Source organism: Triturus cristatus, chromosome 1_2, assembly GCF_964204655.1.
Source record: "Triturus cristatus chromosome 1_2, aTriCri1.1, whole genome shotgun sequence".
NCBI classification, from domain to species: domain Eukaryota; kingdom Metazoa; phylum Chordata; class Amphibia; order Caudata; family Salamandridae; genus Triturus; species Triturus cristatus.
The window spans coordinates 200,032,288-200,104,376 of NC_140580.1; positions in this window are offsets into that span (position 1 = coordinate 200,032,288).

The window sequence follows — 72,089 nt, forward strand, 5'->3', positions numbered from 1 at the left end:
TAACTTTATTGCTGGACTTTTGGCAAAATACAACCGTCTCACAAACTTTCTCATTTCAGTATGATGAACAGCCAGCATCCTAAAATGATGGAAAACACTATTGCACACTTTTCTAGATAGACAAGCCAGAGAATGACCCTGCAAACCAGTATTCTCTCTCAATCTGCATGGATCCAGACTTTGAAGCACCTTAATCTTCTGTTTTACACTTTTTTTACTATATTCTCTAAGAAACTCTCGAAATTTGTCAATAGAATCCTGACGCACAGTGCAAATACTACTACAATTCCAAGTGTACACTGGGGCTTTAGGACGTCTCCCCATTGCCTCATCTGCCATCACTTGTACCTCATCTCTTGGAACCATTATCTCCTTCTCCATTATGCAACCATTTTTCACTTCGTAAGCAGGACCTCTGGTGTCAACTGCATGCAGCAAACTATTACTTTGAAAATAGCTCTCTTCATTAAAAAAAGGTTCACTACTTGAACTATGCATCCACTTTCCTAAAAACACTTTACAAAAGTTTGTTCTGTTCACTACTCTTTTGCTTTTGCTTTGTGATTTCAGTACATTAACCATTTTATCTAATGTACGCATCCTATTCAAAATTAATATGAATAGTTTCCTTTTTAATTCTAATGCCTTTGCTGCAATGGCTTCAATTTCTTTTTTTCTCTTGTAATATTTTGCCTTTTGCTTATATTTCTTCACATCCTTTATCAAATTGGACATAACTCTTCTCTGAAACATTTTTCTACGTATCTCTTTAAACGCTGTTTTTCTGTTTATGTAAATCTTTTCAGTTGCAGAAGGTATATTTGCATTAACTAAATTCTCAATTTTTTCCTGTTCTTTTCCTTTTGTAACATTCTTTCCAGTACAGACATTTTGTACATTGTTCTTTGTTTTGAATATATTTTTAAGAAATTGTTTTTTCTGCTTACCAGAAGATTTTTTCTTTTTCCCAACATGAGCATCTTCTACTAACTTTGGTCCTCCAGTTGTCTTCAAATATAGTTTTTTTTTTAGCGTTTTTTGAACTCTGGATTTTTTAGGCATCTTAAATTTTGTTCACTGCTCTTCAGCAATACCTGAAAAAAACTAAAAAAAAAATCCTTTATTGTATTTAAATATATTACTACATTTCTTTTCACAATAGTCACAAAACGAAATTTCTTTGCCAATTTGAATGCACACAAACTGCTCTTTTTTTTGGGCAAGTGAAAATCACTTTTACAAACTGTCACATTATGAAACCACTTTTCAGATTTTTTAAAAAGCCCATGTCCAGAGTGCTACACTCCAGCAAGGGCAACCAGCCTTAGTGATGCTGAATGTATTTGCATTACAGACTGAAACCTGAAAACCCCACTCGCTTGTAAATACTGTGCATGACTATACATGGCAAGCACATGGGTGTGTGCTAAGACTCTGCTTCTTCCCCCAAAAATTCGCTCCCCCTTTCCATCTAATGCAACTGTGAAATCACCAGAGCAAGACGCAATAAATCTCTGCCTATAATTCCTCTCTGCACACAGAGTCATGTTTTCACATTAGTCCCAAAACGAAATTTCTTTGCCAATTTGAAAGCACACTTACTGCTCTTTTTTTTTTCGGGGCAAGTGAAAATCACTTTTTACAAGTGAAAATCACTTTTACAGACTGACACATTATGAAACCACTTTTTTTGATTTATTTAAATGCACATGTCCAAACTGTTTTTTCAGACCACCACCATGTGTATTCTCGGTGACTGCCTACACTCCAGCAAGGGCAACCAGCCTTAGTGATGCTGAATGTATTTGCATTACAGACTGAAACCTGAAAACCCCACTCGCTTGTAAATACTGTGCATGACTATACATGGCAAGCACATGGGTGTGTGCTAAGACTCTGCTTCTTCCCCCAAAAATTCGCTCCCCCTTTCCATCTAATGCAACTGTGAAATCACCAGAGCAAGACGCAATAAATCTCTGCCTATAATTCCTCTCTGCACACAGAGTCATGTTTTCACATTAGTCCCAAAACGAAATTTCTTTGCCAATTTGAAAGCACACTTACTGCTCTTTTTTTTTTCGGGGCAAGTGAAAATCACTTTTTACAAGTGAAAATCACTTTTACAGACTGACACATTATGAAACCACTTTTTTTGATTTATTTAAATGCACATGTCCAAACTGTTTTTTCAGACCACCACCATGTGTATTCTCGGTGACTGCCTACACTCCAGCAAGGGCAACCAGCCTTAGTGATGCTGAATGTATTTGCATTACAGACTGAAACCTGAAAACCCCACTCGCTTGTAAATACTGTGCATGACTATACATGGCAAGCACATGGGTGTGTGCTAAGACTCTGCTTCTTCCCCCAAAAATTCGCTCCCCCTTTCCATCTAATGTAACTGTGAAATCACCAGAGCAATACGCAATAAATCTCTGCCTATAATTCCTCTCTGCACACAGAGTCATGTTTTCACATTAGTCCCAAAACGAAATTTCTTTGCCAATTTGAAAGTACACTTACTGCTCTTTTTTTTTTCGGGGCAAGTGAAAATCACTTTTTACAAGTGAAAATCACTTTTACAGACTGACACATTATGAAACCACTTTTTTTGATTTATTTAAATGCACATGTCCAAACTGTTTTTTCAGACCACCACCATGTGTATTCTCGGTGACTGCCTACACTCCAGCAAGGGCAACCAGCCTTAGTGATGCTGAATGTATTTGCATTACAGACTGAAACCTGAAAACCCCACTCGCTTGTAAATACTGTGCATGACTATACATGGCAAGCACATGGGTGTGTGCTAAGACTCTGCTTCTTCCCCCAAAAATTCGCTCCCCCTTTCCATCTAATGCAACTGTGAAATCACCAGAGCAAGACGCAATAAATCTCTGCCTATAATTCCTCTCTGCACACAGAGTCATGTTTTCACATTAGTCCCAAAACGAAATTTCTTTGCCAATTTGAAAGCACACTTACTGCTCTTTTTTTTTTCGGCGCAAGTGAAAATCACTTTTACAGACTGACACATTATGAAACCACTTTTTTTGATTTATTTAAATGCACATGTCCAAACTGTTTTTTCAGACCACCACCATGTGTATTCTCGGTGACTGCCTACACTCCAGCAAGGGCAACCAGCCTTAGTGATGCTGAATGTATTTGCATTACAGACTGAAACCTGAAAACCCCACTCGCTTGTAAATACTGTGCATGACTATACATGGCAAGCACATGGGTGTGTGCTAAGACTCTGCTTCTTCCCCCAAAAATTCGCTCCCCCTTTCCATCTAATGCAACTGTGAAATCACCAGAGCAAGACGCAATAAATCTCTGCCTATAATTCCTCTCTGCACACAGAGTCATGTTTTCACATTAGTCCCAAAACGAAATTTCTTTGCCAATTTGAAAGCACACTTACTGCTCTTTTTTTTTTCGGCGCAAGTGAAAATCACTTTTACAGACTGACACATTATGAAACCACTTTTTTTGATTTATTTAAATGCACATGTCCAAACTGTTTTTTCAGACCACCACCATGTGTATTCTCGGTGACTGCCTACACTCCAGCAAGGGCAACCAGCCTTAGTGATGCTGAATGTATTTGCATTACAGACTGAAACCTGAAAACCCCACTCGCTTGTAAATACTGTGCATGACTATACATGGCAAGCACATGGGTGTGTGCTAAGACTCTACTTCTTCCCCCAAAAATTCGCTCCCCCTTTCCATCTAATGCAACTGTGAAATCACCAGAGCAATACGCAATAAATCTCTGCCTATAATTCCTCTCTGCACACAGAGTCATGTTTTCACATTAGTCCCAAAACTAAATTTCTTTGCCAATTTGAAAGCACACTTACTGCTCTTTTTTTTTTCGGGGCAAGTGAAAATCACTTTTTACAAGTGAAAATCACTTTTACAGACTGACACATTATGAAACCACTTTTTTTGATTTATTTAAATGCACATGTCCAAACTGTTTTTTCAGACCACCACCATGTCGATTTTCGGTGACTGCCTACACTCCAGCAAGGGCAACCAGCCTTAGTGATGCTGAATGTATTTGCATTACAGACTGAAACCTGAAAACCCCACTCGCTTGTAAATACTGTGCATGACTATACATGGCAAGCACATGGGTGTGTGCTAAGACTCTGCTTCTTCCCCCCAAAATTCGCTCCCCCTTTCCATCTAATGCAACTGTGAAATCACCAGAGCAAGACGCAATAAATCTCTGCCTATAATTCCTCTCTGCACACAGAGTCATGTTTTCACATTAGTCCCAAAACGAAATTTCTTTGCCAATTTGAAAGCACACTTACTGCTCTTTTTTTTTTCGGGGCAAGTGAAAATCACTTTTTACAAGTGAAAATCACTTTTACAGACTGACACATTATGAAACCACTTTTTTTGATTTATTTAAATGCACATGTCCAAACTGTTTTTTCAGACCACCACCATGTGTATTCTCGGTGACTGCCTACACTCCAGCAAGGGCAACCAGCCTTAGTGATGCTGAATGTATTTGCATTACAGACTGAAACCTGAAAACCCCACTCGCTTGTAAATACTGTGCATGACTATACATGGCAAGCACATGGGTGTGTGCTAAGACTCTGCTTCTTCCCCCAAAAATTCGCTCCCCCTTTCCATCTAATGTAACTGTGAAATCACCAGAGCAATACGCAATAAATCTCTGCCTATAATTCCTCTCTGCACACAGAGTCATGTTTTCACATTAGTCCCAAAACGAAATTTCTTTGCCAATTTGAAAGCACACTTACTGCTCTTTTTTTTTTCGGGGCAAGTGAAAATCACTTTTACAGACTGACACATTATGAAACCACCATGTGTAACTACAACAAAAACAATTTCCATTTCTATTATTCATTTCTTAAGTTACCACATACATCCCCTCTCAAACTGTAAACTCACCTTTAAAATTAGTTAGTTGTGAAAGAAATGTGACACTCAAACAGCAGATTATCAGAGCCAGGATCTCTGTTGTGTTCACCTCTCTCCTCTCAGCAGAACCAGATAATGGCAAACTTTCCCTCTATTTTTCCACACATATACTTGTAAGTTTCAAATCTCAGTGCTTCCCCCTTTTTTTCAAAAGTAATCACACATTTCTATTGGTTGAAAACCAACCCTTTTCCAAAAGTACCCTTCCCCCAACTTGACTTCTGCCTAGTACCCTTCCCCCAACTTGACTTCTGCCTGCTACCATAGCAACAGCTCATGGAACACTGCTGTGTTGAGTTAGGTCAGAAGTTCGCCAAACAATGTTTCAATTCCACAGAGCAAGAGTGCTTGACTTTTCAAACCTAACAGCAAATCCATAGTACTGTTCTTTGGTTACACATTTTTTTTTACCAATACAAAACATGCTTCTATTAATTTACACATACAGCCTAGTTTTTATTCTAGAATGGTATGAAACAGCCAATCAGTTCTTTTTGTTTTGAAAAAAATATGTATGCCTCCATTTCCAAACTGTCTTTCTTTTCATATTGCCATTCTACTGAAAGACACCTCCTGAGTGCATCCAGTTCTCCTTTGAAGATGTTCACAGTGTGGATTGTAGGGCACAGCTATGTCTTCTGGAGTGAAAAGTTTGCAGAGAAAACAGGTATGGTGAGAGACCTTGCTTTGCCAAATGTAGACATTAAATGGATTGGTCAGAGAGGGTTAAAGTGGCACCAATTGATGCCATTGGTGAAATCCTTCATTCAAATCCAACACCCTGACCTCATAATAGTGCACTGTGGTGGCAATGACCTAGGCACTTTGACTGGGGTAGGTCTGGAAATGCTTATGAAGGACACCTTTGCACAACTGTTTACACTTTTCCCTAAAACTGCCTTTGTGTTTTCCAACATATGCCAAAGGCAAAAATGGAACTGGTCCAATCATTTCTGTCCACAGATTGACAAAGCAAGAAAGCACGTCAACAAATCTGTTTCTGCTTTCCTCCGTGACTATGGTATGGGTGCCATTTACCACAACAACTTGCGTTATGACATGCAAGACATTTATAGAGGAGATGGTGTGCACTTCAATGATGAAGGGAACAGAGTCTTCCTCTTGAACCTTAGACTCTGCATCGGTACTTACTTGTAGGTACCACTAAAAAAATGACTTCATAAACACAACAGCTCTTTTTAGAGCTCCCTAATTTCTAAACTCTTAAATCTGCTTTTCATTTGTTTATTTTTATTTTTTTTACCGTACGCTTACCGTAAGCTTACCGTACGCGTACCCCGTGATTTTTTTTAAAATCAATAAATGTTTTTTTTGTACTTTTCTGTCCTTCTTTGACCCCCTTACAAATGTTAGGGGGTCTGTAACTCTCCTCATTGCCCCCTTTCCTTGTTTTCACTCTTTTTTTTCAGAGTTAAATACACAAAATGGCGGCCGCCGCTTCCTGGTTTCGGCCGATTCGAATGTTTACTAAGATCTAAGAGCCAATCAGAATCGCGCTCGCGCACGCCACCGTACGCTTACCGTAAGCGTACGGTAAGCGTACCGTAAGCGGGCTCAGATATATATATTGATTTAAAGGCTATTTTCTCAGAATCTACTGAACAGATTTACACCAAACCTACAAAAGGCACTTCCTTGACCTAGGGACTACCTCTCTGCCAAATTTTGAGTAATTCTGTTCAGCCGTTCGGGCTGTAGCTCGTTCTAAAGGTCCTATGGAAAAATGCATGGGAAAAACGCGTTTTGGGACCCCCCTTTTATCTCAGCCCCCGCTTGACGGATCCCCCCGAGACTTTCAGGGTAGGAGCGGAGCGTAGCGCCCCACCTATTTTGAGAAATTCGCGAGGATTCGTCGACCGGCGCCAAAGTTATTCAAAATAGAATGTTGAGGTTTTCCTATGGAAACGTGGTCCTAACTATAACTACCTACTGGCGACCGCCAGTAGGTAATATATATATATATATATATATATATATATATATATATATATATATATATATATATATATATATATATATATATATATATATTTATATATATATATATATATATATATATATATATATATATATATATATATTATCTACTGGTGGTCGCCAGTAGATAGTTATAGTTACATCCTAGTTTCCATAGGAAATCTCAAAATTCTATTTTGAATAACTTTGGCGCCGGTTGACGAATCCTGGCAAAATTTTCAAAACTAATGGGGCGCTCCATTCAGCTCCTACCCTGAAAGTCTCGGGGTGATTCGTTAAGCGGGCGCCGAGAAAAAGGGGGGGTCCCAAAACGCATTTTCCCCATGCATTTTTCCATAGGACCTTTAGTCGCAGCTATAGCCCGAACGGCTGAACAGAATTACGTGGAATTTGGCAGAGAGGTAGCCATAAGGTCAAGGAAGTGCCTTTTGCAGGTCTGGTGTAAATCTGTTCAGTATTTCCTGAGAAAATAGCATTTAAAAGCATATCAATATCTATACGCGCACACCGTGCGCGCACTGTGCGCGCACCCTGCCGTGCGCAAGCGCAATTCTGATTGGTTGTTAGATGTAGGTAAACATTCGGATCGGTCGAAACCAGGAAGTGTCGGCCGCCATTTTGTCTCTCGCAGTCTGAGGGGATGAAAAACAAAGGTGGAGAACGTGAAAAGGGGGCAGAGTGGACAGTTCCTGACCCCCCTAGCCTTGGTCAGGGGGTCACAGAAGGACCCCCAAGGGAGAAAAAAACAATTTTTTATTTTTTTTTAAATCGCGAGGTGCGCGCACCCTGCGCGCACTGCGAACCGTGGGCGCACGGTGCGAGCACGGTGTAAAACCTGAAATTTTTTTTTTTATAAAAACATAACTTAGCATTTAAAAAACCTTACAAATTCACTGAAAACACCATAGGTTTCACACACGTTATAGTTACGAATTAGCATTTAAAGAACCTTGCAAATTCACTTAAAAAACCATAGGTTTCACACATGTTATAGTTAGCTGGACATTTCACTCGTAAAAAACCAATGAAATTCCCCCGTTATAGTTACTGCAGGCAACTATAACTCACGCGACCGCAATCCTCTGCTGATGACGTCAGATATTACATCACTGATGACATATGTGTCTGTCTGAAAAATAAATATTTGTAATATATGTATAGCTAAAGATTAATGGAAGAAGACATGGGTAAATAAGTGTCTAAATACAGTGATGTAATATCTGACGTCATCAGCAGAGGATTGCGGTCGCGTGAGTTATAGTTGCCTGCAGTAACTATAACGGGGGAATTTCATTGGTTTTTTACGAATGGAATGTCCAGCTAACAATAACATGTGTGAAACCTATGGTTTTTTAAGTGAATTTGCAAGGTTTTTTAAATGCTAATTCGTAACTATAATGTGTGTGAAACCTATGGTTCTTTCAGTGAATATATATATATATATATATATATATATATATATATATATATATATATATATATATATATATATATATATATATATATATATCACTAAAGTCTAACCACTAAATCTATCCTACTGGTGGTCACCTGTAGGTATTTATAGTTAGGATGGAGTTTCCATAGGAAGAGCATTTTGTCTTTTGCCAATAGCTTTAGCATTCTTTGATAAATATATATATATATATATATATATATATATATATATATACATTTTCCTGCAATGTGGTTTAGTGCCGGATCGCACAGCAGCGGGTGCAGACGTTGGGCCAAACCAAGGCCAAGTTCAATTTTGCAACAAAGGACGCCACACTCTGGAACTAGTGATGTTCAAAGTTTTATTTAAACAGAGCCCAATCTGTCATACCGACGCGTTTCGGCCACAACGGCCTTTCTCACGGTAGGTGGCACTACTTTTTGCTACTGTTATATGTCATTTCCTGTCAATTAACTGCTCCCATAGACTTCTGGGAGTTGTAGTTTCAATTATTTACAAATCACCTTATGACAGATACGATGTTTTTTACATATTGTTGATACAGTTTTCACAATTACCAATGCGCTCGTGATTGTAAGGTATCTAAAAAACCAAACAGATTCATGCTATGAATTCAGTAGTCATAGGAGATCAATTCATGATTATTCGTATTCACAAGTCATGACCGTTTTATCTCGTATTCATCAAGTCATTGTATAGTGCACAGGATAACTTGAAAGTACATTCTAATTTAAATATATTTGGGTTTATGGGATACTAATATAGTTGCTCAGTAACTTGGCCTCGGTTTGGCCCAACGTCGGCACTCGCTGCTGTGCGATCCAGCACTAAACCACATTGCAGGAAATTGAATCTAAGCCGGAAGCGCCCGACTGAGACCCACGCCGAGATACGCCGAGACAAGCTAGAGCGAGAGCACTGGAAACCGCGCTGGGTTGCGTGCTGGAGGACGGGGCAGAGAGCGCCGCCCATACAGGAGTCTCCCCACGGGGTAAGTGTTCAAACAACACGTTCGCTTGAAACTATTTGGCACTACAACCTCAGTCGAAGCGACTTGACAGGGGTAATATACACAGAAAACGGATAATATCACAACACTGCGCTTTGTGATATATACCGGAACTGTACCTCTAAGTAGGAACTTGTTTTCTCAAATCCGTTCTATGATTAGCCCGCACAAATTACACGGAACACAAAAAAGTATCATATTGTTTCACTCACACCAATGTAAGTGATTTCTAAGCATAATGGAAGCACGTAAAGTTAAACGCGCATTGAAAGCAGCAACCATGTTTCTACCGGGTGGAAACGCACAACTGCCAGCAAACACAGAAACAACCAAACCCGCTGAATCAGATCCGACATTAAAACAACTATTCATTCAAGTTGAAAAGCAGTACAAACGTGAGATCAGTAAGAGCTGGGAAGCACTGGCTTTACAGAAGTACCTCGAAGTTGAGAGAGTACCTCGTGGCTTAAGAATTTTTACGATGCCAACTCACCCTGATACAAGGACAGACATGTTAGAGGAATGGGGAGCCAACAACATGGCTTGCAGCCAGAATATGATGCGTATTTTAATCAAATATGCCGAAAAAGATCTAGAGGAAATACACATTCTAATTACAAACCTAGAAACCAAAATCTTATTGAAAGACAAGGAAGAAACTGACAAATTACGCAAAGAAATGGAGGACCGTCTTGAAAAATATGAGGACGAAATCCAACAAAGAAAACACACAAAATTTATGAGAGGTGAGGCAGACTACAAAATGGGGCAAATACTAACATTCGCAAAAAGATTCGATGTACTAAAAAAGAACTATGCCAAGAAACCTCAAGAAACAATGGATGATCCAAGCAGCGAATCTGATATTACTGGCAGTGATAACGAGGCAATGGCTAGCACTAATACCACTGGCACAATTACTTTTTTAGAGGAAATGCGCCTAGTCAACCTAGATCAAAACTTGTCCAGGAATCGGGGACAGGGCAGAGGGAGAAGCAGAGGCAGAGGCAGAGGGTCTGGAAGAGGAGATACAAAGTCTTCAGAAGCCATAGAAAAACGAGAAGATCCCGGTCTAAAAAGACAACACTGGCTGAGAAACAGAACAAAAAAGAATTTTACCATGAAAATTTGGTGATCAACTTATCGGACTACACCCCCACCACAATAGAATACCGGATACTAAACAAAGGCCTCACCTTTTGTCCCCAAAAACACTTCAACTATACCAATACAAAAATTGATCTATACAAGTATGTACGAAAATTAAAACTTGTAAAAACACACACAAATGACCCCGTTTTGGACACAGGCCCGAAAAACACCTTGGACGACTTAAGTGCACATGATGATCATTATTCTGCTCTAACCATAGAAGAAATACCTGACCTCAAAACCTTATTCGATCTAACAAATAACCGTGAAAGCAATGAAACCACTGAATTGGAAATGCTGTATCAGCTTGACATCAATACCAAACAACATGAAAAAAGTGGCCTAAAAAATAAATCTAAATACTGCCCCCAATTATATCCTGGCAACAAAATTGATTCCTTCTCAGAAGCAGTCATGCATGAACTAGATAAAATGGAAAAACTGAGGAATACCAAATCCAGGGAGAACACATCACAAAAAGAAAATTTAGCAATTCAATCACTAGCTAATAATACCAATATCATCATGAAGCCTGCGGACAAGGGCGGAAATATAGTGATCCAGAACATAGGTGACTATAAAAAAGAAGCCTACAGACAATTAAACGACCTGGAGAAGTATACTAAACTCAAAACAAATCCGATCCATAAAAAGATTGAGGAAGTTCAAAACAATCTGGACGCATGGCACGAACAAGGATTAATCAACACAGAAGAGCGCAAATTTCTCTTTGTCGAAAATCCAACGATTCCCACGATTTATTTCTTGCCAAAGATCCACAAAACTTTAAGAAATTCCCCGGGAAGACCCATCGTATCGTCGTGTAACTCCTTGTACGAAAATATTTCTTCATATGTTGACCACTATTTGGCCCCAATGGTTAGAGATTTAAACTCGTACATTCAAGATACAGGAGACTTTCTTCGGATTCTTTCCAGCACTACATGGGACCCGGCCTATCTAATGGTCACAATTGACGTGGTTTCTTTGTACACATCCATCCAGCACTCTGTGGGATTAAATGCATGTGCATACTTTTTGAAGCAAAGAAACATAGGTGAATTAGAACATTCTGCAATGTTACTAATGATGATACAGATTTGCCTCAATAATAACATTTTTCTGTTTAATCATGAAATTTATCACCAATTATGTGGCTGTGCCATGGGCGATTCCTTCTCCCCCAACTATGCCAATTTGACTATGGGATGGTGGGAAATAGCCTGGGGTCCCAACAACAAAAAGGCTCTGGAGAAGATTATCCTTTGGTCAAGATATATTGACGACCTATTCCTAATCTGGAATGGAAGCAAGGATGAATTTATGGAGTATTTTGAAATCTTGAACAAAAATGATATTGGGCTATCCTTCACATGCAACACCAACCGCCACAAAATAAATTTTCTGGATATTTCAGTCTATCAAGATGAAGGTCAACTCCACACAACTTAAATAGGAAGAAAACTGCTACCAACAGCATTCTCCATGCTGAAAGCTTCCACCCAAAAGCACTCATAAGAAGCATCCCTTTCGGTGAATTCGTGAGGATGAAAAGAAACTGTTCAAAAAATGAGGATGCACAAAATGAAATTGATAAAAGTGCATGGAGACTCAGCAATAGAGGATACAAAGAACGAGACCTCAACATCAGCAAAAGAAAGATCACTGAGTTAACACGTACTGAAATCTTGGTTAACAAACCAAAAGATAACCTCAAGGATAAACAAACGAATCCCAGACTGATTCTAACGTATAGCAAAGAAGCACATAAAATCAGACAAAGTGTCCAAAAATATTGGCCATTACTCCAACAGGATCGAGATCTGGCTAAACTCATTGGAATGAGACCCCAAATCACCTTTAGAAAGGCCCCCCCATCAAGGATGCAACAGTCCAAAGCCATTTTCAATCAAAAAATAAAACTAGAAATTGGCGTGAACAACAACAAATGGGCTTCAACAAATGCAACAATTGCAAAGCTTGCAAAATAGGACTAAACAAGAAAAACATAAGAGATCCGGAGGGGAGAAAGATTGAAATCACTCAGAGGATAACATGCACTACCAAGTTCGTAGTATACTGCATTCAATGTAACTGTTGGATGAGATACATTGGCAGCACCATTTGCATGCTCAAAAAGAGGATTCTCGAGCACATCAGAGCAGTAAAAAATCAAGATCTAACATATGCAACTGCTAAACATCTTCTCACATGCCAACATGGGGACTGGCGTAACATGAGCTTCTTTGCCATTGACTCAGTAGAAGAAAGTGAACGAATGGGAGACCGCAAGAAAAAACTCCGACAATTGGAGTCGAAATACATCATCCGATTACGCACAAAAAATCTGAAGGGGATGAACGTTGATGAAGAATTTTACGTTCATCTCTAAATACAGATGGAGACTTGAATTTTTTGCCTGCTACATGTGTGATGAACTTTACATCTCCACATAAACAACAGATGCCAATGAACAATTGTACAAAATGGGCACTGGGCCCTCTACTGAGCAACTATATTAGTATCCCATAAACCCAAATATATTTAAATTAGAATGTACTTTCAAGTTATCCTGCGCACTATACAATGACTTGATGAATACGAGATAAAACGGTCATGACTTGTGAATACGAATAATCATGATTTGATCTCCTATGACTACTGAATTCATAGCATGAATCTGTTTGGGTCTTTAGATACCTTACAATCACGAGCGCATTGGTAATTGTGAAAAATGTATCAACAATATGTAAAAAACATCGTATCTGTCATAAGGTGATTTGTAAATAATTGAAACTACAACTCCCAGAAGTCTATGAGAGCAGTTAATTGACAGGAAATGACATATAACAGTAGCAAAAAGTATTACCACCTACCGTGAGAAAGGCCGTTGTGGCCGAAACGCGTCGGTATGACAGACTGGGCTCTGTTTAAATAAAACTTTGAACATCACTAGTTCCAGAGTGCGGCGTCCTTTGTTGTAAAAAAAAATATATATATATACTCAACCCGAAACGCGTCATGCCTCCTATGCTGCAATAAAGGTTTTCCTCTTGGCTCCCCGTCTGTGTCCCTCCGGTTCTTTCCCTGGTGAAGTGAATCTTTTTTGGATATATATATACATATAAACATATATTTTACAAAGTTTTTTTCCACTGCATGAAGACGCACTCCACAACAAGGTCATACCACTGAATTATTGAGGCAAACCGGCACTGGCATCCAGATGGTGATTTGCCTAACGCGTTTTGGAGCTGCCTCGCTGGATGATCAATCTATAATCAGAAAGAAACACTCGGGCCCAAACCAACTAAGTCAATGAAATATTCAAGTGGCATTTTCAAACATCCAGAAAACATTTATTGAATGAGTATAAATATACAAAAATATTTTTTACAATGCATACCAAATTAATGAGTAAAATGGTTTTAATAATGCATTAATACTAAAACATTGTATAACTCAGAGGTAAAATGTCTAACAGAGCCACATACACATGGAAAATAAATTATTACTGATCCACATTGAATACACATACAGCACAAGTGGGGTATCATTTTTATTGGGAGACCAAGGGAACACAGGGTGGTGGGAAGTTTGTGCTGGTGTGGTAATCCAGCCTACACACAAATACAAAACCACGTTGTTTTGTGCTAGGAAATCTTGATGTCTCCACAATAGGTTTTGGGCCCGTCTCTGTCACAGGCACTTGGTCCGCCCACACAAGTAAGGTACTATTTTTATTGGGAGACCTGAGGGATCGCTGGGTGGTAGGAAATTTGGTCAGCCCAATGATCCCACAACTTTCCCACACAGAAATGTGAGCGAAAATGAGATTCTTTTAGCTAAATCTGAGGTTTGCAGGAGATTTTGGGTAAGAAATCGTTTGGAGATCCATGCAGCACACCTCCCTGGACTCTCCCAGGTATCTGATTTTGAGAAATATCTGGGTTTGGTAGGTTTCCATAGATGACTGCAAGCCCAGGACCAAAAATACAGGTGACTCCCTTGCTAAACTAGGTATATTTTTATTTTTCCACAATACGTTTTGGGCCCTTCCCTGTTACGTGCACTTGTCCCACCTACACAAGTGGGTACAAATATTATCAGGGGACCTTGGGGAATGCTGGGTGGTAGGAAATTCTTGTCAGTCCATGATCTAACAACTTTCCCACACAGAAATGTGAGGAAAATGTGATTTCTTTAGCTAATTTGTAGGTTTGGAGAGGATTCTGGGTAAGAAAACTTTGGGGGATCCATGCAAGCCACACATCTATAGACTCACCTGGGTGTCTACTTTTCAGAAATGAGTGGATGTGGTAGGTTTACCTAGATGGCCGCCTAGCCGGGGACCAAAAACGCAGGTTACTCCCTTGCAAAACCTGGTCATTTCGTGAAAGATAATTTTGATGTCTTCAGAGTATGTTTTGGGCCGTCACAATCACTAGTCCTACAAACACAAGCGAAGTACCATTTTTATCAGGCGGTGAGGGGAAATGCTTGGTGGGGTGAGGTTTGTGGCTCCTTGCAGATTCCAGAACTTTCCATCACAGAAATGTGACTACTTTTTGTTTTTACAAAGTTTGAGGTTTGCAAAGGGTAACAGAACCTGGTGAGAGCCACAAAAGATACCCCATGCTGGATTTCCCTGAGTTTCTAGTTTTCAGAAATGTACAGTGTTGCTAGGTTTCTCTAGATACCGGCTAAGCTAGGGCCCAAATCCACAGCTAGGCACATTGCAAAAAAGAATCAGTTTTCAATGGAATTTTTTTGGGTCCACGTTGAGTTTTGGGCTGGTTCCTGTCACAGGACCTAGGCCTACGTACACAAGTGAGGTACTATTTTTATTGGGAGACTTTGGGAAATGCTGGGTGTAAGGACGTTTGTGGCTCCCTTCAGATTCCAGATCTTTCCATCAAAGAAATGTGAGAAACATTTATTTTTTAGACACATTTTGAGGTTTACAAGGGATTGTGGGTAACAAAACCTGGTGAGAGCCACACAAGTCACCCCATCCTGGATTTCTCTGCATGTCTAGTTTTAAAACATTTACAGGTTTGCTAGGTTTTCCTAGTTGACGGCTTGAAAAATGTGATGCGTCCACTTTGCATTTTGGGCTGTTTCCTACTACGGGCACTAGATCTATCCACACAAGTGAGGTACCATTTTAATCGGGAGATTTAGGGGAACACAGAATAGTAGAACAAGTGTGTTATTAATTGCCCTTCTCTGAATTTCCACCTCCAAATAGAAGACGGCGTGTAAAAAATAAGACTTTTTGAAAAATGCCCCCTAATTGATATGCTAGTATGGGTACCCACACATTCAGTGATGTGCAAATAACTACTGCTTCTAAACTCCATATTTTGTTCCCATTTTGGAAATATGTAGGTTTTCTTGATATCTTTTTCTCACTCTTTATATTTTACCAAATGAATTTCTGTATTCTCGTTACACAATGAAAAACCATTGAAGGTGCAGCTCAATTATTGGCTCTGGGTACCTCAGGTTCTAGGTGGACCTACAATCCCCACATATCCTCACAACGAGAAGCGCCCACCAGATGTCATGGTATATTGTTTTTAAAAATCATTCATAGTTAGAAGAATTTACAGGTGAAAAAGTAGGCATAAATGGCTGCTTTTTCAACTCAATTTCAATGTTTTTTTTGTTTTGACTGTTACGTTCTACAGAAAAACCTTGAAGGAACTACACAAATGACCTCTTGCTGAATTCAGCATGTTGTCCACTTTTCAGAAATGTAAAGCTTTCCAGGATCCATTATTGGTTTCACACCCATTTCTACCACTATCTAGAAGCACATAGCACTGGTGGCGGTCATGGATACGATTGGGATGTCACTGGACAGAGGGACGCCCACCATGCTAGTGCTCCTTGATCTATCGGCAGCCTTTGACACCTTCTCTCATCGGGTCCTGTTGGACAGGTTGCGGGAGACTGGTGTCGAAGGCTTGGCATGGACGTGGTTGCAGAGCTTTCTTAACAGAGCACAATGTGTCCAATTAGACACATTTGTCTCTCAGACCACCACAGTAGATAAGGGGGTCCCGCAGGGCTCCATCTTAAGCCCCACATTATTCAACATCTATGTGGCACCACTGGCCACCGTCATAAGATCTTGCGGTTTTGAGACAATCTCGTATGCGGATGACACGCAGGTGATAATCCCCATCGAGAAGGACCCAGCGGAAGCCAGAGCAAAGTTTAAATCCTGCATGCTGAAAATTGCAGCATGGATGAGCGAGATGTTTCTGCAGCTCAATTCCAACACAACAGAGATCCTTCTGTTTAGAAAGGCGACGGAATTATGGTCGTCGGACTGGTGGCCGGAGGAATTAGGGGAGGCACCCAAACCAACCACTCAGGCACGGAATTAGGGCATCCTGTTTGATAATAAGCTTTCAATGGAGGAACACGTAAAGTCAGTATCGGGCACATGCTTTGGCATCATGAAGATGCTGAGGAAGATTTTTCCTAGAACACCGTCAGCACAACTGTGAAATCTAAATAGACTCTTTGCAAATGCGACACCCTGATGGTGACAGAGTAATGTTAGCCAGCAGAGAAGTGTGCCACGAACAACAGCAGTGAGCCGTTCACATGACAGAAAACACTGTTGGCATAGACGGCAATTCACCCTGCACACAACTAAATAGGGCAGGCGGGAATCCATCAGCCTGATGGAGTACTTGCAAACTCCACCACGGGGGGGCAACAGGAGTCCCACTAAGATATAAATTAGGCCCTTAGTATTTGCAAACCCCCAGACTCCTGCCCCATCAGTCGTGATCGAGATACACTTTGACCAATAAATGATTGCCCATTTCCCTCAAAGGCTGTATTCCTATTTTAGACCAAAAGCGGAATAATGAACTAACTGCTTTCCCAAATTGGTGGTTCCTATTAGTGAGTAGATTTTTCCAAGTACTTCCTGCATTGAATAGGATCCCAAGGTATGAGAAGGTTTTGGTTTAAACTATACATATTTTCTTCAATCAAAATTCTCAGTCTTTATATGGCCTTAGCCCGAATATCATGATGAAGGTTGTTCATAAAGCCTGCAAAAGCATTCAGTAGTGAATGCAGGCCTTTTGGGATACGGGCCATTAGTATCACATCATCAGCATAACAGAAGGTGGGGACAGGACGATCACCAATCTGCGGCATGTATATAGAATACAAAGTGGAACTGCGCAAGGACACATCTCTGCCTACCCCCACTCCCTCTAAATGCTAAACTCTGTGGTACAGGCCCAGTTCATGCCATACTTTACCCTGGCTGAAATCCCTGTATAAATTTGACTAATGAGACTAAAAATACCAGGTTGAATTCCCATATCCCCCATCAAGCATCTCAATTTACTATGATTTTTCTTCATAACCAATTTTATTAATTTTTGCAGAAAGCAGCTAAAGTACACAATTGCCAATCAGTTAGTCCCAACATCTAGTCCGTTAAGGCCCACCATCTGCCCCAGACCTTCTAATGCTTATGGGGGCAGTCTTATGCCCATCCACCACTGGTGGGGGATTTGGGGACCTCCATTTGTAGGCAATAGTTCATTTGGCCACCGGCATTGCCACCCCTATAAAAATGTGTTCCATCCTCCACCCACCAACGCACTCTATTAACCCCAACAAAGCAATTCGAGGGGTAACGGTGAGTTGTCGGCCAGAATTGCCAAAAGTTCCCTCCCAATATCCTCCCAAAAGGGAAGCAGCCCTGGGAAGGACCAAATCAAGTGGAAGACATTTGTGTCTGGCAGAGAACATCGAGCACAGTTGGCCTGAGAGGTCCTGCCAGCTCAGGGAAGCCACAGGGGAGTCATGTATATGATGTGTAAGTATTTGATCTAGATCAACTGGAGGTGCACGGAAATGACCAAGTCTCAGAGGGCTAATCTAGCCTCGTGCTACTACGCATTGTCAAGCTCTCCCACTCAGGCTTCCCGTGTCCTTCGTAGCCTTGGAAGTGGGCTGGTGCATTATTAACTAAGGAGCAAATAATCAAGGAGATGTCCCCCTTACCCAGCTTCCCCATCAAGTGTTTAGCTTCAAGGGGGCTGAATTCTGTAATCTGCATGTCGGGGGATATTGGCCGACAGATAATTCTGCAGCTGTAAGTATCTATTGAATTGGGTAGGGAGAGCTGATACTGGCCCGGCAGCTCCTGAAATGCCTGCACCCCAATGCCCCCAAACATCTCCTAGGTGAGCGATGCCTAGTCTATCTCATCCCATAAAGTTCTCCAGGCCTACCGTGTGGCTCAACCATGTCCCCTTCCACGGGGGGAGGTCATCTCAGTGAGTTTACTAACACAGCCCATAAAAAGGAGTGCAGCACAGTAGCACTACCCAGGTACAGTCAGTGAGGGTCTGGGGATTTGGGCCCCATAGAGCAGGTTCATCAGCCCATCTAAGCAAAGCAAGGCCAGTTCCACCTGGTACGCCGAGTCGTCCCAACCCCCTCTAAACCGTTTGTTGAGCATGACCAGCTGCAAGGCCAGGTAATAACAATAAAAGTCTGCCATAGCCATCCTACCATTGTAAGAGGATTACAGGCCATTGACAAAGCCCTCCCTAAGGCAGCCACCAACCTAAAGAAAAGTGTTGATCTTTAAAGCCAGAATACAGACCCATAACCTAGGAGTTATATGGAGAAAGCTTTGAGAAAACATACAAGAACAGGGTAGTACCATCATACAGTAGAGGCCCGTGGAGGGAGTTCCGTGGAGCGGTGGGGCAGGGCGAGAGAGGGGCAGGGTGGGGGGTAGTAAACTCCGGCTCACGGCCGACCACAGTAATGTAAAGAAATAAATAAATAAAACGAATTTCATTGTGCGCGCTGAAACACCAAATTCGCTTCAGCGCGAGCAATGAGATTCGTTCTATTTATTTATTTATTTACATTTCTCCAGTCGGCCGTGAGCCGGAGTTTACTACCCCCCAACCTGCCCCTCCCCTGCCCCGCCCCAATGCCCCGCAGAACTCCCTCCACAGGCCGCTACTGCCATTATTTAAAAGAGGGCCACCCTCCCCAGGACATTCAATGGGAGACACGTCCACTTCTGCACGTCTCCACTCATTCTATTGACTATGGGGGTCATATTAAGGCTCCAGGCCAAGCCCGTGAGACATGATATCTAAATGCCCAAGTATTTAAAAGACAAGCTGCGTGAAGGGATTGCGGAATGCCAGGAACTGCTACTCTCGTCTCCAGCAATGAGGATCAACAGGGACTTTGATTCGTTCACCCGGAGGCCGGATGCCTCCCCATAGGATCACCATAAATTTTGGACTCTGTGGCTCAATAAGAACACCACGATGTCATTTGCGTATAGTGCAATGTGCTCCTCCGGGCCTCCGTCCCAAGACCATCCCTGGATACGAGCTTTGCAATGAATGAGGCATGCCAGGGGCTCAATCACCGGGGTGACAGCCCTGACAGGTGCCTCTACAGATCTTTACCTTTACCTTTATAAACTTTATTTCAGCTGTGAGCCATAAAAGATAAAACATACATTAAAACAATTGAGTTCAGCATTATAAAATGTCCAAACTTCTGTGCAGTAGTATAGTCAATGAAGCAACCTATATCTCTATGCTATTAGGCAGACTCCTACAACGTAAAATGTATACAATATGTCAAGAAGTTTGTGATAGCTCCCTTGCTGGAGTTAATCGTTATCATGATTGAGTATCCAGCTATCCTGTATCTAGTGGTAAGTAATGATCTACACAGTGAAAAGGTTAATCATCTGCTAAATGTTAAGAAATATAGTTTCTCTGAATGTGATAATCTATTATGAAATAAGTAATAGTCATCCTATTCTCCAACTAGATGACGTATTACTGTTCGCTACTAAAGCAGTTTGCATAAGAGATTCTCAGCTTGTCCCTTAATTTCCACACACTCATCAGAAAACGAGAGAGAGCAAAGATTGGCAGCCTACATATCATGACTCAGAATCCTGAGTGCTTCCTGCTATCCGGACCACCAAATTAAATGTCCCCATGGTGAAACATTTTCACAAATTAAAACATTCTCCTAATGACATTAGATGGCATATCCTGGAAAAAATAAAGAACCTGAATGAATCTAGAAATAAGAAAATACAGAAAAAACGTGAGGTTTACTGGATATTCTTTTTAAATACATACAAATAAGGATTAAATAATGATTTGCCCTGGGAGAATGCCATATTGTTTAATAATTTCTAAAAAGCGTTCGTTTTCCCCCTTTAGTGGTTTGCACTCTACACACACTGAAGCTTGCTATAATTCTACAGCAGGAGCGGAGGCGAGGATTATGCATTACTTTCCTCACTTTTAATCAACAGCAAGTTAAAAGACACAATATAAAAACAAAAGACCACAACTCCCATGAAGCTCAGGAGTAACCGTGGCAACCATTAGTCCAATCATATCAACGATGTATTCCATAAACAGTAGCAGTCTCCGTAGTCCTTCCATTTTCTTCACTGCTGGCCCGTCAGTTAAGTCCCTTCTCTCCTTACTGTGGCATATTGGGGTCTTGGCTTGATGGGCTTATTGTATTATTGTATTATTTTTTAGCACAGTATCGTTATCTCGACTGAGGTATAGGTCTCGTTGCAGCCGGCGAATCTCCTGCTGGCACTCGCGCGGTAGGCTTCAGCCCGAGTGCGTTTCTATCTTTATACGGAGCGGGTCCACTAGGTGGCGCTGTTTCACGCCGTTAGCGAAACGCTCCGTTTTCGGTGCCTGTGAAGCGCCGTGAGGGATTTTAGAGCGAGCGCTCATGCTGGATCCTGCCCCCCTCGCCTGACACCGCATTAGCGGTAAGACTTACGGGCTTAGCCCTTCATTATACATATTTTAGAGGCTGTCTCCTCCGCATTGGCTCCTCCACAGGGGGTATCAGCTTCTGGACACCGGCGAGGGGGAGGGCCCCCCTTAACCTAGTTGGGGCGTTTTTTTGTGGTGTCTTCACCTCCTTTGTGCGATGAATGCTCTGAGAGAGCACGATTATACCCCATCTTTGTCTGAAGAGGACAGGCTCTCCCAGGCACGCAGACCTGCAGAGATGGACCGGCTCCTCTCTTCGGCCATTGCCCAGGCGCTGGCCCCTTTGCAGGACAGTGTGGACCGTTTGTCCGCCCATGTGTTCAAGGGCACGGGAATACTGGGGGACGGGGGAGCCGGGTCTAGCGGTGTGACTACTTCTCACCTGCGAAAGGCCCATAAGCGTGACGCGGGGCACCTTGATGGCTTCAGTCGTCTGGCGGAAGTCTTTCAGAAGAGTGCGCGCACGCTTCGTGATGCACCCTACCGGGAGGAGGTCTTACCCGGGGAAACCGGCGACGATGGCGCCACGGATTACGACCCTGAGGAAGGGTTTCCCGAATTGGGGGAGGTGGAATGTGAGGATGAGGGGGATTCCTCTGATGGGTTCCAGGAACACGACAGGTCTTGGCGCCCTCAGTCGTCTGCCTCATCTGTAGCAGAAGGGGAGGGTCCCTCGTCGGATATGTTTAATCCCCTATGTATCTACAGACCCCGATCCACAGAATGGGTACTGGACAAAAAGGTGGCCGATTACGTGGCGGACAAGATCCGGCGACCACTCAATAAAGAAGTTAGGGCCCGACTCCGGTCCGAATGTCCCAGACCTTCTCTCCCCAACGGAGTCACTCTTACCCCGGAGATTGACCCCAGATTATGTAAATTTTTTTCCAAATGTATGAAGGACCCGAAAAAGGGGATAGATAGATCATGGCGGGCTTGCCAAGACAAGCTCTTAGATGCGGTGGGACCGCTGACTAAGGTTATTGAATTAGCGGAGAGGTCCCGTGATTCTGGGGTACCCCTGCCGGCAGAGGAGGTGGCGGGTTGGGCGCAACACGCTATGTGCCTCCTGGGCACCGCGAATTGCGCCCTTTCGGCCGAGCGCCGCCGTTCTCTGTTGCTGAAGATTGACCCCAAGCTCGGTGAGCTTTCGTCCTGGGAGGCAGGCCCGATAGCCCATGGTTCCCTGTTTGGCGATCCGTTCGTCAAAGAGTTGGGGAGGTCTGTGGCGACTTTTTCGGCCCTTGACAAAGCACAGGCCTTTATGAAGAAAATTGTTCCGGGGAAGGTTTTCGATGGGGCCGGAAGAGGCAGGGGTCGCACCTCCGGCCGCCAATCGCATCAAGGCCCCAATAGAGCCCAAGCCAAGCGCAATAATGGATGGCAGGACGGTCACCAAGGGACCTTCCAACCCTTCCCGGGGCTGCAGAGGAAAGAACAACCGAGGCCGTGGAGGCGCCCACAATAACACCGGAGGATATAACGGTAAGCGTGCCTTTGTTAACCCCGGTTCGGTTGGGGGGGAGAATCGCCCTGTTTTATCACAAGTGGGCGGAGATCACGTCCGATCCTTGGGTACTGGAAACGGTCAGAGGATTTCACATAGAGTTCTACGGAACACCAGTTCAAGGAGTCAGACCAGACCCTTGGTGTTTTCTTCTCAGGACGAGTCTCTCATAGACCAGGAGGTTCAGGAGCTTTTATCCAATGGGGCGATCGGCCCTTCAGATCTTCACCCCACGCGGTTTTTGAGCAACATCTTCCTGGTAGAAAAAAAAGGACAAGGGTTAAGGTCCCGTTATCAATCTCAGGGACTTCAATGAGTGGCTAGTCTATCGCCACTTCAAAATGGAGGGGATCCATCTTCTCAGAGATCTTTTGTTGCAGGACGATTGGCTGGTGCGTCTGGACCTCAAGGACGCCTACCTCTCGGTCCCCATTTTTCCACCGCAGGTTCCTCCAGTTTCGGTGGAGGACACAGGTTTTCGAATTTCTGACTCTTCCCTTTGGCCTGTCTTCGGCTCCATGGTGCTTTACGAAGCTCCTCAAGCCGGTGATGGAGCATCTCCAGACTCGGGGCATTCGGTTGATCGTTTATTTGGACGACATCCTGATAATGGATCAGTCCAGGTCGCATCTACGCTCCCACTTACAGATTGTAATCTCCCTCCTTCAGAGCTTGGGGTTTACCATCAATCAGGAGAAGTCGGACTTAGTCCCGCGGCAGGACATGACCTTTTTGGGGTTCAGGATAGACTCCAGGTCGGCGACCCTGCACCTCCCGGAACAGAAGATTGGGAAGATCAAGAAAGGTTGAGGAAGGTCTTGCGGAGGGACAGGATCTCCTTGCGACAGTTGGCCAGGATTGTGGGCCTGTTATCTTCATCGATCCAGGCCATCTTCCCGGGGCCCCTGCACTACCGTGCTCTGCGGAGACTGAAGGTGTCCCATCTACGGAGGGGCCTTACCTATTCCCAGTTGATCTATCTGAATCAGGAATCCAGAGGGGAACTCCAGTGGTGGATCGACCACATGGAGGAGTGGAATGGAAGAGCAATTTTTGGGTCGCAACCGGATCTGGTGGTAGTCGGATGCCAGCCGCCTCGGTTGGGGAGCCCGTTGCGGCTCGACCTCAGTAGGGGGCAGGTGGACGGAGGAAGAGCTTTCCCTGCATATCAACTGTTTGGAACTCCTGACGGGGACCTTTGCTATTCGGTCCTTCACGAAGGACAAGGTGTCTTGTTGTGTGCTCCTCCGGATGGACAACACGACGGCGGTGCAATACATCAACCGCTTGGGTGGCACGCGGTCCAGGGTTCTGGTGGACCTAGCCAAAGACTTCTGGCACTACTGCCTTCAATGCCAGATTTCGGTGACGGCCGAATACCTCCCGGGAGCTCAGAACTCAGTGGCGGACTGGAACTCCAGGCACTTCCGGGACGCCAGCGATTGGAGACTGGATGCGACGGTCTTCAACTCACTGATGACCACCTGGGGTCCCTGCCAGGTAGATCTCTTCGCTTCCAGATGGAATGCCCAGCTTCCCAGGTACTTCAGCTGGAAACCGGATCCCGGGGCAGAGGCGGTAGACGCTTTTCTCCAGGACTGGTCATCAATTCCAGCTTATGCCTTTCCGCCGTTCTTGTTCATTCAGAGAGTGGCGGCCCAGGTTCGGCGGCAGAGAGCCTCCTTGATCCTGGTAACCCCGATTTGGCGCTCTCAAGCGTGGTTCCCTTCTCTGCTAGAGCTGAGCTGGGACCTTCCAATACGTCTGCCACTCTTCGACGAGGTCTTGGTGGACCCCCTGGGCAATCCTCATCCCCTGGTTCTTCAGGGCCATCTTCATCTTATAGCGTGGAGGATTTCAGGAGACGTTGGTCGGACGGAGCTCTTTCGCGGGAGGCTGAATTCCTCATCCAGCAAGCATGGGCCCCGGCGACCATCAAGCGGTACAGATCAGCTTGGAGGCGATGGGTACGTTGGTGTATGGCGAAACACCTGGATCCCGTGGGCTCCAGCGTTTCGGATGTCATCAACTTCTTAACAGAGCTTTTTCAGGAAGGGCTCGCTTATTGTACCATTAACTCATTTAGATCTGCCATTTCGGCGGGCCATGTTCCCATTGATAACAATCCGGTGGGAGAACACCCCTGGGTGTGTAAACTCTTGAAGGGCATTAGGATTTCCTGGCCCCCTGAGCCTCGTTATGCAGGCCTCTGGGATGTCAACCTGGTTCTACGTTTACTGATGTCCTGGCAAGACTATCAGTATCTGTCTAGAAAGGAAATCTCAGCGAAATTGGCTATGTTGTTATGCCTTATTTCGTGCAAGAGGGCTTCAGATGTCAGCGCTTTGGATCTCACAGCACGGATTTTTACCCCGGAAGGGGTCACTTTTACCATCTCGGGGAGAACCAAGACGAGTACGAGTTCAGTAACTTATCCTGCTTTTCCAGATACCCTGAAATTGTGTGTGGTTAGATGCCTCAAGGCCTATGAGGATATGACCTTGGAGGTACGGCCTCCGGGCGAACGGCAACTTCTGATTGCCATTAAGAAACTGTTTAGAGCGGTGTCTTCCCCGACCATTGCCAGATGGGTCAGGTGGATTATGACTGAAGCTGGTATTGACACTACTGAGTTTGGCGCACACTCTACCAGGGGAGCTATGGCTTCTAAGGCCATTCAGGTGGGGGGTAGATTGGAGGACATTATGAATGCGGCGGATTGGTCTTCAGATTCAACTTTTAAAAAGTTCTACTTTAAACCAATCCATGAAGCGGCCTCTCTGGTGGTAAGGAGGCTTTGAACATGCATAATCCTCGCCTCCACTCCTGCTGTAGAATGAGAAATTTCCTAGTTAGCACGAAGGAAAGTTTCAAGTCTAATAAGGAGACGGAGGCGAGGATTATCCCCCCCGGGCAAGTTTTCTCTTATGCCTTCCCACCCTTGGATTTTCTGGTAATGGCTCTAAGGGCAGAGTGTTTCAGAGTTTCGTATCAGGGAAGTAACCTTTTGTGACTTCTATTGTCAATGATTCTTGCTGATGTTCAGTATTTTGTATGCATATGATTTTCAAGGTTTGATGTTATATCGCGCTATGGCATTCTCATAATATGTCTATTTCTGATTATTGTGACAAGATTTTGCAATGGTATTGATATAATGCGTAGCATGTGGACTTTGTTAAATTTTATGGTTTTGTAGCAGCCTTCAATATCTTGTACATATCATCCTAGGTTCCGACTCCAAGACAGAATAGGACCCACAGGGCTTCACTTCCTGCAGCAGAGAAAGAGGAAGGACTACGGAGACTGCTACTGTTTATGGAATACATCGTTGATATGATTGGACTAATGGTTGCCACGGTTACTCCTGAGCTTCATGGGAGTTGTGGTCTTTTGTTTTTATATTGTGTCTTTCACTTGCTGTTGATTAAAAGTGAGGAAAGTAATGCATTATCCTCGCCTCCGTCTCCTTATTAGAATTGAAACTTTCCTTCGTGCTAACTAGGAAATTTCTCATTCATGAGCACGTTATCGTTCAGCAGCCCACTTTCTATATCCATCATCGGGTGTTCACATCTAGTGATCATGTGACACCTAGGTGACCTTATTTTTAAATAACCTCCATCGAGACGCAGGAGGCTTCCCTCCGTGGCAACAGTCCGCTTTCTATATCCATTGCCTTGTGACACCTAGCTATCACGTGACACCCAGGTGGCGTTTAAATAGACTTCATTGGGGTGTAACAGGTTTCCCACTATGGCGGCTATATACATCCGTTAATTTCGTCGGTATCAGGTAAGAGTTCTCAGTTTTCTGTCGCCAGCATCCAGTACTTAATCTCATAGATAGATAACTTCAACCGCCATTTACGTAAAGCATTAATATCTCTTAACTCTGATCTCTGTCATTCATTTATCTTATGTTCAGAACGCCACGAATGTTACAGTTACTCAACGCTTGGAGAACCAAAGGGTAGCTACACATCCAAAGACGACTGGCCAGATTATTGAAAGACTAGCCTTCCAAAAAACAAGCCCAGATAAGGTACATTCACCCCCACATATGATTCCCTTCATTTTTCGATCAATCTACAGAGACGGTAGCTCATCATCAGTCTTATGTAGATTGCTTTGTTTCTGCAGAGCGGTGCCATTATTCGATCGCTACTTTTCCCCACCAAGAATCTTTATTCTCCGCCTGCATTGATCGTGGACATTACCACTCGGGTGTTGCACGCTGTAATTACTGGTTTCCCGAGCGGCATTCTAGAGCTACCATACGAGGTAATCATGTTACTTTACATCCTCATGTAATGAATGATCTCTCTAGCCTTGTTCTCAATAGCAAACTGCACTCTACTATTTGAGATTTACCCTTCCTACACAGAGCAGTGCTGATTCCCTTTTGATAGCCCACCCCTGGTGCAATTTTTTCTAAGTCGCTAGTATCCGCCTATATATTCATAAAAGCATAGAGGCATCAATTTATAGTGTCTGACATCTTGGTACATTAGCAATGCGATGTAATTAAATTTGTATGCGAGGCCATTAACACAACAAATGGACTGTCCCCATATCAATGACTACAGGGTATTTTTCAACCAGTAAATATGTTCCAGGTTGAAACATCGTGTAACACTCTTTCTATATTACAAGCACCCAGTTATATACCAATAAATGCATCAAGATATTATCATTTATTGTTCAAGCCTCAGTCAGTATCCTTACGAATTAATTGAATTAAAGTATGAATACATTAACACATAAAGTAGACTGCTTGATATCTATATCTAGTTCATACCTTCCACAAAAAAACACGTTCTGATATGTTCCCCCTGTCTCCATCTTACAGGTTCAAGCATAGCTATATACAGGTAGGTTGTGATCAGCACATCTCTAGACCTCGATTAAAAGTTGATACTGCTGTCAAATCTAGTAAGCTTTATTCAATTTTGTTGGTACCTTTGCTATCTAGCCATTTTTAGTCACGACACCTATTCATCAGTTTTATTAATGCTATTACATTTCTCACCTTTATTCATTCTTGATCTTCTTTTTCTTCACTTGTATATATTGGTACACATTATCTCTGTATAACATTTCCACTATAGGTGTCTAACACTACCTTACCCACATCTATGGTGATGGTATCTATTCAGAGGTTGTATTCTTTAATCAGTTCTTGTAGTTTACTTTACCCCCCCCCCCCCTTGAGTCTCAATTTTGGCAACTTCTAGTAGAGTGTAACATTTGAGATATCTTTGAACTCAGTGTGTTTTAAGAATTGTGTTTTATAGAAATGTTATAGTTCTATAGGTAAGAATTGTGGCCCTCCTGATAAAGGCGCTATTAGTGCCGAAACGGACGTTGAGAAGACCCATCTCTTAGCCACTTCATTTCAATTGTCCCAGTTTTTTTCAGTATTGTCTCCATTCTGTTCACACAAATGTATTAATGTTTTGTCTGTTTCCAACTAAGTTTTGGTTTTGTGATATTTGTGTTAATTTTGTACCCTACTGGAATGATGTTGTATCAGAATCATGTATTTTTAACAATATCATTTGAATGAAAATCTTTTTTATTATAAATGAATAAAATACATTTCCAATATGTTTTAATGTAGTTTAATCACTTTCGCACTGAGTTCTCTTTATCATGTTGTCTGAACTAATGATTGTTTGAATTAGTCTACCTTTGACTGCCTAGGATTTTTGTTTTCCACTGTGTCCTAGTCAAGACCGTAGGAGTCACGACCATGTATTTGGTTTTACTCACATTGATTTCCAATCCCCTCTGTTTGCAGAAGCAAACAAACTGATCCAGGAGCTACTGAAGTCCCATCAGTGTTTTGGAGATCAATAAGTTATCATCAGCAGACATGAGGGCAGGGACCCTCATGTTTGCTAATCTAGGCACATCTTTTTCACACTGGTCCAGGTCTGTAAAAAGGCTGTTAAGGAGCCTTTTTTTAATGAGCTAAAGAGCATGGGTGCCAGCCCTGCCTGACTCCTCTAGTTACGGTAAAGGGATCGGTTACCTCTACTGCTCTGCCGTGTCTAACCTGTGCATAACTGTTGTAAAGCAGCTTGACTATAGTGTCTAGCAAATAGCTAGGCACTCTCATCTCAGAAAGGACATGCCAAAGCGTTGATCTTGGCACCAGATCAAAGGCAGAGCACAGGTCTAAAACACGACGTAAAGTCACCCCCCTCCCAGTGTGACTTATTTTTATTACAACATTTGTCGGCGGAACACTTGATCATTAGTATTTGTGGACTCACTAAAGTCTGCTTGGAGGGATGTCAGGATATCATTGTCAGCTAGTCAATCCTGTAATCTTCCTAGGATCACTTTACTTAAAAGCTTTCGTGAGCCATCTATAAGGCTTAATGGACAATAATTCATTTGCAAGTCGCGTGAGCCCTTTTTAAAGATGGGAATTAATTTGGCCCCTGCCTAAGTATTTGAGATGGGTGCCCCTTCAAAAGTCCTGAGTGCAGCACTGCGATATAAGCACTCCAGAGTTTTGTCTCGCTCAGGAATAGATCACCCAGTATTTTGTCTGGCTCTGGAGCTTTGTTGGTGACTATTCCCCTAATTGTCAAATTTATTTCCTCCACAGAAATGTCCATGGACACCTTCTTGTGCATGGGTGATGGACTCACATTAGACAGTCTTGTGACTCACCACACCTTGTACACTTTGCGGCGGGCAGATTTCCCCGAGTGCCAACTGTCTCCCCATATTATCTTGCTGCTCTCCTTTCTGCATGTGTAAGCTGGAGAAGTGTGACACCCAGTCGTTAGCTGAAATGTTAATTTCTATGATGCTAAATCCATCCCTACTTCCTTTTGCTCCCAAGTTCCAGAAGGAATGTTGGTCTTTTGCTTTGGCAGCTTCTAGAAGAGCCTCCCAAATTCCCTGCTCCCATTCCTTTTTGGCCCTTGATAACACAAACTTGCAACTCCGCCTGGTGGAATGGATTAACAGTCTAACTCTCTGTCTGACAGCAACAATCAGAGCGTACTTAGATTCCGGACATGGTTCCATTCCACCATGCACCCTGATTCAACGAGAAAAAAAATCCTCAGATTCGTATACAGCAGAGTCTGGATTTCAATTATCTCACCAAAAGACACAGGTCAATGGTGTCATGTCCTCCATACCTGCAACACCCTTCCTATAGATCTCACTGATGGTCCCCAGAGAATGTTCTAAAGTGCTCCATTTATCTCTGCGGCTATTGCTATAACTCTCCGGCATTTATCTAAGGGCTCCACTGAGGAGTTATGAGCACTAAAGGGTAGACTTAGCTTGAGAGTCAGGGCATTGTGGTCCTCTACAGATCGGGAATGGGGATAAGGGTCCCATTGACCTGGACCTGGGTTGTCAGGCTGACGTACAAGAGACCAACAAGTGTGCAAAAGTCGGGCCCCAACCCAGTCCTCTTTAGCACTGCAACCGGTTAAGGACCTGTCAACAGTAGCAAAGGCCTTCTCAAAATCCACATGGAAAAGCGCTGAGGGGCATTGAAGACAGTGGGCCTTGGTGAGAGTCACCTGGACCCTTCAGATGCAAGTTTGAGTACCGCGGCTTGGCATGAAGCCACATTGATCCAAATGGATCAAATAGGGCAGGGTGTGGAATAGCCAGTTAGCTAAGTATTTGGCAAACACTTTAAAATCTGGATAAATAAGGGAGAAAGACCAATACAAGGAGAATCTGTCCAGCGATTATCCCTTTATAGAGATCACAACAATCGTGGCTATATCCACCCCAAGGGGAACGCCCCCGATCTGCCGCCTCATTATACATCGCTAGTAAGTAGGGAACTAGGAATTTCTGCAATATTCGAAAATATTCAACTGGGAATCCATCTGGATCCCAGTGTTTCCCCTGGAGACATATCCGAGAGCTCTTCCCTGAGTGTCTACACTGCTGGACCACCTGGGTGTGGTCAGGGAAGATCATGACTCTCTAATTCTGAAAGCAGAGGTCCTGGTGTGCCCAGGCCTCACAGAGGATAGCATCCTGGTCTTGATAGTTGAGAGTGCATGCTATCAGTGGACGGGTTGAAGTCCCAGGCAAAGTTTGATTGGCCAGGGACATATGTGCTTTCTCCAACACAAATCACTGTGACGGTTTGTCAACATGGACCCAGGACCGCAGCCAGTCGTCCAGGAGCTGGTCTATGCAAGCGATCTCAGCATCTAGAGGGACTACAACAACCCGAAGATTATTCCCCTGCGACCAGTTTTGACCATCTTTGTCTCATTCCACAAGCATAGTGATAGTTAAGAGAAGTCTAGAGAACTGGAGCTTCAGAGTGTCCACTTTGTCCTCCACCAAGGATACTCTGGCCTCTGCCTCTGTCACCCGGTCTAATGAGATCTTGGCGCAGCAAGGCAACATCCTCTCTGACCTCCCCCCTTTTAGTCTTGACCACCTCCCTCGAGTCTTGGATCACATTAAGAATGGTAGCAAGGATGAATTGTGTGGGGGCATTTATAGCACTTGGAGGCTGCCAACACCAGCCAGAGGCCAGCTTGGTGTATTGGTTAATCTACGTTTGGACTGGTACCAAGGAGGGCGGCCTGTCATGCCCCATCTTTGCCAGGCTGTCTTTGAATGCAACGGAAGAAGGATCTTGCCACCACCTGTGGCCCGCTTACCTCTAGAGAGCAGTGCAAGCAATCAGGGCAGCAGCGAGTACGTTGAGGTGACGCCGGGTTGAGCGATCACAGTAGTACCATTTTGAGACTGGCAACAGGGCAAGATACAAGGAACTTCAAGCCAATGACAGCACCACCATCACCAGTGAGGCAAGGACCCAATGAAGCCAGAAGTCAAAAGGGGAGGATGTCAGGACGGGGCCTCTCCAGAGCAAGCAGTCCAGGGGCATTATGGAGCAACGAGGGAGGGAGAAAGAAAAGAAGACCCCGAAAAGCAGCCACGTTCCAGGCCTGCACCTGGAAATGGGATGATAATTCAAGAAGGGGCCTCTGGATTTATCCATAGCAATGCAGGCATAGGGAGGGGCAACAACCCGATAATCAAGCCATCAGCTACTCAGCAGACAATTGGAGGGATGGAGGAAAAGGAGGGAGCACACTTTTTCACAGGTGTAGCTCCAAGGCTGCTGGCCCAACTCTGCCAGTTATGGGCCCATCACGGACCGTCGGGGCACACAGCTCTTTGCCACCAGACAAGGGGTTCTCGAGGTGACCTCCCACAGTCATGGTACGTGCTCACCACCAGTTTCAGGGCTGATCCAGCCACCTCTGGATGATGATACGTTTGATGAGGAGGCTCTCAGTTGTAAACGCTCACCTGCGCACACCTTTCTACTGGCTGAAGGAGGGAGGCCAGTCTGATCAGTCCCGGCCCAGGGAACCACCTCGCAGTCCCCTGGGGCTATTGTCCTTCTTACGTGGCCTGCCAGGTCCCCGGCCCCCACAGCTTCAGGGCCCCTCATAGGTGCACTACACTCCCCCTCCAATCCAGGCCCCCTCCGTCATCTCAGCTGGGCTACACTGTCTCTCACCTCCTCTTCCTGGGGCAGAGAGACCCACGGCAGTTGCACACATGCAGGTGGATGGCAATGCCTCTCTCCACTGCCTTGTGTCTCCAGTCAAGCCTGGTTTTGACACCCTACCCCCGGCCGCAACAATCCTGTGGCTCTTCGGTTCTGCTGCGTTCCAGGGCCATCCTCCACTGCAGTTTAAGAGTAGGCCGCCATTTTGTACAAGCTGCTTGGCATCCGCAGCAGCTACAAGGCTACCTGTGCAGCTCGGAAGCCCTTCGCACCTTCAGTTGCTGCTCCTCTGAACTTCTGTGACCCCCAAATGTGGGGGAGGGAAAGTGTTGTCAAGCGGTGGATGATTGTAGATCGATCGGGGGTTCTTGGGAGCAGCTCTAATGCACAGCTGCCATCTTGACTCATAATTTGCTATGAATAACAAAATTGAAAGCTTTTGATAAGTTCTTGAAGGCAGTGTAAATATTTCCCCTTTTGCCTGCATGTATCTGCCAATTAGTAGGTGTAAATTCAGGAATTTCTCTCCTATACTAATTCCCCTACAAAAACGTACTGGATGTCGAAGAGCAGATGACATTCCTCTGCCAATATTTCAAGCCTAGCCAAGCTAATCAGTCCCACCACTTTTACCAGGGAATACAAAAGTGAAATTGGGTAGTAACATTTTGGATCAACGTGATCTCCCTTTTTAAAACTGGGGAAGATAAGGGATTTGGACCAGGTCTCTAATTTAATATATCTACAGACAAATCTCATGACATTGGTCACTATTGGACCCCACAAACTAATGTTTGATTTATACAGATCTGACAGGGTGTTTTCCCACTATGGCTCTTATTAATCGCGCAAGACACTTCTTCAAGTCTGAATGCTGGTCTCAAACTACAATCCATTATTTTCCTGGGAGATATTTGGCCCGTCTCCACGTCCCTATGTTCTGTCTTGTTTAGAGGTACAAGACAAATATTACTAAAGTGGTGTACCCATTCCTCTGATGGGATTGCAATACCAATTGATGGGGCATTCCATTCCCTAAAATAGGTGTTGTTAATTACTTCCCACAAAGAGATGCTGTCTTTAAGTTGACCAACCACTACAAGAGCTAACCATAGCTCTTCTTTGATAAATCTTTTTCTCTATTTTAGAACCATCGTATAATTCTGCCTTGTGTAGGAAACCTCACTTTTTTACTACAGATGAATCCGTTAAGTGTCTTCCACAAATCTCTATGTGCCCTACAGCAATTAGGGTAAAGCCAGGCTATTGGATTTATTCTTGCCACCCCGTGGATTTCTCCTCATTTTTATCTTAAGGTTTTTAGTAATTTCAGTTTTTTTTGTTTTTTTTAAATATCTGTATTGCATTTTATCTTTTCTGTTACATAAGTTTTCAAGCATCGATACATATCGAATTTATAATAACATCACTTGTTTTATGACGCTATGTCTATAAATCAAAGCATTTCCTTCTCACAGTTATGGTGTCATTCGTGCCCACAGTATAAGATTGCTTATGCGTTTATAAATCGCCTTGGGCACCCACGGCCCGCACATTCAGGTTTTTAGTAATTTATATGAATGCATCAATCATATCTGCATCAGTTTGCTCCTCCTCTAGACAGGTCAAAAATCAATTTTGCAATAAACTCCTCAGGGACAACCTTATTCCATGCTAATGCGACCCTATTGGAATTAGCCACCTCTATGTCCCTCACATAATTAGGGCCATATGGTCTAGATTTATGATTCTTAACAGTCACCTCAACACTGATGGGGTTATGTTTGCTAATGCATTTGACATGTGTACTAAAATTAACGAGGAGAGGAATTACTTCTGTGTTATTAGAATATAGGCTATAAGAGACCCTCCACTTTTTTCAGTAAAAGTGTGGATACATTTTGCAGAATTCATTGACAAACACAAAATTATTTTATATGAAAATAAAGCTCAGCCCCCCCCCCCCATTTCCATTGCGTATACAATATGTTTGGCCTACACCACTGGAATCCATGAGCCCCTATGCTTCTCCAGCAGGGAACGGACTTAAATGCATATTAAAAACACCCCCACCTCATAAAACATGTCTCTCGAAGTTACTGTTGGTACTCAAACTTTTACATTCTTAGTTGTCAAAGTATGTGACAGTTGATTTTCTGTTTGTATATTTTGTGTTTGAACCGTTTGCAAAAATAATTTAAAAAAAAAAATGTCAATAATATTTTCAACCTTTTTTGTTGTTATGAAAATTAACTAAAGAAAGACAGATATCATTTACCATCCGTAGAACAATTATCTGATAGTCACTATGAGCCACTGTCCCAGAAAATAAAGTAGAAATATAAGTTATTAATCTGCCTTTAGCTCTTGCCACAGTTGAGACAGTCTCCGGAGTAAGGTATTTAGTAAACCCCATTTTATGAAGGTTTTTTAGTGCACAAGTCTCTTGTATACAAACAATAGAGATGTCTGCTATAAAGTTTGACCGATCTGGGTTTTGTAGCTTGCTTTTTAGTCCAGCGACTTTCCAGAATAGGAGTTTGACTTTGTCGGCTAAAGGGATAGACATCACTGATGTATGGTTATCAGAGCCGGCTTTAATATCCCTCCCTTTCTGCATTTTTGATTCACCCCATCAGCTGACCTGTTATAAATGGGCGGCCTGTGGTGCCAATCCATAGTAGAGGCATAGCTTTTCGTATCCAGAAGAGCCCATAGCGTGTTCAGTGGGGCCGACTTAACTATCCATGGTGGGCTTATTCCTATGATGTGGCGATTCCAGTCACTCAGTGCCATCTAGCAATTTCAGAGGAGAAAAATATTTTTTTACTGCAATATTACACTGGTTACCAAAGTCCTCGAAGGGAAGCTTAAGACATCTGCCTGTGTATAGCATAAAAAGATCCAGGGGCTTGTAAAAAAAGCCCAATGGGACAGCTGGTATTTGTTCGGGTTAGGACCCTCCCCTCCTCCCCGTCTCGGTCGTAGCCACTTCACCAAAGAGGGTTTCCTAAAATTTGAAACAACACAATCGCCCTTGCATATCTTTGGAACTTTGCCCACTCACAGTTCTCTACATGTCGTAATGATGTCTTTGAAGAGTGTGTTATTTAAACCAAATCTTGACTCTATCCAATGTATGGCCTCATTTTTTTTAAGTTTCTCCCTATTCTCTTTACTATGTGGCTCTAAAAGCAGCACATTTATAATACCAACACATAAGGGGCTGCTTCAGAGGGGAGATTAGGATGGGGCTTATTAGGGAGGTGAGGGGAGTATTTGTTTTCGCCCTTGTTTTGTGCAGCTCATCATTTGTTGACCATTGGTGGTGACGAGTCACACCTTGGACTCTTTCATTATTGGAGGATAGAAAGACGGATTTATGAAACCTGGGGGCATATTTACAAGCCCTTTGCACCACCAGAGTCACTTTTTTATGCTCCATTGGCGCAGTGTGATGGTGCATACAAGACCATTGAAAGCCACCCTATGTGACTTTTCATGGCTTTGTAAATATGGCCCCCTTTCACCCATTACTCTGTGTGAATGGGGCATTCCGTGGAAGTTTCTGTGGGTGTTCCCAAGCAACAACCATCGAATCTGATTCCCACATTTACAAGGTTTCGTAAACCTGGAATGCGTCAGACTCTAAATCCTCCCCAGGGGAGGCATAAAAGTGGCGCAAAGAGAAATAATACATTTATTTCGCTTCATTCTTTCCTCTTTCTATGAGCAGTATCCATAGAAGGAGGAAAACACCATCAATGATTGTTTTTGTGCCAGAAGGTGTCCCTACCTGCACAAAAATAATCATCCCTGCAATGCAGGCACCCTTGCACTATGGTACAAGGGTGCCTGCATTTGCACTAAGCAGCCTATTGTGCACCAGCACAGAGTAAAGCACAGGGATGCGTAATATTGTTGTAAATACAATGCATCCCTGCACTTTCCTAATGATGCACCTTGGAGCAGCAAGAAGGCTTGCAGTGCCGCGCCGCGTCATTATCTTGTAAATATACCCCATGGTCTGGGCTATGTGATCTTGCGTAGAGGATAGCCTGGGATCAACCACAGCTAATAAACAGTTTGAGACAACAGCTTCCAACTCCTTCGGTCTAGTTAGTAATGTAGCCGATGATTCTTTTACAAGTCCTTCTTAGACCATTAGTGACCACTGTACTTTTTCCATTTATTCAAATTGAGAGGACCCAAGAATAACATTGTGCATGTCAGGCACAACTTTAGCCCTTAAAGAGTGCCCCGACAATGGGCACTTCTCCACAGGAAGGGAGTCCAACTGGCCTGGCTTCTTTCTCTTATTTGGAGGTGGATAATTCTCAAAGTGAGAAAGCGATCTAGCGGGAGCACAAGGGGAACATGTAGTGATTTCCAAAGTACCCACAACAACACAGGGACCAGAAAAAAACATAACACCAGCAAGTAATAGAAGGTCCATGGTGAGATGGAGTGGAAGTTTAAAAGGTTAGGGTAGGGAGGTGAGATGCAGAAAGCAGGTAAGGCAGAAGCAAGGGAGTTAAGTAGCATAAAACAGCAAAACAAAGAGTAAGGTACAAGCAGAGCACAGTAGGAATCAATGTATGTTGAGAATTGGAGTCTGTGAATCTAAGGTCATAAAAAGGAGCTACCTTGAATTCCACAAAGTATGGTATGAGTGCAGCAGGGCAGGAATGGCGGGCTGGCACTGTTAGCTGCAAGATGGTGGTATGATATGCAGTCTCTCCTCTTACTCGGGTTCACAATCATTAGAAACAAGGGAGCAAGGCAGCAACCAGGATTCAATCCTTTTCAAGAGCAGGAATCTGCGCCCAACCTGACAATGCAAAAAATACATTGGACTATAAAGAAGGTTCAACTAAAAACTTCAGTAACATAGGGCCATATGTAGGTAGAACCGAATTAGCGATTCTGAAATTGCGTTTTTTAGCGAATCGCAATTTCAGAATCGCAAATTCCGATGTAGGTATAATTTCGCTATAATTTAGCGATTCCCTAAAAATCGCAGAATATTTTTGCGATTACCCAAATTGCGATTCCTTAATTGCGAAATCGCTAATAAGGAATCGCTAAAACGGGCATCTGCCATTCAGGTGCAGAATGATGACATCACACCCAGGAAGTGTGACTGCCCATGCTGCACCTGATTGTCTGCAGCTGTGAGTGAGCCAGTAGCAGTGTCAGAGCCTGTGTGGAGAGGAGAACAGTTTTGCACAGCTTTTGGAAACCAGCCAAATGGAGTCCCAGGGCCCTGAGAAGCAGCATGATGAACCAGCAAGGAAGAGGAAACATAAATTCAGTGACAGGGAGCTGGAGGTCCTCACACAGGAGGTTGTCACCAGCCATAATCTCCTTTTTGGGAAGAGTTCCCTACGAGTTCCAGAGGCCAGAAAGCGCAAGATATGGAGTGACATCCAAGAAAAAGTCAATGCCATTGGTGTCACACACCACAGTGTCGAGGACCTACGAAAAAGGTGGTATGACATGCGGCAGAGGTCAAAGGAGAGGGTGGCCACAAGACTTGCAGAGGCCAAAAAAAAAGGTGGGGGGGCCTGCCACTGCAACAGAACCAACGCCCCTGGAGGAGCTGGTGGAGGGCACACTGCAGCCTGAGAGTGTGAGTGGAGTGGCTGACCTGGACAGCTCAGAACACACAGACACCAGACAAGGTAAGATGCATGCCAAAACACCCTGATACATCCCCAACCCACCCCCAACCCCCATAAGGCAACCTGACTGCAACTCCAGTACATGTCACACAGCACACCCAGAAATGCATTATGGGAGACGTAGTCACATGCACTGATAACTGTGCCAGTGAGACACAACCAGGTGGAATAGGGAGTACTCCATCATGCAGATAGTGACAAACACAGATAGTACCCATGTGAATTTATTGTGTAAAACTAATGCATTACAAATGCCACACAGGACACAGAACTACTGTGTGCCATTCAATCCACAGCACCACCACCAACACAGGATAGTGAGACTGAATGCGAGGCAACAGCTGAGATGGAGGACGAGGCAGGCCAGGAGGAGCAGGGCAAAGCCAGAACTGCAGGCACAGTACCATGCAGGCACCGCAATGTTGTACCACCACTACCACTGTTGGAGGCACAGGCACCAGACACAGCAGAGGAGCAATAGCCAGTGCACAGGCAGCGTGCAGAACAGCACCAACCACAGTCCCCTGAACACTCCAGAGTAGGGAGAGGGATGCGACGCAGGGCACGCCCGTCCACCAGCACTGCTCCTGGTGAAGAGGACACGGTGTTCTCGGGCCTGGAGGGCAGCATGCTCAACCAACAGCGCCTGCAAGTAAAGGGGATACGGTCAATCCAACGGCAAATGGCTGTACATAACCACAACATGACCGAGTTGCAAGCAGGTGTAATGGCCATGACTGGTGCATTGGAGGGCCTGTGCAGGGAGATTGTGAAGGACAGGGCAGCCCGGCGCCGGGAGAGACATCGCCTACACACACGGCTGGACCAATACACCAGGGCAGTGAACCGCCAGTCAACCGCCACATCCCTGCTTCGAAGGATTTCTCCCTAACAGTGGGACAACTACTTGCTTACCTCAGGGTTGACGCCGGACTGCCCCTGCACATCCCAGCCCTTCCAGTGCACAGCGCCAGCAACTCGCCGGACCCGCTTCGTGGCTCCCGCTTCGCGTTCAGTCACCGCGGAGGATTGCTGATTGGGACTGCCTGCCATCCAGGGGAAAAGATTCAGGACCGGGGCTGCGAGCAGCAGGGACTCCATAGTCCAGGAGTCCCTGCGAGCCCAACCACCAACACCTGGGCTGCTCTCCCTGGCCGACACGCCCCCAAGCCCACGGGAGTAAAAGACGAAGGATTTCTCCCTAACAGTGGGACAACTACTTGCTTACCTCAGGGTTGACGCCGGACTGCCCCTGCACATCCCAGCCCTTCCAGTGCACAGCGCAAGCAACTCGCCGGACCCGCTTCGCGGGTCCCGCTTCGCGTTCAGTCACCGCGGAGGATTGCTGATTGGGACTGCCTGCCATCCAGGGGAAAAGATTCAGGACCGGGGCTGCGAGCAGCAGGGACTCCATAGTCCAGGAGTCCCTGCGAGCCCAACCACCAACACCTGGGCTGCTCTCCCTGGCCGACACGCCCCCAAGCCCACGGGAGTAAAAGACGAAGGATTTCTCCCTAACAGTGGGACAACTACTTGCTTACCTCAGGGTTGACGCCGGACTGCCCCTGCACATCCCAGCCCTTCCAGTGCACAGCGCAAGCAACTCGCCGGACCCGCTTCGCGTGTCCCGCTTCGCGTTCAGTCACCGCGGAGGATTGCTGATTGGGACTGCCTGCCATCCAGGGGAAAAGATTCAGGACCGGGGCTGCGAGCAGCAGGGACTCCATAGTCCAGGAGTCCCTGCGAGCCCAACCACCAACACCTGGGCTGCTCTCCCTGGCCGACACGCCCCCAAGCCCCAGTACTGTACTATTTAAAGAACCTGGTTACCCGCTGCGCGGGAGCGCACAGGAGCGCCCGGGGCTAAGCCCGGGCAAAGGGCGGGCCGTCTGAGGCCGTCAGAGAACGGAGGAGACCGGACCGGGCCCTCTCCATAACACCGAGGTACTTTCAGAACCTAACCCAGCTCATCGTGTGAGAGCTCTAAGTAGCCTGGTGAAAACTCTGTGCGCCAAAATTTTGTTGTCGATTAATTGTTCCACTCGATTGTGGAGATGGTTCTTACGAGAGGGTCTAAAGATAAAGTAAAGGGAGGTGGGGGAAAACGTTTGGGTCCCATGGATGACTTTATCACCAAGGCGAACAATTTTATTGACCAAAGCATCACCCTAATAGAAGGTAGGGTCTCTTTAGATTTAGCCCTGGCAAAGCGGTCATCCATGGGAAACTTGAAGAATGCAAAAACCCCCGAGTCCCGCCGAATTGGGGGCTGTGGCCCCTCTCCCACAGGTAGGAGAAGTCTACCAAATAATGTAGATCTTTCAGCCTCACAACTTTCCGATTTTCAATTAAGCCTTGATTTAGAAAAATCGCCAGTACTAATCCCCGAAATAACCCCGGAAGAAATAAGAATCACTAGAGGGAAAAGGGAGGGGGCAATTAGGAAAAGAAGAACAAAACCTAATAAATCGATCCCTCATGACTCCAGTACCCTAGACGAACCAAAACCTTCAACACCCACATCTGACAATCTCCACCCTGGTAAATCAGTCATTAATCAGCCCACGCATGAAAATTTAGATTCGCTTAGCGTACTTAACTCGAGTTCTTCTTCACCTATTTACCTACAAAGAGACAATTTTAACCCTGTGTCAATAGCCAACATAGCAGACCTTCTAAAAATTACCATTACCCCACTCGAATTAAGGTTGTCTCGGATGGAACAACAATTACAGCTCCTTATTGACATCACGAAACCAAAACAAGTAATAGGGGGGGGGGATAAACAAAAAGAGAAAAGTATCAAACCTCCCCTTCAAAAGGTGTCATATACGAAAAAAAAAACTCTAAAAATGCCCCTTCTGATTCCACATCTAAATCACCACGTCCCGAAACAACCATTATAGAGCGAACAGAAGATCCTATTGCTAACTCCAACATCTGTCATCCTTCTCAGAAAAATGTTTTGGGAGCAGCGAAGCCAGGGCCAAAAAACTCCCCTCTCAAGGGAAAAAAGACTCTCCAACAAAACAAACAGGTCCCTAACCAAGTAACAACTGATCACACCTTGGCTGACACGAGGGGCTGCAAAAAAAGGTTGGCAGTTGACCTACCTCCAGAAGCAAGCCCCTATGTGGTAGTTATGGTAGGAGTTCCCGAGTTAGAAGATCACGTCGTGGAAACTACCTGGTCACTGAAAAATAAGGTGCAGTTTTGGTTAAATAACAACTGTCCCATTACTGAACCCGGGTCATCTAGGATCTTGATGGTCCGTAGAACCCCGTGGGTGGGAAATAGTAGGAAATCAATTACGGGCGACTGTATTTTGATTTCCTTTGACCACCCATGGGTGGTGGACCACATATGTTCTTGGGAGCGTCCAAACACCCAGGGCGAAATAGGTATTAGACGTCTCTCCTTTTTTTATCCCTCCAGGTCGCCCAGGGATGCTCAATTCACCAATGCTCCTTATTGGGAAACTAAAACCCCAGTCCACGATAATTATTTCAATCGTTGGAACACAGTGGGCCCCCGTTACCATGAGCATGGTGGTTATAGGATAAATTCAGGCCCACAATTTCGGGGAAGAGGAAATGACGACTGGGGCTTCCACCAATTGCGGATGTTAAATAGAGAGCCAACCCAAAGGGAAACCTGGTTTGGGTTTCCCACGGACAACAGATTTAGTGTTCTTGAAATGGTCGATTGACCATCAACTAATTTGAAATCCACCGATCATAGCTCTTCCCATTTAACATCTAATTCCACAATGGATTCCTCAATCCAAGAAACAGTGCATAATGTAGATTTGCATTCTCTATCCATTTTTTTCTGGAATATAGCAGGGCTTCGTTCAAAAATCGAAGACGGCTCATTGATACATTTTTTGGAAGGGGGGAATATCATATGTCTCCAGGAGACTTGGTCCTTGACAGAGCTTCACCTCGCTGGCTATAAAACGTATTTTACGCCAGCGTTGGGGGGCGGTTTTGGAAGACCCAAGGGAGGGTTGACTACATATATTGCCAACACAATCAATGATCTCAAAACATCCTTGGTGCTGTCTGATCCAAATTTCCAACTATTAAAGCTCCTCTATAATAAATGTGAGCCTATTCTTTTGCTCAATGTCTATAATAATCTTGACGAGGAACAATTTTTGTCTCTCATCAATCTAATTAAGGAGAAATTGGGTCATAACTCTCCACTTGGTAAGGGCCCAGTCCACCTTATATGTGGAGGAGACTTAAATATCCACCCATGCCCTCATGTCGGGAAAAATAGATGTGGAATTGTGGATGAAGAGAACACTCTTATCATGCACTTTAATCATAGTAAAACGGGGATTGCAATGAACAATATGCTGGTTGACTTAGAACTGGAAATAGTAAACAAACTGATCCCGGACTCTAACTTTTTACAACCAACGTATGTGGGTAGGGGCTTCAGCACTACAGTAGATTATATTCTTCTCTCCCCAGGCTTATTACCTCGAGTAAGGTCCTTTGAGGTATTGCTAAATACTTTTAGTGACCACTCCGCTCTTAGACTAGAACTCCAACAATTGAAGGGACAACCGGAAACTAGTGTAATCGCCTCTACGCTCGCTCAAAATAAATTGGAGTTGGGCAGGACAAATGGTTATACAGTAAAGTGGGAGACGCTGGATCCGGAGATAATCACGGCGAAATTGGTAATGGAGTCATATGTAAATATAACCAATTGCCTTGATCCAACGTTACCTGAAGAAGCTGTTTTAACCAACTTTCTACTAATACTGGAAAAGATTAAGGAACTTCTTACAATAACATCTAGGAGGTCACCCTCGACCAAAAAAGGATGGTTTAACCATTCCTGTACCATGGCCCTGTCCAACTTAAAAAAGGAATTAAAAAAAACAGTGAGAGATTCAGAATTGATTCAAATGCTGAGGCGTCAATATGTCTCCGCACGGAAGCAAAGAATCACTGAATTAAAAATGAAACTGTGGGATGATTTGCACACTAGCGCTGTATCTAAGGATAGTTTGGCTTTTTGGCGTACTGTTAAAACTCCATATCTCTTGGGCGCAGACACCCCTAAGATAGAAGTGGCTATCGATGAGGCTACGTGGGTGACACATTTTTCAAAAATTTTTAAAAACCCAGTAAATACCAGTAAAAGAATAGATCATAGTCTTCCAAACGTCAACTATCCCATCTCCCTAACTTTTGATATCGCTGAAGTTATAGCGGCCTTGAATGCTAGCAAAAGCGGGAAAGCTCCAGGCCCCGATGGGGTCCCAGTAGACTTGTTTAAATTTAACCCGGACCTCTGGACCCCCATTTTAACTAGAGTATGCATAGCAGTGGCAAAAGTGGGACTGTTGGACTCTTGGACAAAGTCTATCATGGTCCCAATTTTTAAAAAAGGTGACCGCCAAGATGTCAATTGTTATCGTCCCATTTCCCTTTTAGATTCGCTAGGCAAAGTGGTCGGTAGAATCGTTCTTGAACGACTACAGCAGTGGGCAGAGGAGGGACACATTATTTCAGACCTTCAATTTGGATTCCGGGAGGGGTTTGGAACGGTAGAGCAGGCCCTGAACCTCAGTCTGATCCTGGGAAAATACTGCCAAGGAAAAAAAGAAACTGTGTATATGGTATACGTAGATTTATCTGCCGCCTTTGACTGCGTTTCACATACGAAACTTTGGAATATCTTGTTACTGATGGGAGTGGACTCATCTCTCGTAGATTTTATGAGAGAACTATATTCGGGTGCCACCGCTAGGGTGCGTTTTGGCACAAAGGGTGAATTGACTACGCCGTTCGGAGTGGAGCGAGGCGTCAGGCAGGGATGTGTCCTTGCCCCCTTCCTCTTCTCCCTCTACACAAATGGCCTAGAGGCGGAGATGTTGAGGGGGGCTCTGGACCTACCCCGGGTCAAACGGCGATTGATACCCGCCTTGCTCTACGCCGACGACGCGGTCATTTTGGCCCGCACCCCACGCGAACTGCAAAAATCCCTAAATAGATACGTTGAGTTCATGGGTAGCCTGGATTTACAGGTTAACGTGAAAAAAACATTTGTCATGGTAGCCGGGCGAGCCAAAAAATGTGTAAAGAATATTTTTCTTAAAGAGCAAAAACTTGAGGTAACTACGAAGTACTGCTATTTGGGGATAATGATTGATGATAGGCTTAGCTGGAGAGCCGCAGTGGAGGCCAGATGTCACTTGTTTAAAAGAGCAACAATGTCCCTGATAAGTTTTTCACAGAGGCTAGGGAAAAGGCCTCCAGTGGAGCTGTTAAAAATTTACGTAGCTAAATGCCAGGCAATTGCCCTTTATGGAGCAGGCCTGTGGGGAATCGCAGAAATCAGCACCCTTCAGGTCGCCGAAAATAACTTTTTAAGATTTCTCTTAGCAGCACCAATGAGATCCTCAGTATATGCCCTTCATCTGGAGCTTGGTATTCCCTACCTTGAGTACCTGATAAGAATTCAACCGCTATTGCTCTGGCGTCGTATCTGGTCTTCCGTGAACAATGTGTTTTCACAAGAAATTCTGATGGACGCAATGGCCATAGACCACTCTGTATCAATTCAATGGTTGTGCTATGTACAAAATTTTTTTAAGGATCTAGATTTGGAGATCTATTACACACATCCAAAAAAATTTAACGAATTGTCAAAGAAAGGACTTAAAAAACTGGCTTTAACGCATCTGGCGTCCCTGAGACTGACCTCCGTGGCATCGAAACCCTTGGTTGTTCATGCTAATTTAATTCAGACCACTTACTCCATCCAACCTTATTTGACATTACAGATTAGCACCTATCACAGAATGTTGTTAACAAGATTTAGATTTGACTCCTTTTTTAGGCTAGTATCCTTCCCCAAGAGAAACAGCTGGGAGAAGGTTTCCACCCCTTGTCCGTGTGATGAAGTGTCAACTCAGACAAATTTACACACTATTCTGTTTTGTAAATTTCATCATCCACACAGGAGGGTCTGGTTACTACCTTTATTAAAGAGCTGGGGACTAAGACAGTGTCGACCGGCAATGCTACGCCTTCAAAGCCTAGATTCCGAATTGACCTGTTATCTTGTTCTTAACTTCCTTAAATGTATTCTGCAACATAGGAATAATTTGTAAGCAGCGGTTTGATCCCAGTATTTGTAGATGAAATGAATTTTTGTAAAACCTTGGTTTTAACTATATGAGCTGATAATTGTTTAGCTTTAATTTTTATTATTCTTTAATCTATGTGCGATGTTCTATTTGTAACTGCTCTTTTATGGTTTTTTAATTGTAAAAACCGAATAAAGAATTTATTATTATTATAAGTCTCAAGGTATGATCCCAGTAATTTCTGGTGATGTATGCACTTGTGGTAGAGATCTGTGTGTGAGTTGCAGATCACAACATTTTAACAGTAGGGAATATTTTTTAATGTTAATGTACACACTGTACATTACTGAGTGTTTACTGCAGGTCACAGGTTTATATGCCAGTACGACAGCTCTGTGAGTCAGTGTGGTATTTGCTGAGGTGCTTGAGTTACTAGCACTCCACAGGCTGAAATACTGATATACACTGGATTACGTTACTTTGCCCACAGCCATGGCAAACAGTGGAATGTACACGGCAAAGGCCCACCTTTCCTGCACTGCTGCACTCATACCATACATTTTGGAATGCAAGGTACCTTGCACAAATACCTTGATCAACGGGGCCGTTTATCATGAGAATGTGACATTGTTTCTCTACTAATGCGTTTACTATTGCTTTTGATCATATTATTAATAAAACAGTGTTGCAGAAAGAACCATTTACCGTATTTTGTTTTTAAAAGTTCTTATGAGGAAGACACTCTTTCAAACATTCTCTCTCACTCGCTCAGGCAAAGTCATGCTTTTATTTATATACCATATTTTGAAGAACAAAGGTCCTTGGCATAGGGGGAAATAGTATAAATATTTCAACATAGGCTACAATGAGCACTATGGAAGGTCTTCCAATGTCCAGCCGGACAGAGGAATATTTATTCAATTAAGATAACAGGATGGACAAAATACAAGGCACAACAGAGATGGCAAACGGCACAGTCCTGTACCGAGCGTTGAAGAGAAGGTATAGGGAGTATAGACACAAGAAGGAAACAGCAGGCAAAAAATGGTTGAAGGAAGAGCAAAAGGCGGCTTACATTTACATAGTAATACTACGTAAGCTCAAACCAACAAACAACGCACTCATTTTATCACAATGGTTAAATTGTGGTGTTTGCTACAAAGGTCGACGTTTTGATCCCTAGCTCTCAATACTATGGGATCATCATCAGGACTAGAAAATGAACTGTTGCCTGATAGATAGTGTCAAGGAGCCTGTAGGGTAGTAAGACAGGAAACAAAGAAACAACAAAAAATAATAAATAAACAGTAAAGCAAGTCCACCTTACTTTGAGCATATCTATTCAAAATACCGTTTGAATGGTGTGGAACAATTTGCTATGTGAAAAGGGTGAGTACGCGTGAATGTGATGGTACACATGCGGATGGGAATGGCAACGTTGCTGGGTGCAGTGACGCACATAGTGAAGACAAGACCGAAGAGGTCAATGACGGTGAGGGGGCAACAAGAGATGTGAAGAGTGCCCTTTGGAATCAGTGAGAAAGGATGTTAGCGATGCGTGAGCCGATGTGGAAAGAAGGTGCGGCCAGAAAATGATGTGTGTCATACCGAGAGAACCAAGGGTGACAACACTGATGGTGGAATGAAAGGGGGTGGCGCAGTGCTGTTGGGAGCAAGTCGGTGCTAACGGAGAAGGATCCGTGTGAATTTCATGGACACGGCGCAGGCATGAAAAGGGTGTGCTAACCTGGGAAGCAGCTCGGAGGGTGCCTGGAACAGCTCGGTGGGTGCCAAGAGCAGCTCATTGGTTGCCAGGAGCTCGTGGGCAAGGCGCGAACAACCCTCGAGGGGGTCTGGAGGCTGGAATGAAGGAGTGGAGAAGGGGTGAGCCTGGTAAGGGGGTGGTTCGTAGGGTAGTGGAACCTGGAAGGTGTTTACCTCGAGCGTGGTCCACAGGTGGTCGTTTTAGAGACAGTGGACGACGAAGGCGTTTGCTAGGATGGAACAAGCATTGAGGAGGGCTGGAGCTGGTGGAGGCAAGAAAAGTGTTGGCGGGAGCCCAAAAATTGTTCGGCTAATATTTGCCGGTGCCGTCATAAGAACGGGCTTACCTTGTGGATACAAGAAGGGGCGCAAGAGGCCGGAACGGATGTTCATGGGCCTGAGTTAGAGAGTATGTGCAGCGGATGGGGCTGCAAGAAAGCGCGGGACCGGAGCTGGGAGAAAATGAAATTAGAATTAAATTCAGGGAGGAGCACACAATTTGCGCTCTGGCGGATGGCGTGTGAAGCTGGGCTTACCTCTCGTTGAGTAGCTGGCGGCCGGAGGAAGCAAGGATCTGCCTTTCCGTATGGCGTGATAGCAAAGGACAAGCTCCCGCCAACACTTTTCTTGCCTCCACCAGCTCCGGGGACGCACGCTGAAGTTTACTTACTCACCGTGAGGGGAACGGTTGTTGCTGGTTCATCGGTCGCTACTCCTGCCTTGCCCCCACCTGTAATCTCGAAAGCCGTCAGGGGAACGGCTCTACTGAGGGCGAAACTGCAGCCCCCAGAGGGCTTTGCGCAGCCAGCACGCCGACGCAGCTGAAGGGAGGAAATCCTTCAAAAGATCCGGTCGCCTCCCGCAGCGCGGGACGCACGCTGAAGTTTACTTACTCACCGTGAGGGGAACGGTTGTTGCTGGTTCATCGGTCGCTACTCCTGCCTTGCCCCCACCTGTAATCTCGAAAGCCGTGAGGGGAACGGCTCTACTGAGGGCGAAACTGCAGCCCCCAGAGGGCTTTGCGCAGCCAGCGCGCCGACGCAGCTGAAGGGAGGAAATCCTTCAAAAGATCCGGTCGCCTCCCGCAGCGCGGGACGCGCGCGGGCGAAGCCCGGGCCAAGGGCGGACCCGTCCTTGCCCGTCATCGCCAGGAGGAGGCAGGGCTGGGCCACCCCTCGTAGATCTTAACAACGCCTAAGGTACTGTGGCAAAGTTGAAACTGAGACTATTATTGTAACATAGTGCTTCGAGGACAGTGTGCTACTGGAGCATTTTACCCCCTGAGGGCATATACCTGTTCTATTTCTTTTGCTAAGTACATTTTGTGACCAATCTCTGGACTTTGCACCATCACATTGGGACGTACCTGGGATAAAATTTCACATGCAAAGTTATGAGAATTTGTGTTTTGTAGATTTTCTTCTCCAATATATGTTTTTTCTCCTTTTCTGCTAGTATAGTTTTATCTTAAGGCAGTAATTTGGCCCCTTGTACTGTTCTTCAGGTTGGGCAATGGCAGGGAAGGGCAAACGTACGGGGGGTGGCGGGACAGTTACTGGCACTATGGACCAGTTCATAACACGCGCTGTCTCTGTTCTAGAGCATGAAATCGCCATAACTGAGCGACGGCTCTCTACTGATCCAACATTGTTAAGACGCTCATCTATTGGGCCTCTAGCATTAGCTAGATCCCCTTTAAGATTAGTTGAGCCTGTGGTTGTTAGCCCTTCCCAGGTAGAGGACCTTGAGATTCGTCCCTTTCTGAATCAAAGTAATACCAGGATTCTAGAGTCCCCTGCTGAGGATGCTTTGGTAGTTGAAAATTTCTCAAGATCTGATGATACACCCCCCCAGACACGGGCTAGAAAGAAATCCAAAGGTATGCCTAACCCCAAAAGAAAAAGAGCTGATGATATTCAAGGAGGGAGGCAGCCGAAACTCTCCAAAAAACCTACCAATTTAAATACTGGTACTTGTACGCTATTAGAGGGGGATTGTGATACCAATGGCGTGGGTAGAAAGATCACTCTTGACCGGTCGCATTCGGATGAGCTTGTCACCAAGATTGAACAAAGGCCGAGATAATAGTCTTCCTTAAAAAAGGCAAGCTACCAAGAGATCCTGGCTCCTATAGGCCTATCACACTAATGAATAGTGATGCAAAGATCTATTCTAAGGTTTTAGCAATGCGGCTTAATTTAATTATTGGCAAAATGGTACATCCCTGTCAACATGGATTTATATCAGGGAGAGGGACTACTCAACATATACGTAGAGTTATAACACTATTCGACTCCACAATAGTCTCGGGAGAACCTATGGCTTTAATTTTAATGGATGCTGAAAAAGCCTTTGACCGGGTCTCATGGGGCTATTTATGGGCTGTTTTAAGCTGGTTTGGGATCGGAGCTGGATATATAAATGCAATACAGGCTCTCTATCGAGATCCAATGGCTCATCTAAAAATAAATGGCGGATATACGGAACCTTTGGCGATCAAGCGTGGTACACGGCAGGGTTGTCCATCTTCACCCTTGCTTTTCGCTTTGTATATCGATCCACTTATCCGAAGATTAGAGGCCATTGAAGGAATACACCCAATTATATCACAGGGACTGGAGTCTAAGATACTGGCCTACGCGGATGATATCGCGGTGATAACCTCTAAACCTGGGGAAGCATTAGTGGCAATTGAAAGCGAAGCTTCAGTCTTCGGGTCGGTTTCTGGATATGCACTTAATCAAACAAAAACGCAAATTGTGAAAAATAAGCTGACTGTGATTGATGATTCTAGGGTGGTAGACTCGGCAACATATCTTGGTATAGTTATAACCGCAGATTTGGATATTTTAGTAGAGAGAAATATCAAACCAATTATACAACAAGTTACAAAAGATTTGGATAGAATGAATAATCTCCATTTATCAATAGTTGGATGTACTAATGTTGTTAAGATGATAATATTGCCCAAAATTCTATATCTTTTCAGGACAATCCCTCTGGAATTTGAGAAAAGATGGTTTGTAACCTTAGAACATCTGGTTAACAGATTTATATGGGCCCATGGCAAAACAAGAAGAGCAATGCGATTTATGTCACTCCCGAGGGAAAGAGGAGGCTGGTCAGTTCCTGACTTTCGGATGTATTATTGGGCTGCAGCTCTACAATATATGGGGATTCTAGTTGGTGCGCAGGATAAGGAACTATCAAATGGTCTTCCAGAGATATACAAACTATTGTTAGGAGAAGAAGCAACTAATTGTTTTCTACAATTTAAAGAACCTAGCTACTTTAAGCGGACTAGATTCAAGACAATCTTGGCAGCTTATAAAATTTGGAGGGCATTAGGGAAGAAAATAGGTATTGGTAGGATACATTACTATACACAGTTATATAAGAACCCCAATTTTCCGGAAACTTTTTCCGATAGAGTTATGGCAGATTGGGGGCGACTGGGAATCCAAAAGGTTGGAGACATTATGGGGGTAAGGGGAATCTTTTCTTTTGCGGAAATCCAGGCTTCATATGGGGTGGATAAAATACACTTCTTTAAATATCTACAGATCCGTAGTTTTTTAAATGAGAAGACAGGTGGGGTGATTGGGTTCTCCCCAATAAAAATTATGGATACACTAAAAAAGGGTCAAGAATGTACTATTAAGAAAATATATTCTGATCTGGCTTTATTAAAGGCTGATGACATTGAAAAACATGGTAAAAAATGGGGAGATAAACTTGGTATAAAACAGGAGGTTTTTGAAAGGTCACTAGAACTGGGACAAACTGTTCTTTGTTTAGCAGGATTACAGGCCCAACACTATAAAACTATTTTTTCATTATATTATACTCCTGCAAAAATCGCCCAATGGGGCGGGCAGGAGGGAATTACGTGCCCTAGATGCGAGTGTAATGAGGCAGATTTGATCCATATGATGTCAACCTGTCCTAATCTGATGAACTTAAAAGGAGAAATTGAGAATTTTTTTATCCATTCTCTAAAAATTAAGCTGCATCTTAACTCAGCAATAATCCTGTTGGGAATTGGGGAAGAAGATGCAGCATTAAGGACCTCAGAATATTTTATATTTCTATCTATGGCGGTCTTACGAATCTGTATCTGCACGGCGTGGTTAGATCCTAACCCACCAACCTTTCAGCAATGGATTTCCAGGCTTCTTTCAATCTTCAACCTCGAAAGAGGAATTTATGATCGGAAAGGGAAGAAGGGGAGGATATTAGGGGAACGTATTTGGGGTCCTGTACAGAATTGGAAGAAAGAGCTACAAGGTAGTACTGTACGAGCTAATTAATTTTGTGATTTATAGTCTAAAGAAAAAGGAACGCACTTAGCTTTACTCTTTTTTGCAATGTACCTCTAAATCTATGTTGTATTATGTTTTAGTCTTTTATTATTTAGTCTTTTTTTTTTCCCCCCATTTTGGTTTCTTTTTCTTCTCATGTACCCAGTGTAAAATGAAATATATGATTAATTGCTGTGCTTTTTATGAAAAATAAAAAATATAATTAAAAAAAAAAAAAGATTGAACAGGTGGTACGCTCTTTACTACTTCCCCTGGTTGAGAGGGTCAAAGTGATCAATATAAAAGTCGAGTCTTTGGAGCAGACGATGCTTGATAACTTCTGCTCCCTAAAAAATGTTATCAAACTCGTAACGAGTGAGAGAGTTAATTCTAATTTTTCCAAAACTCCTGCGGTTGTACCTACAACAAACACTATAGGTGACCGAGTTGTTGGCCCTGTGATCACCTCTAGAGACAGGTCAGAGACTGACCCACTTATTGCTTTGGACAGTACTAACCATATTTTGCCATGCAAAAGCCCCATTAAAAGTAATAGCAGGGGCAATGACACTGAAGCAAAGAACTCTAATGGGACAAGTAGGGGCTCGAAGGTAGGACCCAGCAGTATTGTTTGTATAGATTCTGCGAAACCTGTAAACGTTCACCTCCATCTTCCACCAGCTTCTTCTCCTTATGTAGCAGTGTTAACTGGAGTCCCAGAATTAAAGGATGGCAAGTCTGAATCCTACCCAGAACTTAAAAATAAAGTGACCTTCTGGCTAAATAAAAATAGACCTATGCACTCTGGTTTGGATGGGAAGATCTTATTTGCCAGAAGGGTTGGTTGGGTTGGAACAAGGCCTAAAGATGTGGAGGGAGACGTCATTGTTGTATATTTCCAGGATAGACGTATAGTGCGCCTTATCTGTGATGATAACTTATCCGGGGGACAGTTGGGGATAGGGGTGCGTGATCTTGGATATTTCTACCATGTACCCTCCCATAGCGCTGAAAGTTTTTTCCATCATTGGGGAGTGCCTAGAGTGCTCTCAGAGCCCATTATTTCCCATTCTGATCATTACAATCCTAATTTTAATTGCATCTTGGGTTGTTTCAATTGACCAGTATCTCATACCCAAAGGGAAGTTACGGCAGTGAGTGCTGACACTGAGAATAATAGAGCTGAAGTCGAATTCCCTTTTGCCGGGGTAACAAATCTTTCTAGTCAATCCCCTTTGCAAACTCATCTAGGGCACTCAAACCATCTTGACAGTAGCCCCAATAATATCTGTCAGTCTAATCTGTCGGGAATAGGGCTGGGCTCAATGATCTCGTGGAATGTTGCTGGCCTTAAGTCAAAAATGGATTCCCCTGAGTGGGTCCAATTTATGGGTAATTTTGATGTTTGTCTCCTTCAGGAGACCTGGTCCTGCGAACCGCAGTTTCTTCAAGGCTTTCTGAATTTCCACGTTCCTGCGTCAAAGGGACCCAAAGGGCGTCCGATGGGTGGGCTAACAATATGGGCTCGACAAGCATTATTCTTGGCGGTCAATGAAATTAACACAGGCTCCCCAGACATTCAATTGGTCAGACTATCCGCGGGCCCATTGGGTGATGTGGACATCTATAACTTGTACTCGAGGGGGACTAATGGGACGAAGTCCAGGACTCTGGTTGCACTGGATTCCCTTATCACACAGTGTTCAAGTGAAAGGGGAGTGCTTGTTGCAGGGGATCTGAATGTAACTTTTGAACCGCTCTTAAGTTCAGATTCTTGCTGGGGACTTGACCCAGTAGAAGAGCAATTATGGGGTATCCCCGGCCTAGATATGGACCCAATAAAACGCTGGTCTGAGGCAGCAGTGCAGGTTAACGCCCTTTGTTATGAAAGAGGCCTGAGGGCTTTGAATGGAAGAACCCCTGGTGATAAGGAAGGGGCCTACACCTTTGACAATGGCCGACACAAGAGCAGAATTGATTATGTACTCTGCAGCATGAGGTTATGGCAATCTGTAAAAGATATGGTTGTAGCTCCCAGACTAGAAAGTGACCATAATCCTCCATGTGTAACGCATCGCTGGTGGAAAAGTAGTAATGAAGAACCAGCAGAGGCGTCATCTCCTCCACCTGAGGTATTTCCCTCAAACGATATGCGCAGGCTTAAGTGGAGTTTGGTTAGGTCTAACGAAAAGGCAATTGATAGCATTAATATATTGCTGTCTGAAGTCATTGTGGAGCTTGAAAGATGTAGGCTCTCTGACCAAGGAGTAATGGCAGCAACTGGCCACCATGAAATGTTCTTTGAGGAACTACGCCAGTTTTTTGTTAAACCGTCTAGGAGAGGTAGTCGACCACCCCCTAAACATTTACGGTGGTATGACGCTGATTGCAAAAGTGCCAGAACTAATCTCACTATAGCCCTCTCCAGTGGCAGTATTGTTCACGTGAGGGAAGCTCGCCAAGTATATTAGAAATGCATAGCTACAGCAAAAAAGAATTGGGACGAGCAATATTGGATAGCCCTGAAAGATGCTAGTGATGTCAGGGACTCACGATTATTTTGGAACATCATCAAGTGGGGCAGGGGAGGGTCCCCAGATAGACCAACAAATCATGTTTCACAAGATGACTGGGTAAACTATTTTAGGCCCCAATATGCATGTGAACCCCAGGCAAACCCCACAGGGGAAATACCCCTTGTTTTTTTCCCTAGTGGCCCTTTTTGCACCAAAGACACTCTATTGGCCCTGGGATCCGTAGCAGCTGGGCGCGCTCCAGGTCTCGATGGGATACCATCTGATCTTTTCCTTGGTAACAAAAAACCCTGGAGCGAATACATTACCCTTTTGGCAAATGCAATAGCTGTTGGTGCGCCAGTTCCTAAATCCTGGGGGGGGGGCTGTCATAATTCCTGTGTTTAAAAAGGGTGACAGAACCCTCCCTGGAAACTACAGACCAATTAGTCTAATTGACACAATCCAGAAGGTTATTGGGAGGATGTTATTGAACCAGGTGTTAGCATGGGCTGACGATAATATGGTTCTCTCTGACCTTCAAGCTGGTTTTCGTAAGGCAACCAGCACATTGGATCAGGTCTTTAGATTTGTGCAACTCCACTGGAAAGTGGTCACCCTGGGGAAAGGCAGTCTGTACGTAGCATTTGTGGATCTGAGAGCTGCCTTTGACCTCGTCCCCCGTCATCGGCTATGGGCTGTGCTCAATAAATTAGGACTCCCGGTAGAAATTTTGACAATGATAAGGAGGCTCCATGAATCTAATTTTGCAAGGATCCAGTGGGGTGGAGCAGGTGAAGTCACTCCAGAGTTTCCGGTCGAGCGGGGTGTGAGGCAAGGCTGCACCATGGCTCCAACCCTCTTTTCCTTGTATATTAATGGGATTGCCCAAGCTATGCTTAACGCCACTATTGATGCCCCAAAACTTGCTGGAGTTACTACTCCGATATTAATGTTTGCGGATGATACGCTAATCGTATCAAAAACTCCTAGTGGCTTGCAAAGAGCATTAAAAGTCTTTGAGGAGTTTTGTCTTGGCCATGGTTTGGAGGTAAACGTGACCAAGACCAAACTCATGCCCTTTAATCCGCATCCAAATCGTAGAGTGAGTAAGTTTTTTTTGGATGGGCAACAAATAGAAATGGTTTCCAACTTTGTCTACTTGGGTATACACATAACTAGTACCGGCAAGTGGGATAAGCACATTGAGGTCGCTGCCCTGAAGCTTAGACAAATCTCGGGAACCCTGACAAAAGAACACAAGAAGTCTTTCACCAAGCCCGTTAAACCTGTACTCCAAGTTTATGAGGCAAAGGCACTGGGTTCAGCTTTGTACGGGGCAGAATTGTGGGGGTTTAGTCGGCTGGCTCCCCTAACAACAGCAGAAAATTCCTTTCTCCGTAGCGTAACAAGCCTCCCGCAGAGTTCACCAATGGTCCCTGTAAGGTACGAGCTTGGCAGGAATGCCGTTGCAGATATCGCCAGATTACGTCCAATTTTATACTGGCGAAGGCTTTGGACTACTCCCGAGCTCTCTTCGTATGCCAAAGGGATTATTGATGTCATAAAACTAGATGTCTTTCATAAAATCGAATGGCTGAAACAGCTCCGTCAGACCTTAACAGCCTTGGGCATGGCGGGACTATGGAGTGAACCAACAACTGTGCAGTTCCCCCCAAAGAAAGTTATGAAAGCTATTTATTGGGAGTGGGTTAACCACCAGGTGTGGAACCGGGTAAATCCTAATGGGATGGCTGGTCGTTATCTGGAGGCGAAGTTTACACCCGCCTTTGAACCCTATTGGGACCTGATCACAAAGCCTAGAGACAGGAAGCTGTATTTTCAGTTGCGAGCAGGTTCTCTTCCAATTAAGTCTCTTACAGGCAGATGGTCTAGTGCAAACGAAGAGATCTGTCCAGCTTGTGGGGTGCATGTTGAATCTATCGCCCATCTACTGTTTGTCTGTCCAGCACTTGCTGATCCAAGGCGAGTGTGGTTGTCACCATTATGTAGGAATTTGGGTACCACGAGCAGTGCTATTGCATTAAGAATTTTATGTACCAGCACTTCCCCAACCATTTCTATCCCATTAGCAAAATTTCTGGGTTGGGCGTGGAACCTAAGGGCGAAAGCCTCTAGCAAATCACAGATAATTCCCTCTCAAGCTATCACCATCGCTGTTGCCTAGTACCAAATTCTGTAAAATGTTTTTACAATGCTGCAGCCCAGGGGGTTTTTTAATCATACATTGTTAGAATTGCTGTTAGTCTGGTTAGTTTAATGCTCTTTTAGAATTCATTTTAGATTATTTATTGATGAACTTAACGATTTTAATGTGTTTTTACATGTAATGTTTTTTGATTTGTGTTTGTGTCTTTCATGATTTTGTTAAATCGAATAAAGACTAATGGTAATACCTATGAGTTCCCAGTATAAAGTAAAAAACTTTATCCAGGGCCGGTAAATTAAATGTTACTAGTGGCCTGCAGCAGCTATTGTGCCATTCTTTACAGTGACAGTTTAAAACATGGTTTCAGGCATACTATTGTAGCTTGTGTGTGGCAGTTTTCATTGTACATTTGGCCTGTCACAATAGCCCATTTGAAAGGTCAAAACTTTCATTTTAAATAATAATAAATCACCCCAATGTAGGACTTATTCCCAACAAGGCAGTGTTCATGATATGACAGTCAAAGTAGAACATGCAGAAATTACATTTTACATGTCAATACACTGAAAATGTCCCAAAAGCTATTTTCACTGTAGCAAGGCTGGCTGTGCCAGAGGAAAATACTGAATCGCACTATTAAATGTAATCATTTTTATCTAAACGTCCAATTCACGATTGAAGTCGGAATCGTAATAAATATTATGGAAAAAGGTATTTCTTAGAAAGTTAACTTTCCCCTACCTAAACACTCTGGAGGCTAAGTTGCATTAGTCTTTAGCTGCGGCCCCGGATGGTATAACCCTGAATACGGTGTAAAAACTGATCTCAGAGCAGGAGACAAAGGCTTTTATGTGGGGAGGTGCTTCCGTTCTTCAGACGAAATGGCCATTAGGGCAGTGACTGGGACTTGATTAATTTCAAAAGAGCCTCCCCTGTCACTGGGAGATGCCAGATGACACATGTGCAGGCCCCTTCTTTGTTTCCACTTCAGCCAAGTTTCAAGCCAAGTGGTAGAGTAGCTGCTCTCAGAACTGGTTTTGGGTGACCACAGATGAGGGCTTGCTTATTTTCATGGCTACACCTCTGGGTATGCATACATGCTTTGAACAGGGGAAGAAGGGTTTCATCATCTTGGATTTAGGCAGGGATGAGCACTGTCAGATTATTTGCAGTAGGGCACACAGGAAATGCTGCAAAAGTTCAAAGGGGCACCCCTTGGAACTTTTTGGTGAAGGAGTGGCCAGGAGTTTCCATCACCCACAGGTTGTTTCCAGGCATAGATACTGCATCCCCAGAACACTACTGGACAAGTGGAAGAACGAGAAGAGTGTTGAACCTGCTGTCTGTGACCAGAGAAAAGCTCTGAGTGACTGGATCTGCTTTCTTTTGTACCCAAGACAAAGAAGTGAACTCCAAGGGACAGAAGGCTGACCTTACGTTCAAAAAGACAACAAGTTACAAAAGGCATTTTGTGCAACTGCCCAGCTGCGCTGGAACTTACTAGTGTCCTCTGCTGGACTGAGTCCTGACCTACAAAAAGGTAAAAGAGTCCACACCTCCAAACACCTGGTGCCTAGCTTGGTGGTGGGGGATGACATGGATAAGTGGTTTGTAGCATATGAGGTGGCTAATCCGTGGACGGACATGCCAAATGTTGAGAGGCATCCCATATTGGCCGTAGAGGTAGCTGAGCAGATGAGGTATGCCACATGAAGGAAGCCCTTTTTACCAAGTTTGGTCTGATTCCTTGAGAATTATCACCAGAGGTTCAGGGATAGCCAGAAGTAGTCACATCGGTCATGGGTAGATTTTGTGGGTTCATCAAATAGGACACTGAATGGTTGTGTGAAGGACTGTAAGAAAATGTTTAAGATGGGATTTATAATTTGATAATGAAGGAGCATATACTGAGTAATTGTTTTATACAGTTGTGCTAGCACCTTAGTGATTCCAAGCTCACTGTACCCAGAGAGCTAGGGAAGGAGGCTGGCCTCTGGATTAGTATACCCTAGTATCCAGGATTGTACTTGGTGGGACAACAAGAAAGATTGGTCATGTCCCCTCAACATAAGGATAGGGACAGGCAGGAAATAACAAAAGGAGTTCTGTAAAGGTCCTCCAAAGAGTCTTCATGGGGATGGAGTTCCAGTCATCCTCTGACCACAAGAATGAATGTTTCTTTGGGAAGAAGCAACAAGCACCTTACCAGCACATTTGCCAGTGGGGTACGGTCTCTGGTTCTCTGGGAGTAGCTGTGAGTTCACCCACATGATGTAGACGTAATTTGGAATAAAGCATTTCCTGTTCACATTGGAATCTATGGATTGAAACCACTGAAATTTGGACTTTTCATTTATGATCATATTGCCTCTCATCTTGTTGTTATATGTGAGTCCATCGATGCCTTTAGATGGTCTGCTGGGGAATGACCTGAAGCCCCCTGTCTAGAGGGAAGTGGGATCCAGGTCTCATCTGGACATTTTGAGATTACCTGATTGGGTGCTGAGGACCACACAGTATATGGTAGCACACCAGGGGATCCAGAGGGATCTAGAGTCAGAAAAGGTGACACAGGTGTCAACCATGAAGAAAACGGGAAAGGGGTGTGCGAAACCCACTCTGGAAGTTCCCATGGTCTGGGAGGAGTTTGAACCTAAGGGTGACTCCCCAGTACCTAGAGGGAAAGGGATTGCTGCCATGGGGCCCCTGCTTCAGCTGGCTGGGCATCAAGATTGCAGGAGGACCATCCCAGGCAGAGCGCTGTAAGGTGCAGAGAGAGTGCCCCACTCTAGAGGGACTATGGCGGTAGGCCAAGGCCCAGGCAAATCGCTACACCTATAGTGATCATCATATCTATTGTGAGAATGATCTCCTGTATAGTGAGCCTAAGGTGCTTCAGCCTGGACCTAGCAGAGTGCTGGTGGTCCTCCTGTGCCACACGGCCTTCCTACTGGAGCTGGCTCATGAGATATCCCTGGCTGGACAAAACCTTTGACCGCCCGTTACCCACTTCAATCGGCTCTAGATGGAAACTAAATTAAATGCGTTCTGTAGGTCCATTGTTGCCTGCTAGGCCAACTGTAAGTCAATGGTAAAATGCAAGGCTTTCCTACAACTTTCCCTGTGGTGGGAGCAGCCTTTGAGTAGGTAGGAATTAATATCGTTGGGCCTCTGGACCCCATGACTGCCTTAGGCAACAGGTTAATCCTGGTCTGGGCAGACAATGCCACAAGGTAACCCAAGGTAATACACCTGAAGTTCATGACTGCACCCGCGGTAGTCAGGGTACTGAGGGGCATCTTTAATCGGGCAGGTTTTCCCAGGGTGGTTATCTGACAGGGGTACCAACTTCATGTGTGCCCACATGAAGTGCATGTGGGAAGAGTGTGGGGTAACCATCTAGTTCTCTACTTTGTACCACCTCTAGACCAATAGACTTGTTGAAAGGGTCAATAGGACCCTGAAGGGCATGAGTATAGGCCTGTCCGGGCCCATAAGGCGTACATGGGATGTTCTGTTACTATGTCTTCTCTTTGCTACATAGAAGTGCCCTAGAAGGGATTTTGCACCTTTGGGCTTCTGTTTGGCCACCCTGTGAGAGGGAAGTCCCTAGCACACGTAAAAGTTTCAGAAGCACAGAAAATTACAGCAGTAGCTTTGTATGTCAACACAAGTATATACACAAGTCACAATTGATTCTTCAATCTTTTATTCTTTTCGTAGATTCTTCTCATACATAAGTTCTGTGACAGATCGAAAGCCAACACATGTTTTGTTGCTTCTGTTTACATATACAAGCGACTTTTTCAAGGCCATATAAAAAATAGATCACAGTCACTATTGTTGCATTACTCACAAATATATGGCTCATAGAGACAACACCCCTTAATCTTCAACCATGAAGGGTACATAAGTTAAAAAACATGTCCCTTGATCTGATGTACTCATCAGCTAGTACAACAAGAACTTTTTTTTTTCTTCTTTTTATAAAATCAATTATACCCTAAGCGTACTACATCTGATGGTATTATACGTTGAGGATTGATGCTGATACTTCTCTCCTGTTCTTTGTTTCTGTCAATTTTTAGCAATTACATATTGAAGATGATTGAGGTTCGTGCCTTTTCGGTGTTCTTCACTTGTGGGTGTTTGAGTGCACTCATAGGTCGGGCGCGTGGTTTTTGAGACAAAGTCTGAAGGTAGAAATCGTTAACCGGCAAATGTGTAAAAAGTACCCAACCAGCGAAGGACCTTCTCTGGGCTTGATATTCTAATTTCTCCTACTCAGATCTTTTCCATCAAAGTAAATGGCTTCCCCGAGACCTCATTCAGCATAGATCCCTTTTCATCCACAGCCTGCTGCCTTGCCCCGCTGAGGATTTTTCAAAAGTTCAAAGATAAAAGTTCCAGCTAAGTCAAACCTAGTTTCTATATCTGACATGCATCCATTCCAGTCCACCTTAACTTGCGCCTAGGTACTGGTCAAGTGCAAACAGTTGATTGTGGTTGGTGCTTAATACTTTTTGACGCTATTTCAAAACTTAAACCTTAAAAAGTCTGAATTCCAGTTCACCTTATTGGATTTTGTCAGTTTTGTGTTACTTTATTAAATAAAGTTTGCTCTATCTTTTTAAATTGGTTTGGAAATTTTCTTGTGTTGTGCTTTGACTTTGTTACTGTTTGAGTACTGCCTAGATACTTTGGGGCAGATTTGCAAGCCACTTGCGCCACCGTTGTGTCACGTTGGGTGATGCACTGACAGCGCAACCTGCTGCGTGATATACACTAGCACACGTAAAGCCTCCCTAAGTGGCTTTACCTGTGCTTGTAAATATCGCCCCTTTACACACAAACCTTTGCGTGTTAGGAGCGTGACATGGGTGTTGCTGTGGGTGTTCCCATGTAACACCCTACGGGTGGCATAGCGAGGTGCACGAAGGAGAAGTGTTTTAATTTATCCCCGTTTTTTTCCTCTTTCAATGTGTGCTGCATTCTACAGCACGCATTGGGAGAGGAAATGACCTCAATTGATTCTTTTTGTGCAGGAAGGTGCCCCTTCCTGCACAAAAACAATCTCCACACAGTGCAGGCATCCTTGCACCATGGTGCAAGGGTGACTGCACCAGTGCATGACAGCAGTGTGAGCACCAGCACAAGGGGAAGCACAGAGATGCAACATTATGTTGTAAATATGTTGCATCCCTGTGTTTTGAAACATAGCGCACCAAAATGACTTGCGGCAACGCGCTGCATTAGTTTCTTGTAAATCAAAGAGTGTGGTCATTATTTGAAGTGGTTACTTATCCCTTCCAACTACTACCCCCAATTACTTACACTGGTCATCAGTCGAACAGCCGCTAGGTGTTTCTGATTGCCACTCTGCTAACTGCTCATCCAGTTCCAGGGTAGTGCCAGGCCATCACAGACTGCACTACTGTTTGAAAACAAGGCAATTTTTGCCCATCTTATGACTCGAAAGATAAACCAAGTGGGCACCTGTGGACTTATGTCAATGTCAAAATGACATTCTTCAGGTTCCCTTACTTATCCATCCATTTTGAGGTATCATGTGACGCATCCCAGCACACAGTTCTCCAAAGGTTTCTCAGCTTGGATTTGAACATCGGACGCATCATCTATGAATATTGTCCTTTTCTTTTTCTTTTCTTTGGTCCTCATTTGTCAATTTATGCTTGGGTGTCAGAAAAGTTTAACCGACTATGGCAAGGAGTACGCGGGCCGAACAAAGACCTCCTGCCTGGTCAGTAGGGCTGACTCCTCTGGATAGGTGCAGATATATGACCATGGAACTGGTGCAACCTGTGTAACATATCGCTAATCATTGGACCAAAGATTTTCAGCATAAGAGAAATTGAGGAAAAAAGGGAGGCGAAGAGAGCAAAAGAAGAATGGAAGAAAAAGGGGAGTTTCGGTGCTCATGTTGTTAATTTAGAAACATATGACTTAAACCAGTCGTTCCAAAGTCCCCAACATTTTGTTCTCTTAACTAGTTTAATGGCCCGGTCTAGAAACAATATTTTTTGTACTGATCGGATTCATTCTGCCTCTATAGGGGTGCAGGGGAAGATCGACTTGATACACAACTCTCTACGTGCAAGGAGAATTAAAACAAAATGTAAGGATTTATGGCTCTTAAGGAGACCCACATTGCCCTCCCCTCCCAGAACTACTCCAAAGATTACCAAAGCTAAGCACACCTTAATCTCCCAACCCAGGATGCCCAAGATGATCTTACCCACTTTATGCCAAAATATCTGCATTGAAGGGCACCGCCAGAACATGTGAGCATCTTTCGCGGTGTCTTCTCCACACTTGGGACACTTTTTCACTTCTCAACTTCCCAGTTTCGATAATTTCCGTGGCATCCAGTAAGCCTTATGGACAGTAAAGAGATTGTTCTTCCTCAGTGGAGCAGATTTCACATATGACCACAAGTAATACATAGATACTTGCCATAACGATTAAAGGTTTTGGTCTGGCAGTTCCCTCCTCCAGATCTCCGTCAGCAGGTTTTGCACTTCTTCCTCATTCTAAATTAACATCCAATACCATTCTGCAACTTCTTTCCGCAGAAAGGGACGTGAGCGGATTCTGGTCTCCAACTTCGTACTCCCTTTACTGTCCTTACCTAGCGTATTTGCCCAACTTGCTAGTTGGTAATATTTAAATTTAGAGACCGAACCTTCAGAAATCTCCGAAAGTCGCTGCCATGAGATTGATTTGGTGTCCACTATAAGTTGCACCCAGCTTCGAATGCCGCATTCCAGTAAAGGAGTTGCAAATGAATCTAGAAGGCAATCTGGAGTGCCAGGGGAATCCCAAATAGGAGCTAAACCGCTGTAGTAAGGTATTTGTAGAGAAAGTATCACTTGATACCAGATGTTGGCTGCCCCTAGGAGAATCTTTAACCTGACTTTTTTTTTTTTAAATTGGGTGGCCAAACTTAAAGAGAAAAAAAACTACTTGATCTGGGGAGCCTGCAGTAAGAGCCCTAAAAGGCAGAGAAAGACAAAAGCCACCCATTAAAAGCTATCGGACGTTCTTCAGCTGGAAAGCGCGGTAATATTGATAAAGTTCTGGACTAGCAATACCGCTGTGTTCTTTCTTTCTTTGGAGCTTCTTCCACGAAACTCAAGGCCTTTTGTTTCCCCAGATAAAGCTAGAGAACTCCCCTTGCACTTTCTTAAACCAAACCATCTTAAATTCTAACGGAATGACATTAAACAAAAAAGTAAACATCGGGAGAATTTACATTTTCAGGAGATTAGATCTACCTAAAAAGTATAGTAGAAGTGCACCCCAAGCCTGTAACTGTGTTTTAACACGGGCAACTAACTTATCAAAGTTCACGCCAGCTAGTTTCTCCAAATTATGCACTACTTGGACTCCGAAATGTCTTATTTCTTGTCTTGTTAAATACTCCTATAATGGGTGTTCTACTGCATTAATTCTGTTTTTTGCTGGTTAACAGAGTACCCAAATACCCTCCCAAATCCTTCCAAAAGCTCCTAAATATGCGGGGGGAGAGCTAGGCAGGTCTTCAATAAAGATCATCAAGTCATCTTCGTACAACCCAACTTTTTTCAACCAACCGTTACAGACGAAGGAGGGGATGTTCCGCTATGCCCTTAATTTACAGGCCAGCGGCTCACTATAAAGGCTAACAAGAAGGGGGGAAAGGGGGCATCCCTGTCTGGTCCCCCTACCGATGTTTATTAGCTTTGTAACATTTCTGTTAACCAAGACCTTAGTGGGTTTTTTTTTATAAAGGGATCTAACTTTTGCTAAAAAAAACCTCTCCTAAATTAAAGCGTCGAATCATTTTGTACAAGAAAGGCCAACTGACCCTATCGAAGGCCTTTGCAGCATCAAAGGTCATTACTGTTAAAGGGCTGCCGTATTCCCTTGCCATGCCAATATCCCCTATCAAGTCATGGGTTAACTCATGAAGTTGTCTCCCCTTCATAAAACCTTTTTGATCAGTGTGAATTAGAGTTCGCGCCACCTTAGCCTGTCGTTTTGTTAAGATCTGGGTATATATTTTAGAATGACTGTTAAGAAGAGAAATGGGTCTATAAGATTCGCAAGACCTCGGATTCTTGTTTTGTTTAAGAAGTGTAGTTATAGTGGCAACATCCCAGGATAGTGGGAGTTCCTGGCCGGATGTGAAGGCAGAATTAAAAAGCTGAAGCAGTATCGGATCAAGCTCGTCCTTTAATATGGTATAGATCTCATTAGGGATGGAATCAGGTCCTGCAGCTTTCCCTTTTTTAGGGCACTGATAATTTGAAGAATTTCCTCAAGACAAATGGGGCTGTTTAAATTGTCTTTCGCAGGCCCCTGTAGATCTGGAAGACTTGAAGAAAATCTTGAATTTGATCTTTCCTCACAATCAAGTCCACTGTATAGAGGTCTTGGAAAAACTGAGCAAATGCATTCTCAATCTTGACGTTATCAGAGATTATGTTGCCAGAGTTTGGGCATCTAAGATCTTTAATCAGATTCCTTGTCTGACTGGCTTTGGTCTTCCAAGCAAGGAATTTGCCGCACTCCTCCCCATATTCATGGTGAGACAACTGCTGGCTTCCCACTTCCTCCTAACTATTGCTTCTAGATCATCAAGTGCTGCTCTTGATCGTTGCAACTTTTGCTCAGTTTGTAGTGCACTTGGGCCTTTGGGAGTTTGTTCCAATCCTAGCTGGTAGATATGTACTGTAACTTCAAATGTTTTAATATCTTCCCTGACTTTCCTATTTTGTGCAACAGTCAGGCTGGTTAGAGTACCTCTTAGGAAGGCTTTGTACGTGTCCCTTAAAATATGCAGAGGGGCTGGACCAATACTTAAGAGGAAAAAGTCTTTGACACTTTTCAACTTTTCCACTACGTGTGGCTCCAGAAGTAGAGAACGATTTAAAGTCCACCTAAAAAAAAGGTCTGTTCTTAAGAGTGATCTCTAGGATGACTGCGGAATGGTCGGATGGATGTTCCGGGACATTAGTGACTCCAGTGATATTATTGCTAGTAATTGAGTCCAAGCCAAAAATATCTATCCTAGAACGGTGGCCACATTTTTTATTATGAAAAGTAAGCTTTCCCCCTGCCGTCCCTGCCTTATATCCCATCAGTCCCCAAATATCTAGAAGGCCAATGTCTACCATCAACTGTTTCAGTGCGATTCTCATATTATGATGTGCAGCCGTTGCCCTCCTAGAAGTTGAGTCTTGGGCTGGATCTATGACTACATTGAAATCCCCACCCAAAATTATAGGATCTTTGATATCAACCTGTCGAAGGAGTAAGGCATGTAGAGGGGTCGGATCATCTAAGTTAGGGCGATAATACCCCACAAAAGTTAACCAAGAACGATACATTTTAGTCCTAGCTATTGCCCATCTACCGAGGGGGTCAACCACGCAATCCCCTAACGGGGCTTGGATGGATTTTTAGCTGAACGCGGTTAAGTGGTACACACACAATAATCAACCCACTTCTGCCTTTTAAGTATCTCGGCCCATTCCTCTTTAAGCAAACGTGACTCTTGTATAAAAAGGACCTCACTGTCCGAGAGTCTCAAGTATTCCAAGATTTTATTTCTTCTAGGGACAACTCTGAGGCCATTGACCTTCCAAGATAACATTTTCCACTGTTTAGGTCTATCTGGATTCATTATGAGAGAGATAGGTAGATACGCAGTGACGTGAATAACCTGGGTTTACTAAATGTGTTTGGGAGCCTAAAGCATCGACACAACCCACTTGAGTCATGCTAACAAATGTGGACGTTTTTTTATTTTTACCCACATGCTCCCCCACCCAGTGAAAATATAAACTGTGCTTATTTTTTATGTTTTCTCTTGTGACCCAGCCCTCCCACCCATTCTACCCCTGGGAACCCTCCCAAAAAACCAGAGGTGTTCTAGTGACTATCTCCGATTTGAGCTCTCTCGCTACATAACGGCAACATTAATAAAGTTATTTTGAAAGTGCTTTGCTCTTATCAATCAAGCTACTGACTTCGCTGGGGTCTCTAATGTTGTGCATTTTGTTGTTCCATATCACCTTTAGTGAGGCAGGGAACCGAAGGTTGGCAGTAGCACCCAGCCCTCTCAGTTCTTGAATAAACTTCCCTAACTCCCACTGTCTGTCTTGTGTGGCGCCTGAAATGTCTGATCTGATGTGGAAAGACCACTCTCCTTTCTTGTATGTTCCCTCTTAAAGGCCCCCGGAGAGGATTTGCTCCTTAATGGAGTTCGACTTGAAGTTCACCAGGATCCTTCTCAGGTTTTTCTTCCCAGGTTTCTTGGAGGATGGGTCCCAGTAAACTCTCTGGATATCATCTTATAGGCTCCGTTCCTCTATGTCCATGTTAAATTCTTTTAGGAGGCTAATGGTAAACCCCCTGATGACTTCTACCACAAGACCCTCCGGGACATTAAAAATCCTGATGTTATTTCTCCTAGCGCTGTTTTCGAGAGCTTCTAGTTTATCACAGAGTTCTTAATCACTATCCCTCAGCCTCGAAATTTCATTTTTTTTGGAATCGACTTGTTTAGAAAGATCTTAAAAGAAACCTCCATTGCTGCAACTTTTTCCATTAAATCGTTGATCTTGTCTTCCAACACATCACATGCACCTTGGATCTTTTGTTGGTTTGACGCTGAGACTGCAAACTTTTCCCTGATTTCTGTTAACAGGGTAGATAAACGTTTCTCTGTGGAGGACTGTTCAGTCGGGCCGACCATTACGATAGGTGATCATGAGTTTCATTAAGAATGTTCACAGGCCCAGAGTTACTCTGGGCCAATATCCCATTCTCTGCTACTGCTAGGGAGCTGAACCTATTTTCTAAGCGTAAAAATGTTTTTCCCAGTCTTAATGGTGACTGTGCTCTCCATAGCTCTCGAAGTGAAGTACCGGGTTTTTAGAACGCAGCGGTGCAGGGCAACACACCCTAAGACTTCGGGTTCTTCCTGTTTCAGACCTACAGAAACACAGAGTCTTCTGGGTGAAATCAAAGAGGTATTTTATTGGCTGCAGACCAATCACAGGTATCCGAGAAGTACAACACGATGTATGTTCTCAGGAGACTGCCCCCAACCAAAGAACCGTTCTTTCTTATATACAGAATATTACGCTTCTGGGCAACACCGCCCCTATTTTACAAGTGGTCATCCACATATTTTAGTTTCAAAGAAACAGCAGAGTCATAATGACAATCCCACATTTCAGTTCATTAAGCATACAGTCATTTTACCCGACAAGGCTCAGAACCCTCATCAGATAACAGCGGACCCCAATAAAACGGGCACCTCCTGCTCGTAAAACAAGCCATAAAGTAGGAAACAGAGTCAGGTGTGAAATAGCTTAGTCAGAGATCGTGTGTGAACAAGTACTTTATGATGGGTCGAGCCCTGATGCTAATCACATTAGGCCGCGAGAGAAGGAACTGGCCGGACAGGATTAACCTCGGGCAGCGGAGTCAGTTTGCACAGGTCAGAGAGAAGTCACAGAAGGTGTACGTGTCCTTTAGACCTAGGCATGGCCTTAGTGCGCAGCCTATGTGAGGGCAACCTAAAATGGCTACTGTTCTAAAATGGAACCCAAGGGTTCAATATGTGGTATCGTATGCATGGTGAATTTGAAGTGCTACACGGCGAAAACACTCATACATACCGCATTCAACATTTGCGGTTCGCTGATACTGAAGTCGGCATGGTAGGGCCATGCTTCCAACACGGTTCCAAAATTTACAGTACCACAGAAGGCCCACAGATTTCAGGGTTATGTACGGAAACAGGGCAGAAAACTGTATTAGGAGGGCCAGGTTGAGCTGTTTGGGCTTGGATATTAAAATAGGAACGGAGTGAAGGCGTAATTTTCACACATTGAGATTTACTTTTAGAATGCCTTCTTCCTATAGCCAGAGAGATTTTATCCGTGAGTGACTGTTTAATCATTGAGTGTGGAGGGACACAGAGGCGGGTGCGAGAAACCCTGCTATCTAAGTTCTTATGGGGGACCAAAAGGGGGGTTCTCTTTTAAGGATGCCCCCAAGGGGTTTTGCCCTTTTCCCCAAATCACTCTACTTCTCAAAGTGTACCTGTTTGTAAAAGAAGCAGAAGCCTCACTTGATTCCTTACTCTCAGAAATAAGTATTTCAGATGTTTTAGGGGCCTCACCTACAACAACCTGACCCCAATCCCCTTTCTTTCTCCCTACTGGGGCTATCAGGGGGCTTTGAGCAGCATCCTCCACACCCAACTTCCTGGGTTTACCACTGCCGTGGTAAAATAGCTTCTGTCTGGGAAGGCAAGCACGGTCCCGGGCACATACTGCTCTCCCGCTTCTCCCGCTGCCCCGTAAGCCAATCCTCGCAGTGGCACACCGGCTCCTACGGAGCCATGCAGCCGCCTCTGCCCACACACTGCTCCATGTCTGTCAGGCCGTTGCAGGCTGAGGAAGAACACACAATCCAAAAAGATCCTCGCGGGCGCCGTAGAAAGAAAAGCCCCATCAGCAGCTTTACTCAGCCACTACACTACTGCGGAGACCCCTAACATCCTGAGCACAGGTAAATCTAAGTCAGTTTGCCGAGTGAGCGAGAGAACTCGCGACCGGCACTAACTGACGACCGCCATGTACCCCCAATGTTGTTGCTTGTGAAAATACCTACTCAACATTGTCTTTATCTAGTGAAGGTCTTTCCTCAGGCCTATATGTCAGACTATCTTAAAGAGCTAACATAAATATTGTGCTCTAGATATCATTTACAAAAACATCATCCCATTGAGTGTAGCTTTTCTTCTATTAACTCCAACAGGGCAATATTTTTTAGATGCTATTAAAATATGATATTTACGTCATACAAAACTATACCAATCATATTCTGGTACCACACCTTCTTCAGCATGTTTAGAGGAACTTTTCAATCAGTATAGCAGTTCTATGGCACACAGTATCAAGCTAAGTACTGACACGATCAGCGGCATAGTAAATTCTGCTAGGAAAATAATGGCGCAGAGCAGTAGATAAGTGATGTACATATCATGATCCTTCTCAGTAGCTGAAGTTTAAATATTTTACAGCTAAACAATGTTGCAGAATTATTGTCAGAAGTATCTTAACATGGCAAAGGGTAGAGGGTGTGGCCAGCAAGGCAAGATTTTTGACGTGATTTAGGATTGCTCTGCACTACCTACCCATGATCCTGCCCCATCTGCCTACTATTGGTGCTTCAGAGCCCCACTAGCGACTGCACGTGCAGCTGCAGAGCTCACCATTCCCCTGGAGCTGCTGCTGAGATTGGCCCAGCCTACAGGGCTGGAGGTGCAGCCAAGCCGCAACTGAACTCCTCTGCCCTCTCTCTCCAAAGGATCCCCAGCTGAGGCCAGTCGATAAGGGGCTGAGGATCTGCTTCCCTCAATCTTTCCCTACTCGGGGACTAACCTAAGTGTGTGGGGCCTGAACTGAGCTGTGCAGTCCTGCAGCAATTGGGCCGAAGTGTGTCAGCCCTCACATAATGTGAAACCCGCCACCCAGGCTAATTGTGAGTAGAGCTGTCCACACCCACATTCATTTCTTTTGCCTGCTGGCTGATGGCAGCACTGGCAGAGGCCAGAAGACTGTCCCCCTCCATTTCTACTGATGAAAACGTACCCGGGTGACCAAATTGGTGGTGAGAAGGACCTAAACAGGCAACTGCATTCAGCCACATACTGTAGTTGGCCTTTACACCAGGGGAGCCCTAAGTGTGAGAGTCGCAATACACAGGAAAGCCATCCAGCAAATACCCTGTGTCATTTCTACAATCGGGAGACACAGTGTGTTAAACTGGGAGGCTGCCTCTCTCTCTCCCCTGCCGCCCCTAGCCTTGCATGCACTGCGTGCCCCCTTGGACTGACTTTGTTCCTGACTGAGGCTATGAGGGCCAGGACATGCATGGTAAGGAGGGTCTGTACTACAACCCAGGGGATGAATTGTGCCCCCCTGTATGTACTGCGTATACTGGCCTCCTTAACTGGGGGTGCGGTGGGTCCATAGTGGAATTTTGTATCTATGCACCAACAGTACCTCTGCCAACATTTGCTGATTTGGACTGGTGGTCCCCCCTGATGTGTTGATACATCCGGGAGCTTTGATACCAGCCCTCATTGAGCAGTTGGCGTAACACATGAACATTGCCTGCCACTAACAGAAGCCACAAATATACCCACACGGCCTGCACAATCTGACCCGCTAACTGCTTTGGACTGTGCTCTGGCCCTTGAAAGGCCATACGACTCCTACCTTATCTGGCACGTAGACGAGTGCGACATTCTCTGATGGAAGGAACTGCTCGTGCCACGCTGATGACCCACTGAACAAGCAGTGATCAGGGGAATGGCTGGTCTACTCCAGTTCCACGCAGAGATCCACTCTTCAATACACCATTGCCGTTTCCTGACCACAGGAGAGGACTGAGGCGACACATGATGCACTCCAGCCAACAGTGACGGACCTTATGGGTAAAGTCAAAGCCCTGGAGTCAACTGTCTGAGAACTGGAATGCAGAGTGGAAGACACAAAAGTGAGATCGCGATGGAATAATATTCGCATAGTAGGATTCCCATAAGGCACGGAGGGAGCAGATCTGAGAACTGGAATGCAGAGTGGAAGACACAAAAGTGAGATCGCGATGGAATAATATTCGCATAGTAGGATTCCCATAAGGCACGGAGGGAGCAGATCTTGTTTCCACTTTTGAAACATGGTTGGCAACCAAGGTGGTACCTACTGGCCTATCAACACACTACTTGCATGAGAGAGCCCACAGGGAACCAGTGACCCGTCTTCTGCCACCCCAGTCGTGGGCTGTCCCTCAATAATAAAGGCAAGGAAACTATACTGCAAAGAGTGAGGACCGGAGGCCTGCTTGCATTCGAAAACGCCAAAATCTTTATTTTTCCAGGCTATACGTTTGTGGTACAGAGATACAGGGCCTTCTTTCGAAGCATTAAGAAACAGCTGCGTACTGTGGGCCTCATATACTCACTACTATTCCCAGCTAAAAATTATAGCCAACCACACCACTTCTTCACCAGATGACCTTGGGACTGGGTGAAGCAGCGCCGTTATGAGTCCTCAGCACCCCCTAGCGGCGGCAACAGACTCAATCACAGAAACCACAATGGGTAAGCGGACGACAGAGCAAACATGCAATCATGCCCAGAGCCCCAACCCCAGTCCAAGCACTGTCCGCTGCCAATAATTTATTGCTTGAATACCAATACTCACCAGAGAGTACCCAGGACAGGTAGGCATCTGACATGGGTACCAACATTTCTGAAGAGAGTGACACACTAGGGGACATCCTAGTCACACCACAAACAGCAGACATATTAATTTGACTCACTACTTAGCAGCCGCTAATAACGCAGCATATTATGCTTGGTATCTGTGAGTATAGACATCAATGGTGATGGGCTGCCCTTCCCCCTTGATATCCTTGTGTACCAATACCAATATACTGTACTGGTATTACTGGATGTGGGGTGGCAGGGGCAGTGCCGGATGGCCCCATCTATCCTTCCATGTATATGATCACAGAGGGTCAGTTTCTCTGAGCCAGCTAGGACCCCTATTCTTTCGGTGCAGTGAGACACAATGCCAGACCACTCAGAGTTATCTGGAGACATCAGGCTGGCCAACCACCCCATACTCCAGATGGGACAAACTATGTGACAGTGCATGGACTGGAGGACATTGTATTTGGACTGCTTGTTCTTTTTTTGGGTGATTAGTTGTTACACTGCTGCCCCAGGCATAGGAGTTGGGTGTTCTGCTTTTAATGTTTGTTCAAACCATGCACTATTACTATTACCTGTCCCACTCACTGCCTCCAGATATCCCACCAACCCAAAAAGATGTTAACCTGTCCCCCTGGCATATCATATTTGCTGCTAACTACTATCTAGATGTCTAACATAAGCTTTGTCACCTAGAACGTAAGGGCCATGGGCATGGCTTGTGAGCAACACACAGTGCAACAGTACCTCAGATGG